General features: G+C 38.1%; 2 protein-coding genes and 1 non-coding gene across 3 annotated transcripts; all 3 read left to right on the top strand.

Moving 5' to 3' along the window:
• Nucleotides 1–8,978: 8,978 nt before the first annotated feature.
• LOC113351080 (clumping factor B-like) lies at nucleotides 8,979–10,588 on the top strand. The gene is made up of 4 exons (XM_026595144.1): nucleotides 8,979–9,553; nucleotides 9,645–9,765; nucleotides 10,209–10,307; nucleotides 10,385–10,588. The coding sequence occupies exons 1-4, from the start codon at nucleotides 8,979–8,981 to the stop codon at nucleotides 10,586–10,588; spliced, it is 999 nt and encodes a 332-aa protein (XP_026450929.1).
• A 36,241-nt stretch (nucleotides 10,589–46,829) lies between these two features.
• LOC113301700 (protein transport protein SFT2-like) lies at nucleotides 46,830–50,094 on the top strand. The gene is made up of 4 exons (XM_026550492.1): nucleotides 46,830–47,200; nucleotides 49,156–49,423; nucleotides 49,526–49,630; nucleotides 49,720–50,094. Exons 1-4 carry the CDS (start codon nucleotides 47,001–47,003, stop codon nucleotides 49,828–49,830), a joined length of 684 nt encoding a protein of 227 aa, XP_026406277.1. The 5' UTR covers nucleotides 46,830–47,000; the 3' UTR covers nucleotides 49,831–50,094.
• A 15,932-nt stretch (nucleotides 50,095–66,026) lies between these two features.
• On the top strand, nucleotides 66,027–66,182 carry LOC113345246. The gene has a single exon (XR_003358045.1). It is a non-coding gene; the product is annotated as a 5.8S ribosomal RNA (ribosomal RNA).
• Nucleotides 66,183–72,089: the final 5,907 nt, after the last annotated feature.

Below are 72,089 nucleotides of genomic sequence, written 5' to 3'. Positions count from 1 at the left end.
TCTCACTGTTTGTGATTCCTCGACGTCCTCTTGTGTATTCAAGTAAGACTATTGAGAGGTGATTGATTAATCTAGGATGTTCTTCGGGAATATAAGACTGGATTATAAATTGGTTCCTGTTCACCTTGATTTCATATCTTAAGACGGAACAAAAACCCAGGGTTTTTCTGTGGGAGACAGATTTATCCTTTGATAGACTTTTCTGTGTGAGACAGGTTTGTTTATTATCAAGTCTGTAATTTTGGGTTGCATCAACTCTTGGTTGTGGGTGAGATCAGCTAAGGGAATCAAGTGCGCAGTATCCTGCTGGGATCAGAGACGTAGGAGTACAACTGTACCTTGAATTAGTGGGAGACTGATTGGGGTTCAACTATAGTCCAGTCCGAAGTTAGCTTGGAGTAGGCTAGTGTCTATAGCGGCTTAATACAATGTGCATTCAATCTGGACTAGGTCCCAGGATTTTTCTGCATTTGCGGTTTCCTCGTTAACAAAATTTCTGGTGTCTGTGTTATTTCATTTTCCGCATTATATTGCTTATCTTTATAATTGAAATAATACAGGTTGTGTGTTAAAGGTTAATCGATTGGAGATCCGACCTTATGGTTGTCGATTTCATTGATTTACACTTCGACATTGGTCTTTGGTACCGTCCAAGTTATTCTTTGTATTTGATAAAGACTCGCTATTGTTTTTATCTTGAATAAAAATCAAATCAAGAGAGAGATATTAATTCCTTGAGATACTTTTATCTAGATTGAGTCTGACTGTCTAGTTGATTCTCTAGCAAAGTATTTCGGAGTTAGTCCATACAGATTGCTAAGTGAAATATTGGGTGGTGTTGTTAGACCCCCGCTTTTTAAATTGGTATCAGAGTAGGCAAACACGTTAAAGACCTCATCAGTCTGTGTTTGTAGCGATCTGACTCTATGGACCGAGGTGTTATCTCAGTTAACGTACCACCAGTCCTCGATGGCTCAAACTACTCAGGATTAGAAAGTTGTTATGTGTGCGTATTTTCAAGCTTGTGATTTTCAAACCTGGGTACGTATTGTTAAAGGTTATGATCCTCCGTTTAATACAAAAGGCGATGTATCTATACCTAAGGATGTTGGTAGTTATAGTCCTAAAGAATCTCTTGCTGCAATGCAAAACTCTAACGGATTAAATGCTATCAGACAGGCCGTTACCCCAGACCTTCAGCACTATGTGTCTACTTGCACTAAGTCTAAAGATGCCTGGGATATCTTAGAAATTGTATTTGAAGACAAGAGATACGTTTCTAAGAAACATGCCATTGTTGATGGAAATAACCCGGATACTCTTTCTCTAATTGGAAAGTTAAGAATTCTTGACCAAGAAACAGGAAGAGCGTTTGCACTTAACGCTGTGAATGAAACTGTGATGTCTTCTTCTCACATGTCCTGGGCTGATGAATGTGATCTTTCACTAATGATCGAATAAGTCAAGAGTTTAATGAAGAAGAGAAAAATGTTTGCATATTCTTCATCTACTCTTTATACTGAGGATATCTCAACAAAAGACGACAACCCTCCGAATAACTCAGATGAGTCTAGTCTGTGTAATGGATTTACTGCACTTACTGTAGATTCGCTTTCAACTTCAAATTCTGTTTCTGAACTTGAAATTGACTCTGAGGTCATTAATCTCCTTAATAAAGAGATTCTTCGTGAGAACCTTAGTCTTAAAGCCTTCTTGAGGAATGTTGAATCTTCTATCCAGACGAAGAATATTGAGATTGAGCAACTTAATATTAAATTCGTTAAAACCTTGTCTCTAAAGGAAAATGGGATTAACTATCTCAGAGATGATCTGCAAAGATTGTCTGGAAGTTCTGACAAAATTTCGGCAATGTAGTTTGGTTAGAGATCCTTTGGAAACAATCAAGGTTTAGGATTCAACAGCAAATTAGCTAAAATGATGGTGTCTTCAAATCACGAAACAATGGTTGGTTGCAGTGTCAAACAGAAAAAATTGCTTGGTAACAGGAAATCCACAATAATCTGCTCCTTCTGTGGACACTCAAACCATGATAAAGATACTTGTTGGAGATTCAAGAGGAACATCAAAAGGATCACCAAACTTCAAAAGAACATGCAACGAGTAAGTTTGGATAAAGATGTGCCAAGGAAGAATTCCAGAAGAGGTAAGAAATCTGTTAGCACAACCTACGATGACAAGCCACAGAAAAACAAAGGACGTGAGCATTTGTCCCGTCCAAACACCAATTAAAATGGTGATGTTTTCCTTCTCATATCTAACTTGAGAAATATGAGAAGTGTTCCAAAAGTGGCTCAAGTCAATGTTTATTTCCTCGTATGATTGATAGGAAAAGAGTTTTCTCAAAAACTTTTCTAAGGTTTGTTGCTTATAAATTTCTAGTGTTTTGGTTGTTTCCTTCTTCTGTCATTTTGTTCTAATGGCTTCTGTAACCAGAGGTGTTACCAGAAAAGATGTAATGGAAGCTGTCAATGTACTTCGGTGCAAAGGAACTTCCTCAAGGACAATGAAGAAGAAGTCAACAATCTTTGTAAAAGGTTCCTTCTCTAACAATCTTTGGATTCTTCATTAATGAAAAAAAGTACTCAGTTGAGTATCTGAGGAAACTCTTTGATACCTAGTAAGTTTTCTTTTTGGATTAGTTGGAAGAATAACTAGCGTTTTGAATAGCGAAGATTGTGATTACACATAGCTAATTTTTGTTTTCACCTTCTTATGTTTATTTTTTAGGTTTATTGGTTTCAAATTCTAAAAAATATTTGGAGGATGATGTTACTGCAGTATTAATCTTTATGATTTTGTGATATTGCAATATTTTTATGGGATATGTATTGTTTGCGTCCGTGAACTTTAAGGTCCCATATATTGTCAAAAGTAAAGTCGTTCATGAATTGGTTTTCATATTGATGAAAGGACGAATGAACTTTTGACAAATACAAAAGTTATGCCTATGCAGTCATTTATTTGATGGAAAATAGGATAAAATATTTTGTGTGACAAGGATAAAGTCTATTATGTCATTATGCATATAGTGATGGAAATATAAAATAAATCCTTGTATGTATTCCACGGTATTGATCTTTATTGATCCGTTCTTTTTGTATTACCGTGAGGGCTCCATTGTGTGTCTTATGTTGAGCACGATACAACTAAGTCGATTATTCTTATTGGCTTTGTTGGTTGTTCCATAAGATGCTATATGTTGAGCATTATGAACTAAATTAACCATCTTGGTTGGTTATTTAGTTATTTGCTCCGAAAGTTTTCTTTTGTCGAGCAAAACTTTTGACAATTAAATTGATTACCTTCGTGATTAGTTTGGTTGTTTGTATTCCAATTAGATTAATTATGGGTTCTCTTATAATTAGTCTAGTTGAGTTTTCATATATTCCACAAGTTCTTGTGTTGCGTATATGAACGACTATACTAACTATGTCATATTGGTTGATGTAGTCGTATATTCCGTAAGGTTTTCCTTATGTTGAGTATGTGAATGATTAAGTTAGTCATCTCCGTATGATTACTTTAGTCGTAGCTCTGTAAGTTTACTTATGTTGAGCACAATCAATTAAATTGATCACTTTTGTGGTTTTAATTTAGTTGCGTATTCCAATTAAATTAATCATGGGTTTACTTGTGATTAATTTGATTGAGTTTTGGATACAGAAAATCATTTTCCTATGGTTTTTGGTGTCCAATTAAAAATCCTTCTTTTCTTTCGAAATTAAAGTCGCCCTTGTTGTTCTCTCGGGAATGACATCAAATGGGGGAGAGTTCTTTTGAACTTGTGCTTAATGGTAATACCTTGCGGGGTGTGCGACTGTGGAATTTTATAGGGGTTATCTTGTATCTTAAAACTCCTTGATGAATGCATTTTGCTTTGGCTTTATGATTGCATCTAAATTAAGTTGGTATATATTTTTTCTTTTAGTCTATGAAACGTCTCTTTTCGGAAATTTCATTAGGAACCCGTTCTTGTACCTTTGCTAATTTTATTGACAAAAGGGGGGATAATTATTGTGTAGTTCTACTACATATACATATGGTTTTCGGATCATTGTGTAAGGGGGAGTGGTTTCCATGTGAGATAGAGTATTGACTAAGGGGGAGTGATACATATCACCGTAGTATTATTGTTAAAGTCGTGATGCAATTGGACTTTGATGTTACATAATAATACTATGTCACTGTATAATGATGATCGAGAATCTCGATTTCTCTCATTGTTATAACTACGGATCTTCAACAACTGTGATGCTAAACTTACAACCTTTGGGATAATTGGAGTACTTGGAAGGACGAAGATTTCAGGGAACGTTGAAGATTAGACTATGGAGTAGGAGCCACTAAAGTTTATCCTTTTTGTATTCCATATGTATTAATAGTTTCAGTCCCCGGTGTTGAGACTTCTGGAGCGGAGGTACCTCCTAACTCGGATGTTAATTTGATGAGAAAGTCGAGGATGTGGTTTATCGTCTCCTTCATCAGGTCCATGTTCCTGGTATGGACCTCTAGGATTTGAGCCAACTCTGCCAAAGTCGGGACCCCTCTGCCTTCCATACCGCCAGGTGTAACATGAGGAATGTTGCCGTTTGAAATATTCTGATATGAATTAGTTGAATTAGTCCTAAGACCAACCATCTTGTGAGATTGTTAGATTACAACCGAGAGATTAATCTCCCAGTGTGGTCGCCAATTTGTAGATGGGGAAAAATGATTTGCTGTTTTTTAAGGAATTGAGGAGACTACCGTACGAAGGAGACTCCTCGAACCGAGCAAAATGTTAAACCTCACACAGATGCACCGCTGCAAAGGGGGTGCTTTATATTCGAGAGATCAATCTGTAGTACTCCGGCCTAAATCAAGACAATGACCGTTCCACAGTAAATTCGGTCACAAGAGAGGATGGGTTGATCTATAGGAGGGAAGCTGAGAAATGTGTGGAATCAATGGTAATCAAAGATTGTGGGTGTGTGAATTCTGAATACGATAAGCTCTGAGTGATTGAAATTGCTTAATTGAGAGTAGTTGCTCAATTGATGAGTTGATGATCTCGTGTTGTCAGTTTGATGTGAGATTGATGATACTGATGATGCTTCAATCATGATTCAGAGACTTATTTATATTGCTGGAATTGTAGACACTATGATTCCATGAAGTGTGACAGTTGATGGAATCAAGGAGTGGGGAAGTGGAGATCGTGTTTGAAACCGGTTGCTCAACGTGTGGAGACTTGGTCGATTTTCCACCCACTACCTCGTGAATTCCTTCAACTGATTGCACGACTTGCTCACATTCAATCGTGTGTTTGAACACACGTGCCGTAGACCGCCAGACCAAAACCCTAAGTGATATCCCCCAAGTGACACGATTGACGTCTCGTGGTTTGTTATCCAATTGATGACTTCGTGGTTTGATGGGACGATGAGTCCATGTAGTCGTTGAGTTGAACATGATGTTCTGAAACTCATGAATTGAACATGTCATGAGACAAAGGTATAGTTCTTACGATGAAGTGAGCAGGTATTGCTCATTCGATGGATCGTTGAATATTGATTGTTGAACCAATATTGAGCACATATTCCTCATCTGAGCAAGTGCTGCTCATGTGATGAATTGTTGAATATTTGATCGTCTGAGCATGTGTTGCTCATCTGATGGATTATTGGCAGCGTACCAAAATATTAATTAGAATACTGGTCGTTGAACCGAGCATAATTAATGAAATTAATGACCATGAGTTCGACGTAAAATTATTAAGGTTGGAATATGGAATGATGATCCTTGGATTCAGAAACCCTAATTTGATCAATTGATGATCAATTCATGGTTCGTCAGAATTTTAACCATGGGACGAAGGAGGGAGCGACTACATGGGACCGTGGATCAACCGTGTAGTGTCCATATGCTCACGTGAGCAAATACGAAGAACTCCTGAAGAGTTGACGATTTGTTGGTGAAAGAATGATTAAATGCTGGCTTAATCATTTATTCGAAAAATACTCGTCTGAGCCTTAGGTGAGAAAACCTAATTAATTATGACGAGGCGAGGGACCGACCATGGAGTCATGAAACCGGCCCTGGGTTATCCCGTGACCGCCTGACGATCACTTTATGAAAATCCAAAGTGTTTGGGAGAGTTTTGGACCTAATACGAGCAATTGTGCAAATTAGGTCAAAACTGTGAAACTTGATGGGACTGGCTTCCGTGAGCCAAAGAGTCAATCTTGGTCGGTCAAGATAGCGTGCTCGTGTCCCCAAGGCGTCCATGTCTCAGTCCTGAGAATTTTGATATTTTCTGTCGTGCAATTGAGCATCCATTCGAAAAAAATATGTAAAAATTAGGGTTTCGACGAAACTGAGGAAAACACCATGAGATGATGAAAAATAATTATAAAATAAGGAATGAGGAGGCGTGGGACCGCCGTGGTCAAGGCATGGTCGGCCGGTTGTGACCACGGTCCCATGGTGCTTTTTTCTTAATTTTATAATATTTTGATGATTTTATGAAAAATTCATGAATTTTGAGAAATTTGATGAATTTAGGGAGTTTCCATGAATTGAAGGAGTTTTCATGAGTTCATGGAAGCAAAATATTAAAATAATAAAAACACGGGCGTGTGGGACCATGGAGGCATGGACGGACGGATATGGCCCGGTCCCACCAGTTTTTTATAATTTTTTTATAATTTTTAAATATTTTTTTAGGTATTTTCTGATGATTTGAGGGAATTTTTCCTAATTTGAGAGAAATACCATGAAATCAAGGAGTTTGATGAATTCAAGGAAAACTAGTAATAAAATAATAAAACAAAGGGACGTGTGGGACCGGCTAGGGCATGGCCGGCCGGCCAAGGCCCGGTCCCACAAGTTTTCATAATTTATTTTATTTTATTATTATTTGATGATTTGTGCAAAAATACCATGAAATCAAGGAGTTTTTTCATGAAATTAGAGAAATAATAATAATAATAATAATAAAATAATAAAGAACCGTGGGTGTGGGGCCGGTTGGGACCAAGGCATGGCCGGTTGGCCAATGGTCACGCCCCACACTCCTTTCCTTAATTTTATATTATTTTTATGGATTTATGGAAGTACCATGAAACCGAGGAGTTTCCTCGAGACGAATGAGATTTGATAAAATGAGAGGATTTTCATCTAATCATGGAAAATAAAAAATGCATTAAAAATATAAAACTGGCGTGGGATTGACCACGACACGGTCGATCGGTCGTGTGTTCGTGCTCCCAGCACCCTGGTCAATATTTTTAATTATTTATTATTTTCTTCTCTATTTTGCATAGGTTCATCGTTTCGTTGTATTTTTGAAATACTCGTTCGTGCGGTGACTGTTAGTGTATCATCGTTGAATACACCTTCACCATTTGAATCGGGGCTTACTTAGAGGTAGCTCAGACGCCCGGTTGTTGATTATTTATTACTAATTGTGGAATTCAGTGGAGAATAATTCACAAAACTGAGTAATAAGATGTTTATTATTAATTCATAGGATCAGCTGAGGATTCGACTACGAATTCAAAATAATAAAGTGAACATTACCATACCATGGGATCGTAGATTCGACCATAAAATCGGAGTAATTAATGTTTATCTATTACCATTTATGAGACCAGTTGTGGGTTCGATCATGAAATCAGAGTAATGAGATAATATAGTTATTGTTATTCTATGAGATCGAGTTGTGGATTCGATCATAGAATCAGAACAATTGTTATTGTCATTCTATGGGACCAGTCGTGGATTCGACCATGGAATAAGAGCGATTGTAATTAGGAATAATTAACTTTGTGGCACTATACTAGCAGAGCAAGCTGTCTAGGAGCATTAATTATCCTGATACGAGCTTGCCGGTGAGTCATATACTTTATATAGTCAGGGTAAACTTGTTGTTTGTTCCTGAAGACGTTATTGCTCTATACTAGCAGAGCAAGCTGTCTAGGAGCCGTCCATCTCGTGATGCTATATAAAAATAATCACTGAAAGTATTCAGTATTCATGAGATATGCCGTTGTCCAGTCGTGAGACTACATATCTACATGTACTCTGAGAGAAAGTACTCTCCGTTGAGAATTCGATGAGAGACCCGTGTCTCGATACTCACGTCTGATTGCTGAATCAGAGCTTCGTATAATTATGAGTTTACGAATTTATCCCTTGTTGAAAATCCACCATCTACAGTAGGGATTTTTCTTGAATATGTATACCTAGGTCCAGTGATAAAACTTAGTTTATGAGCTTTCATGTGAACCAAGGTTTTATCATAAAAAGAGTGAATTTTCATAAAACCGAAATAAACCCTCGTTTTAAAGAATGACGATAGTACGAAGGAGAACAGTTTTTTTTTTTATGTGTGGACTTGTGTCCGGTGATAAAATTTTGTTTATGAGCTTTCATGTAAATCAAAACTTTATCTTATAAGGTGTGAGCTTTCACAAAATTGAAATAAACCTTCGTTTTAAAGACAGATGACGATACGAAGGAAAAGAGATTTTTTTTTAATGTAAGATCGTGGCCTGTCCACGAAAAATATTTTTGTAAACAAAACCGTGACATGCTCCACGGAAAAGAAATTTTTTCTTTTGCGTGAGTTGTGACTCACAAAACGAAAACGTGAGTTATTGTTCCCGTTTTCGTAAATATTTATTTTCAAAAACCAAGTTTGATTTCGAGTAATGTTCAAAGTAAGCAATTATTTATGATGAAATAATGTTTTAGTTTTCATGATACTATAGTGGTGGCAGCGTTCATGATTTTATGAAAATCTGAGCTTCGTTCGTTTTTTGTAGGTTTCGAAGGAACGAACGATTTTGGGGTGTTAACTCTTGCATTACTATCACTACTGTTAGTGGAATCGTTAAAGGTAAGAGTTAAGAATTACCATTTTTGCAGATGGATTTTCTTGCACGTTGATAATTTTATGCTCCTGGTTTCAGAAAATGTCAACTTCCAGCGGCAACGATTACGATTATTATTACTCCTCTTCTTCCTCCAGCTCTTCTGATGAGGATTCCAAAGCTTCTGTAGCCAAATCGAAAGCTAAGACTACTCATGATGAGGGAGCGAAGTCTAGCGTACCCTTGAATGATCGTAGGGTCACTTATGATGAACTTATGAAGAGGAAGGCTGAAGATGATGAAGCCGAGAATCGTCAGCGCAGAAGGGATCGAATCCGGCGCCGAGTACAAGCGGCTGAGGAGATACGTCAATTCCTTGATGAGGTACCCTCTGACTCTGATGCTGATGTTTCTGAAGAGGATACTGTGTGGGTACTTACAGAGCGCAAGATCAAGCCTGACCGATACGAAAGAGAGTTTCGGAGGACCATGAAGCAAATTGAAGCCGAAGCTGAAGCAGAAGAAGACTCAGACTCAAATGATGATCCTGAGGCTCGTCCAGACTTCATCCCTGACGCTGATTCCGACGAAGAGGAAGATATCGATGACAAATCTGATGACTCGGATGACGAGAAGGACGGTGATGATGAATCTGACAATTTGGATGAGTCTGACGAGTAGCTTTACTTCTATCTTCTTTAAACATTTGAATGTTCTTTATCCTTCGTAGTAGACATTTCTTTGATGATTTGGATGACTTTGCTTTAGAGCTAGGGCTTTCTTCCGAACAATAAATATTTTATTAATGTTGATTCCTTATGATCGAATGAAACGTACCAATGTCCATGCGCCTGAATCCATCATACTCTCTTTTGATGATTTCCGTCTTGTGAGAAGTACCAAAATACGGTTAAGAGACATGGAACGTGTAGAGAGATGCGTGGCCATTCTCTGACTATGTCGTTGTCAGTCCCCGGTGTGTTATTTTCCTCCGTGTCTTCAGTATTGATCTCGTTTGAAGCTTAGGGTTTCTGCGAAGCCCGTAACTGAACTGACGGTTCGTAGAAGATAAACATCCACCGTATCTAATATATATCTTCGAGACTTTGAGTCTATCATCTACGTGAATATTTCCTCCATTCCCGAGTCAGTTTCATCGTGCATAGAAATTACGATCATACCTTGTCATCGCTATGTCGAGCAGTAGTATTTCTTCTCGAGATGATCCTTAGTCGAAACGTGAAGCAGAAACGTCCATCTCAGTAAGTTGTATACCTTTTTCGTATATGTCTGATTGAGATTATCTGATCATAAGAAAATGATTTGTTGCAGGATAACCAGAAGAATTCTTCATCTCATAACTCGAGGCCCAAGCGGACTGTTAGAGCTCCTGCCCGGTACAGGTCGTCTTATGCTGAGGCTGGATCATCTGTAAGCACCCTTACAACCCTTGCAGTTCCACTATGCTCAATTTCGGTAAAATTAAATACTTCTCCGTTTCTTCGCAGACGGATGTTCTTGTCGTCGTTGATGCCAAAAGGAGAAGCAGTGGAAAGTCTGTGACCGTGGTTGAGGTTGAAGACAGCAGCACCCGAGTTGGTGAAGACTCTGCAGAATCCGTAGAGATTGAACACAAGGTTCACGCTCGTGAATATCCAACAGCTGGACTATCGTTTGAAGCCCCTATGATCAATAATTTCCCGGAAAATTAGGTGGTTGGTGGATTCGTCATCCCCAAGTGTCACACTCCTCTTTACACCAAGATCTGGAAAAGATATGGACATATTGCTACGACCGAGGTGTGGAAGGGTTTTCTACGAATCCTCCTAACTGCGTTGCAGGGTTGTTACCGATCATTGAGGAGATGGACAGATGCGCCTGCGAGATGTCAAGAATCAGGAATTGCACAGGTGGGATGAGATGATTTCGAACTGCGAAACATTGCGGTTCAATGTAGGATAGCTTCGTCATCGGCTCGTGATAATCAAGATTCATAAGGCGGCGGAGGCTGCTGATGCGATTTCTCTGACCACTGCTTTACTGGAGGAGGAGAAGATGCTCGCTTTGGAGTCGGCCCGGGTTGAGAAGGCGGTGCAGGAATTGAGGACGAAAACCAAAAGTTTTCAGAAGAAGCTTGACAGGGTTGCTTACAGAGATTACCCATTGTTGGATGGTTTGCTCTGAGTGAGCATTTATGATTGTTGTTTTTGAATAGGTTTAAGATTCTGGTTAGGTGGAATAATTGATCATGATATGAAGGAATTTTGCTCAATTATGAAATGTTTAATGAATAAAGGAGCATTTGCACTCTCTTTGGAGGAATGAAAATACATTTTTGAAAATGCTTGAAATGATGAAAAGGTAATTGCTTCCATGAATCAGGCGTAATAGGCTTTGAGCCATTTGCCATTGATTATATTCCCTTCCACTCCTCCATCCACAACTAAGATCCTGTAGTACCCACTGGATACTGCCTTGATGACTACATATGGTCCCTCCCATTTCGAAGAGAACTTGTGAGCGGACATATCTTGTTGAATGTGTTTTGCTGTCTTTAATACCAAATATCCTACTTGAAATGTTCAAGGTCTTACCATTTTGTTGTAGGCCCTGGAGATCCTTTGTTTGTAGGTTTCTATGTATTTTTCCACCTTAGCTCTCCTTGACTCGAGCATGTCTAGTTCGGAGATTCTTGACTTGGATACTTCGGCCTCATCCCATTGTACTCCACTGGATGTTGCAATCCTTGCTGAAGGAATTTTTATTTCTGCTGGAAGTATGGCGTCTGCTCTGTAGACGAGGGAATATGGCGAAGTTCCGATTAAGCTCCTTGGTGTGGTTCGATAAGCCCACAGAGCCATAGGCAGCTGTTCATGCCACGTTCGAGGATTGTCATGAATTGTCCAACTGAGAATTCAGATCAAAGTTTTGTTGGTGCTCTCCGCTTGTCCGTTTCCTTGGGGATAATATGGTGTGGAGAAGATTTGTTTGATGACGTATTCCTCGAGCAGTTCAGTCACATGTTTATTGGCGAAAGGAGTTCCATTATCAGTAACAATGTGTTTAGGAACACCGAATATACATATTATGTGCTCTTTGATGAAGGCTGCAGTCGTGGCTCCGGTGGTGCTTCGAAGAGGAATCGCTTCAACCCACTTGGTGAAATACTCAGTTGCAGTGATGATGTATTCATGCTGCTTTGAAGATGCTGGATTGATCTTCCCGATGATATCCAGTCCCCAGCTGTAGAAGGGCTATGGACTATTCACAGAATTCAACGGGAGACAAGGAGTGTGAATAAGATTATCATGGATTTGACATTGGTGACACCTCTGAACGTATGCAGTTGCATCGTCTTCCATGGTCGGCCAGTAATATTTCTCATGGACTTGAAGAAATAATTTTCTCTTTCCTTAATGTTCTCCATCGTGCATTTCCTTCAGAATTGTTGGGATTTCATGTTCAACTAAACATCTCAGTAAATTCCCACCAAAGCTTTTGCGGTATAAGATCCCGTCAAGAAAGACAAATCTCTTAGCTCTCTGAATGAGTTTGACTGCTTGCTTCTTTTCTGTTGGTAGTTCGTTGTCCCGGAGGTGTTTGATGTAAGGCTCCCTCCGGTCTCCAGTGTTGTGGACTGTCAAAACCTCTAAGTGATGGGGAGGTGTCTGAGAATTGGGAAAAGATCCTTGTAGAACCCTTGCTTGAGCTTCCATGGAATGCCAGTAGTATCCTGCCCTCTGAAGCCTTCTGTAAAGTGTTACTACTAGTGTTTGTCCGTAGATTTCTTCATGTATGCACTTGAGTTGTTCTTCCGCTTCGTCGTTTCCAAGGCACCGTGATAGGGATCCACCAGGATTTCGGTAATACAACGCCCCGTGAAGCAGGAAATAATTCTTTAATTCTTTGAGGCTGATTTTGCCTTCTGAAATAGAGCTGCTCAATTCATGAATGATGGGTGCTCGCCAATCGTCTGTTGAAATGTCTTCGACTTGAGTGAGCCAGGTCGACGACACAGTACGCCTCTGTACAGTGATTGTTTTCTCTGCCCCTTCGAACTGCAGCTTAGATTCGAGAGTTTCTAGGCAGTCGGCATGCATGTTGTTGGTCCGTCCAGTATGGACGATCGTGGCATCAACAAAATGAGTTAATAGTCGCTGAGCTTCGGTTCGGAATGGAGCGAGCGTGATTTCCTTGAGAGAGTATGCTCCATTCATCTGATTGACCAGTAACTTCGAATCTCCTCTTATTTCAAGGTGTGTCGCTCCTGCTTGCTTGGCCAGGGACAATCCTAATAAGAAGGCTTCATATTCTGCTGAATTGTTGGTGCAGTGGAAATCCAACTTGAACGAATGTGATAAAAATTCACCAGATGGGGACACCAACACTATGCCCGCTCCTCCGGTGTCATTGCTAGGGATGGCGGATCCATCAAAGTATAGAAGCCATGTTTCTTCTTTTATAACTAAGATATCTGGAAATTCACCGGGTACATCCTCGTGTAATGTTGTCGTATCTTCTCCTGGAAAAGCAGCGAGCAATTCTGCAACTGCTTGGCCTTTGATCGCTTTAGGCGGCGTGCAAGCTATGTCAAATTCTGACATCTGGAGTAGCCACTTCGCTGGTCTCGCTATCAAGGCTGGCTTTGATAGCAGGAACTTTATAGGATCATCTTTGGATACAAGTACGACCTTGTTGGACAGTTAATAGTGCCTGAATTTCTGGATTGCATGTACTAATGCTAGACATTCCCTTTCAGCCTTTGGATATCAGAGTTGAGCATCTCTCATTGTGCGGCTGAAGTAGTAGATTGGTCTTTCGATGCCTTCGTCGTCCTCCTGAGCAAGGAGTGCTCCGATAACAACGTCACTGGAGGCTGTGTAAAGAATCAGGGGTCATCCCTGTACTGGAGACTTCATGACAGCATGTGACAATAGTATCTGTTGTATCTTATGGAAGGCTTCTTGTTGAACGGCTGTCCAGGTGAAACTTGCTCCTTTCTTCAGTAGAGGAGTGAATAAGGCAATGAGTTGAGCCAATCCAGGAATAAAGCGTCGAATATAATTTACCTTTCCCATAAAACTCTGTAGTTCCTTCACGTTACGTGGAGGAGGCATGGTGGTGATAACTTTCGTCTTGTCCGGATCGACTTTGATTCCTTCGGCTGTGACTAGGAATCCTAAAAACTTTACAGAGGAAACACCAAAATCGCACTTCAAAGGATTCATATTTAATTTGTATTCTCTGCATCTCTCGAATACTTGTCTCAGGACTTCGAGGTGAGACGTTCGAGTCTTCGATTTTACCACCACATCATCGACGTAGTCTTCCACTTGTTTGTGCATCTTGTCGTGGAATATGGCAGTCATGGCTCGTTGATAAGTGGCAACTGAATTCTTTAATCCAAAGGGAATGACAGTGTAGTGGAAGTTCCCAATGGGAGTACGAAATGCAGTCTTGTTGGCGTCATGCTCATACATCTTGATATGGTTGTATCCGCTGTAACCATCCATGAATGAGAACATACCGTGGCCACTAGTTGCGTCGACGAGCATATCAATGTTGGGTAGAGGAAAATCATCCTTTGGACAACATTTATTCAGGTTCCTGAAATCGACGCAACATCTGATTTGACCATTTTTCTTCTTGACAGGAACAACATTTGCCAGCCATGTTGGATGTTGAATATGCTTGACGAACCCTGCTGCTAGTAGTTTCTGTATCTCGACTTTGATTTCCTCCTCGACTTTGTGTCTAAATTTCCTAGGCGGTTGTTTGACAACTTTGGAGCTAGGAACGATGTGCAGGTGGTGGGTGACCAGTTTGTCGTCTAGACCGGGCATTTCCTCATACGTCCAGGCGAAAAAATCTTGATATTCTTTCAACAGCTTTATCAACTGCTTTATCAACTCCGCCCGCTCCTCTGATGAACTAATCAGGATCGGCCTTGGATCATCCTCAGTCCAATTATTGATTGTCTCGAGATCATCGGTGGTAGAGTCAGTGCCGTCTTGTAATTGTCGTGGGGCGTCTTGAACCTCTTCTTCGAGTGACGGTTCGTTCTGACATGATTCTTAAGGGTGGGGAGACTTTTCATCGTTCTCCCTGATTAATTGTTAATCTTCCCGTCGGCGATAATCGATCCTCCCCTCCGCATCACGGATGGTTATGAAGTTTGATCCTGGAGTTGAAACCTGATCATTACGACGTTTAAATGGTGTAGTAGATGACTTAATCGCGTTAGCATCTGAGGATGATGGCTTGTCGACGACCTTTTCAATAGCCTTCCAACGTGGAAGTGGGATGCTGCAAACCTTGCTTGGAGGCTCCGGGATGCTCTTTTGAGATTCAAGGAATTCAGCATCGTAGACAGGATCATAAGGAGATAACGAAGCTGGGATGCGAACGATCTTGTTGTTGAGTAGTGCCTTCATGAATTGATGGTACGTGGAAGGGACCACCTTGTTATCATGGAGCCATGGGCGCCCAAGTATCATGTGATAGTCGGGCTCTTGTTCGATCGCATGGAACTTGACTTTTGACTGAATAGGCCCTACCTTCAAATCGATGTATGCATACCCATATGTATGGATCTGACTTCCTTCAAAGCCTGTCACCAGGATAGGGTGCCGGACAATCTTATGCTGTGGGAATCTGGCCATCTTGAGAGTCTTCATAGTGACAATATTTGTAGAATCACCTGTATCAACGAGGGCTCTCTTGAATTCGTAGTCTCTGATGAATCTAGTCACGTACATGGCTCGATTGTGTCCTTCGTCTGTCATGCGGTCTTATTCTCCAAAAGTGATGTTGTTGATTGAATGGTCAGACATCACGGGTGTTTCCTCATCTGTTAGGCACGACGGAGTCAGAGGTATGTCTGACGATATCTGGTTGAGTGCAGCGAATGTACTCGTACGTTGATCTCAAGAGAAGTGTAGAAGCTCACATAAACTTTCGATCAGATGTGCAACTTCTTGGTCCACCGGCTTTTCGTAAGTAGTGAAGCTGTTGGTTTGAGGGGTATCGTTGGCAGTAGCGCTGGGATGATCTACCACTTCTGCTCCCAAGAGTTTTGTCAATTCTACCATATAGTTGAAGAGTTCATCAATTGCCTCCTTCAATCGATTGATGCTCCTAGTCAGAATTTCTTGCCTCCGTGCCAATTCATCCAATGATGGGATTTCTCCGTCGAACGCATCAATAGAGGGAAAAGGAGTAGTAAAGTAGGAGTGACGAATATTACCAGAGTCGTTCGGACGAGCGTGAGGAATGTCGCCATTTGAAATACTATGGTTAGGGTTTGGAGCTTCTGATGAAGACCTAAGACCAACCATCTTGTGAAAGCTTGAGATTGCAACCGAGAGAATGATCTCCCACTATGGTCGCAAATCTGTGGATGGGGCAAAACAATTTGTTGTTTTTCACGGGATTGAGGAGACGACCATAGGGAGGAGACTCCTTGAACCGAGCGAAATGTTCAACCTCACACATATGCATTGCAAGAAGGGAGTGCTTTGAATTTGAGAGATCAATCTGTAGTACTCCGGCCTAAACCAAGACAATGGTCGTTCCAGAGTAAATTCGGTCACAAGAGAGGATGGGTTGATCTGTAGGAGGGAAGCTGAGAAATGTGTGGAATCAATGGTAATCAAAGATTGTGGGTGTGTTGTGAATTCTGAATAAGATAAATTCTGAATGATTGAAGTTGCTCAGTTGAGAGTAATTGCTCAATTGATGAGGTGTTGATCTCGTGTTGTCTGTGAGACGTGAGATTCATCGTTGTTCTCCAATCATGATTCAGAAATTTATTTATATTGCTGGAATTGTAGACACCATGATCCCATGAAGTGTGACAGTTGATGGAATCAAATAGTGGGAGAATGGAAATCATGTTTGAAACCAGTTGCTCATCGTGCGGAGACTTGGTCGATTTTCCATCCACTACTTTGTTAACTCCTTCAACTGATTGTACAACTTGTTCACATTCCCATCGTGTGTATGAACACACGTGCCGTAGACCGCCAGACCAAAACCCTAGTTGATATCCCCCATGTGACACGATTGACGTCTCGTGGTTAATTAGTCAGTTGTTGACTTCATGACTTTATGGGACGATGATTCCATGTATTTGCTGAGTTGAACATGATTTTGCAAAATATTCTAAAGCTCATGAATTGAACGTGTCTGTTGAGTATAATTCTCACGTTGATGTGAGCAAGTATTGCTCATATGATGAATTGTTGAATATTAATAGTTGAACCAATATTCCTTGGTTTGAGCAAATATTGCTCATCTGAGCAAGTGTTGCACGTCTGATGAATTATTGGTATCGTGACCAAAATAAAACATTAATTAGTATACTGGTAGTTGAACCGAGCATAATAAATAATAATACTGATCATGAGATCGTCGTAAAGTTATTAGTGTTCGAGTGGAGAATTATGATCCTTGGACTCAGAAACCCTAATTTGATCAATTGATGACCAATTGATGGTTTATTTGAGAATTAACCATGGAATGAAGGAGGACCGGCTACATGAGACCGTGGGTCGATTATGTAGCGTGCATATGCTCACGTGAGCAAAATACCTAGATCTCTTGAAGAGTTGGTGATTTGTTGATGAAAGAATGATTAAATGCTGGTTTAATCATTTATTCGAAAAATGCTCGTCTGAGCCCTAGGTGATAAAACCTAATTAATTATGAAGAGGTGAGGGACCTACCAAGGGGTCATGAAACCATCCCTGGATGGTCGTGGGATCGAATGATGATCACTCCATGAAATTCCAAAAAATATTTGGAAGAGTTTTGGACCTAATACGTGCGACTGCGCAAATTAGGTCAAATCATGAAAATATGCGGGACTGGCTCATTGCGAGCCAAAGAGCCAACCTTGGTCGGTCAAGGTAACATGCTCGCGTCGTCAACACGTCCGTGTCTCAGTCCTGAGAATTTTGATACTTTCTGGCGTGCGTTTGAGCAACCATTTGAGAAAACATGACAAAATCAGGGTTTTGCTGAAACTGAGGAAACTTCATGAGATGAAGAAAAATAATTATAAAATGAAGGAATGATGAAGCGTTGGACCGCTGAGGCCAAGGCATGGCAGGCCGTCCAGTGACCACGGTCCCGTGGTGCTTTTCTTAATTTTGTATTATATTTCATGAATTTATGAAAATATCATGAAATCAAGGAATTTTGTTGAAATTAAGGACTTTCCTTAAAGTGAAAGAGTTTCCATGGGATCAACGAAGCAAATAATATTAAAATAATAAAATAAGGGCATGTGGGGCCGGCTAGGGCATGGCCGGCTTGGGACCGGTCCGACGAGTTTCCCTAATTTTATGTAATTTTTATGTATTATTTTCCATGATTTGAAGGAATTTTCATAATTTGAAAGAAATACCATGAAATCAAGGAATTTCATGGGATCAAGGAAACCTTAAAATAATAATAATAAAATAAGGGGCGTATGGGACCGGCTGAGGTATGGCCGGTCGGCTGGGGCCCGGTCCCACGAGTTCCCTAATTTTATATTATATTTTCATGATTTTGTGAAAATACCATGAGATCAAGGAGTTTTCATGAGATTAGGAAAATAATAATAAAATAATGAGGAACCATGAGGTGTGGGGCCGGACGGGACCAAGGCATGTCCGGTTGGCCAACAATCACGGCCCCACAATATTTTCTCAATTTTATATTATTTCCTTCGTGCGAAGGAAGCACCATGAAACTAAGGATTTTCCTCAAAACGAAGGATATTTGTTCAAATGAAAGGATTTTCATAAGATCAAGGAAAATAACAAAAAATATGATAAAATATAAAACTGGCGTGTGATAGGTGTCTAAAACACATAATTTTATATCTAGTATTTATGCTTTCTTTGCTAAGTTTTCTTGTAAATTATGCATCTTATGTTTGTTTTTGAGTATTTAGGTACTTTGGAGTCATTTGGAACAAAAGAAGAAGAACAAGGCAAAAAGATGCAAATGCTGTTGGAGATAAACTATTTCTCATTATTTGCTTCTATTTCTTAATTTTTGTCTGAAAAGCATGTCGGCTTTAGTGATGCAAATTTATGTCTGAAAAGCACGACTGCTTTAGTGATGAAGAGAAATCGTAGAGAAGAAGTTTATATGAGAAGTAAGAGACGGTTGTTGTTAGTGGAAGAATTCAAGAGAAGAAAAGAGCGTTCATTTGGAGCAAGCGGTCGGAATCGTCGTTGCACATGCAAGCGTTATCGGGAGTATATTGGAGGATAAGGGGCTGTCATTTGGTGGCCTGAATCTAAATGTCGGGTGCCTATACTCCGGGGTTCTCAAAGTTGGGGTGGATACATCCATTGTTTTTCCGACAACAAGACCTAAAATTCATTCAGAGCTTTGTCTGAGAGTTAGAGAAATCAGAGAGATGGATGCGGACATGAGATTCAGAGAGAAGTGGGAGCAGATCGAGAACAGCCAGAGAAGGAATTGAACAACTATTTCAGTAGGAGATTAGATTGCTTATTAGGTTTCTTGATGCTGAGAATGAAATGAAGATTGAGAAGATTTGAGTTGATGGCCCGAATCTGTGAAGTGATGAAGAAGCCGATGTGGGATTGAATCTGAGCAGAAAATGATGGTTGATTTAGGGTTGATGCTGGCGAATTTGGTGTTTGAATCAAGAACAACGCAGTAGAGAAATAAATGTTTCTGCAATTAGTTTTTGTGTGAATTAGGGCACAGATTCATAATGGGTTGCAAAGGACTGATTAACGGTGCTGGTTATGAAGTTGTGGACATTTGGAGACATGGGTTCGGATTGCTGTTCGAATTTGAGATAATTTGTAGAGATTTGAAGGTTCTGTTGTTGTTGGTGTTCAATATGGGTTTGAAATAGTTGGGATTGGTTTAAATGGATTCGAGATGATGAACCTGTTGTTGCCATTGAATTGAGAAGAGAGACTCAGGAGGTAGTAAAGAAGAAAAAGGGTTTCTGAATTTGTTGTTGATGAGCTGCATATGTAGATATGTGAGCTCAGCCGCATATGGTATTGGTGATATTGTTGGCTGAGATATATATTTTCAGATGAAGAAGATTGAGATGAGTTGTTGCCATGAGTTTAGAACCTGACATGGAGATGTGCTGCTACTTAAAAGAGATGGTTTGAGCTGGTGGTAGCAGAATGTTAGTGATGCGGGTGATTGCCATGGGCTTTGGTTGAAGATTTACAAGCATGTTGCAGCTTTGCAAGGGTTAGACGTTAGCTGGTGAGTTGCCGGAAGAAGAATTATGCTTGAACTGAGATTGCAAAGGAGCTTGAAGCAGTAATGAAGTGGTGTTTGCGAGTCTTCAATATGGGTGTTGTGATTGCAGGGTATATCTGGATTGTAGGTAGATTGAGATGCAATTGGTGAATAAATTAGCATGAAGATTGAGCTGCAATTTAAGTAGGTTCAGGTGTTGAAGCTACATATTGTGTTGGTGTTGATTGTCATGGGTGCAGTTGGAAATGGGAGCTGCAGAATTGAAGTATTACAGGGTTTTGTAATTTATTAAGCTGTGATGAAGCTGCAGTTGAGCAGAGTTGCAGAGTGGCTTAGAGGCAGTGTGCAAATGAGGCAGTGAACTGAAGTTGCAGTGGAACTGGTAGAAGTGCATCTGAGACAAGAAGTGTAGGAAGTGTAGTTGCTAATGAGTTGAGTGTTGGCTAGATAAAAAGGTGCAAATGGGTATGATGGTATTGCTTGTGGCAGGGTCAGGCATTTGTAGGTGGTAATGTTTGGTACATAAATGGTTCAGCTTGTTACAGGTGAAAGCAGGTGGTGTTGCAATGTAAGGATGGAAGGGTGTGAGCATGGGAATGTCAGTGTTGCAGATGTGTGCTGATGTTAGTAGTATAAGAAGAATGAGTGCAGTTGGCTAGTTGAACTGTGTAGAATTTGGATGGGCAGGTGGAAGAAATAAAGATGTTGCAAGATTTGCAGTGTGCAGGGCCATCATGGCTGGGTGGAGCTATGATGCACAATCATTGTGCAGCATAACTCAGGCCAGTGCAAATGGCTTATGCCATGGCAACTCAATCAAGTCAGCCCAGTTAGCTCACATATAGCTGACTAGGGTCTGACTCACGATCTGACACGATTTGACTCAGAGACTTTAACTGAGTTGACTCGGTTGACTTGACCGATTTGACCGATGACCGGGCGGACTTCGCCACTTTTCCGGCCAACTTTCGGCCATTTTCGATGACGATTTGGCAGAGTTTCTACATGGGTTTTTCTCACTTTTGGGACACGTGGATTTTCATCTAATGGACTTTGAAGACTTGGACCTAATTTTGGAAGAAGATGATCTATAAAAGAGAAGACCTCTACAGCTTTTAGGAGGACGTATTCTACTTGGAGCTAAGGAGGGAGCCGTTTTTGTTTACGCTACTAGGTTTGCTTTGCTTTCATCTTCTTTATTTGATTATTGATTATGATGAACTCCATAGCTATGAGTAGCTAAATCTTATATTATTGGTTAAGAATGTAGTCCTATATCTACAACTTGTGCTTGATTAATGCATTAGTTTTCTCTCTTGATTATCGTTCAAATCTCTATTGTTTTAATAATCACATGATTGATGTATTGTGATAGGACTTAGATGTTTGGTTAGTTAAGTGGCCAATTAATTGAACTTGCATCCTTGTCCATAGCTATTTTAGGATTTTTCATCAAGCGATAACCTCGAATACAAGAACATGATATGATTACGATTTGTAGTGATACACTCTTGTAATCATATGTAGAGTTTGACCTTTGTCCGAATTGTCATGCGCAATGTATGAAAATTGCATTGATTAGCCTATTTCCAAAACTTAATGCTCCTGGGAATTGAACTTAATTAGTGCAAGGCGTTAGGTTATTCTTTAGGTAGAATTCACATACGCAGCTCTAATGTGTATGTTGATGAACTTAGGAAATTAATAGGTTATCTTGCTCTCTTGATTCTCTAGGATTTTGATAATAAAAGAGATTAAAATGTAATTATAATCATGTATGCAAGCACTTGTTTAAGATAGAAGATGAATTCCTTGACCAATATCTTTCTCTCATTGATTATATTCTACTATTTACTTTGCTTTTAATTTAATTCATATTGCTTTATAAAATCAGAAATCCCCCTAATTGGTTACTTAGGAAATTGAATACTTAATAGCTACAATCGCCTCTCTGTGGAAACGAACTCTTTCTTATCATATACTTTAGGAAAGTGAATTTATTTTTGACGCATACGACAACGATCAGCGTGGGATTGGCCACGGCACGGCCGGCCGGTCGATGAGCCCAATCCCCTGGCGCCTTGGTCAATATTTTAATTATTTATTATTTTCTTTCCTATTTTGCATAGGTTCATCATTCGTCGTATTTTGAAGTACTCGTTCGTGCGGTGATTGTTAGTGTATCATCGTTGAGTACACTTGCACCTTTCGAGCCGGGGCTTACTCAGAGGTAGCTCAGATGCCCGTGCGTTGAATATTTATTACTAACCCATGGAATTCCGCTGGGAAGAACCATAGATTGAAGTAACGAAATACTGCGAAAATATTTGAATATTTTCGGAAATTCAGTGGATGGATCCAAGAATTTAGGAATAATTAACTTATGGCTCTATACTAGCAGAGCAAGCTGTCTACGAGCATTAGTTATTCTGACATGAGCTTGATGGAGATTCATATCCTTTATATAGTCAGGGAAAACTTGTTGTTTGTATCCTGAAGACGTTATCGCTCTATACTAGCAGAGCAAGCTGTCTAGGAGCCGTCAATCTCGTGATTCTATATAGAAATAATTACTGAAGTGTTTAGTATTCATGAGATATGTCATTGTCCAGCCGAGAGACTACATATTTGCATGTACTCTGAGAGAAAGTATTCTCAGTCAGAGGATTCGATGAGAGACCCGTGTCTCAATACTCACATCTGATTGCTGGATCAGGAGTTCGTATAATTATGGGTTTACGATTTTAGCCTTTGTCGAAAATCCACCATCTAAAATCATATAGCCGAAGCTAAATGCATTCATCAAGGAGTTTATAAAGATACAAGATAACCCCCATAATATTCCACAGCCGCACTCCCCACAAAGATTTGGCAATTAAGAACTCTCCCCCATAAAATGTCATTCCCGAAAGAATAACAAGAGCGACCTTACTTTCACAAGAATAGAAAGATTTCTTTGGACATAACAAATTACATACGAATATGAATTTTGAATCCAAAATACTCAATTAAATTAACCACAAGAAATCCCATGATTAATTTAATCGTAAATGCTCAACATAAGAGGACTTATGGAGCCGCACAATATATACATAAAAATATGGATCAGGGAAGATCAATATTGTGGAATAGACAAGGATTCATTCTATTTTCCATCACTATTTGAACAATGACGTACAATAGACATAATCCTCGTAAACAAAAGTTCATCCTATCTTCCTGATAGGATGATATTTGCATAACGACATACAATAGGCTCAATTTTTTGTTTGTCAAAAGTTCATTCAATCTTTTATCAATATTTGCATATCGACATATGAAAGAGATAACTTTTGACCGCTTATGGGACAATCATAGTTCACAGACGCAAACACACATAACCCATAACAAATTGCAATATATAAAACCAATAAGATTAATACTGCAAAAATAATCTTTGCCCTTTGAAGGTAAAATCAATCTTTTTCGCACGGATTTACACCAAGAGTGGTTACCAAAGGCGTATAAAAATATTTTCTTAACAAATAAGAACATACAAAGTCATTAAAGACCATGCATCATAGTTCACATAAGATGATTGTGAACATTCTAGAATCCCATAACAATGCGTACTACTGCCTATTCTTGAACTTCCTTCTTTGTGATTCACCAACATCATTCTTGTAAAATCTACAAATGATATTATAATAGAATTACTCCAAGAATCCAAGTGCTCAAGTCCAACAGAAGTATAACAAGTGCGACGAAACGGAGCAAATTACTCAAAAACAAGATACGGGACAAAGAAAAACCTCAACTCACTCAAATTTAGGATTTCTCATCACCACTTTTAATAGAATTCAAAGAAGAAGAGAATGCAAAAAGAATGAGGTCATTCCGAGTTCGTACGAAGAAGTTACGGCCAAAACAAATTTACTGAATATCGACGTCAAGTATGCATACGGGTTTGCAAACGAATTTTCATATCCTGGAGCAGTATGCAGACGGGTATGCGTACTTAAACCCATGGATTTTGATTTTAAAAGATGTTATGCATACCTGGTATGTGTACCATGTAGTCCAAACATCCCGAACTATTATTTTCAAACCTAAACATTTAAGAACCTTAAACACGGATCAAGTTAGGTAGAAATGAATGATAAGAAAGGTACGTGGATCATTATAACTTCTCTAAGCGAATAAAAACAAAAAACTTGCTCAAGTTTATAGACATACCTTTTTAGAAGAATCCAGTTGAATTCTACAGCCTTACCTAACATAATCTATGCGCCTCAATTTTCGTGCTTCCCTCACCATATACATAGCAGGGCATTCCTTGGCGAGGATGCACTTTCAACACACTCAAGTTGTGTTGAGGTGAACAATATCTTGCTCACAATAAGTGACTTTTAGATTATCATGAAATATATCGCTTTTAGAATCTTCCACATCCAAATCCATCTTTCCAAAGAACTCTTTAAGTTCCGACATCATGGATACTGCCTTCTTCATAGTCATGGAATTTTCTGGGAGATCATTCCTTTTCACACTCAAGACATCATTGACTTTCTTTGGTATCCACTTCTGAGTGCGTTTAGGAACAACCAGAATCTTCTTCCCATTACTCTCTTCAATAATTCTTGGAAGAGAATTGGATTGACTATTCTTTTGCAAGTTAGTCTTTCTCCAATTGGGAGCATCGGATCTTGTCTTCGTCTTTACGAAGTTATCCTTTTGATATCCATTACGATTGTGAAAAGGATTCGTAGGACGTTTATTCGAACCTTAACTGCCGGTGAAGGTATTTCACTTTTTCCATCAGTGGAAACCTTCTGTTGAGAAGAATCACTAGCCTTGACAAATTTTACCTCTTTGCTAATACTTGGAGCATCTATTCCCTTATAGTCCAATCCTCGTGTATCACGATGATTTTTACTTTCTCCTAGCATTGTGGTTAATTTGCTTGAACTAGTATTGAACTTTTTCAAGTCATCTTCCAACATCTTGATTTTATCAAGAGCAGCAGTTAAATCAGCCTCAAAACGTTTTTCTCGAGCGAGATAAGCGCTTTCTCTGTCATCAAAACTTGTTTGCTGGGAGTTAATCCTTGCTTCAGATTCTGCAAGTTTCTCTTCCAACAAAAAATACTTTTGATAAAGATTATCACATTCAAGTGACTTAATACATAGGTTTTCCTCATAATCCTTGAGGACCGATTCGTTAGAACGATTTGAAACATAAACACCTGCATAACATCTTCTCAATTTCTTGTTTTCTCGACAGAGAGGAGTCAGAAGAGGTGTGACATGAGAAGTTGTCATCTTCTTCTTTTCCAACGAATTCAAAACCTTAACATACTCTGAGACTTCCTCATCAACATCTCAATCACCTTTATCACAAAGTTCATCCAATTGTTCTTCTAGGCGTATTTCCCAGACTTCAACTAGTTCTGAATTAAGAGAATGTTTAGATACTGAACTAGATGTGATAGTTCTCTCAGGTGAATCCAAGCTTTGAAAATCATCTGGTAATTTATGAACTTGTACGTTATTAGAGATAGACTCGTCCATAAAAATCAGATTGCTTCAAACACAGACTTATGAGGTCTTAGCGTGTTTGCCTGCTCTGATACCAATTGAAAAAGCGGGGGTCTAACAACCACACCCAATATTTCGCTTAACAATCTGTATGGACTAACTGCAATATAATTTTAAGAGAATCAACTAGACAGTCAGACTCAATCTTAATAAAAGTATATCAAAGAGTTATATCTCTCTTTCTCGATTCAATACTTACTCAAGCAAATATAAATCTGCGAGTCCAATTGAATACAAGAGAAATCACTTGAATGGCACCAAAGACCAATGTACAAGTATCAATCAATTTCAATCAACAACCAAAGGTTGGATTTCCCAATTGATTGATTCAACGCATAACCTGCGATATTTCAATTATATAAACAAATATAATGCAGAAAAGAAATAACACAGACACCAAAAGTTTGTTAACGAGGGAACCGCAAATGCAGAAAAACCCCGGTACCTAGACAGATTGAACACACACTGTATTAAGCCGCTACAGATACTAGCCTACTACAAACTAACTTCGGACTGGACTGTAGTTGAACCCCAATCAATCTCACACTGATCCAAGGTACAGTTGCGCTCCTTACGTCTCTGATCCCAGCAGGATACTACGCACTTGATTCCCTTAGATGATCTCACCCACAAATAAGAGTTGCTACGACCCAAAGTCGAAGACTTTAATAAACAAATTTGTATCACACAGAAAAGTCTATGGTAATAGATAAATCTGTCTCCCATAGAAATACCTACGAGTTTTTGTTCCGTCTTTTGATAAATCAAGGTGAACATGAACCAATTGATAACCCGGATTTATATTCCCGAAGAACAGCCTAGTATTATCAATCACCTCACGATAATCTTAATCGACTAGCGAAAGAAGATATTGCGGAATCACAAACGATGAGACGGATATGTTTGTTACTTCTTTTATATATTGCCTATCGGAGAAATCAATCTCAAGTCAATATTACGATTGTACTTAGTATGATAGAAACAACAAGATCAGATCACACAACTACAAGAAAAGTAGTATCGGTCTGGCTTCACAATCCCAATGAAGTTTTCAAGTCGTTAACCTACAGGGTCTCGGTAGAAACCTAAGGTTAAAGGAGAATCGACTCTAGCTAATACAACTAGTATCACACAGGAGGTGTGGGGATTAGGTTTCCCAGTTGCTAGAGTTCTCCCTTATATAGTCTTTTAAATCAGGATTTGCAATCAATGTTAGCTTAGTAACAAAGCATTCAATATTCATCGTTAGATGAAAACCTGATTAGATTCAAACTTATATGTTTCAACCGTTAGATCAAAACTTAGCTTGTTACACACAAATGAAATGCACGTTTATCTAGGTCTGTGGAACCGTAGACAAACATGTACATCTAGTTGGTTCAACAGTAGTTAACCAAATGGTTAGCCATATGAGCACTTTCATATCAACCATATTCTCCTTTACCACAACTAGTTCAAATAAATCGAATGAACTAGTTAGAGAGTTTTTCAATTGCTTAGATCTTATAGAAGTAGGCAAAAACGATTTGATTCACTTGAATCGATTCATGAATTTTATATCCACGGTTTGCAAACTTTGCATTCCTTAGTTTATATAAGATTAAGTTCACGAATAATCGTTTTTATAAGATTACCAACTTAAGTACGCGGACTGGTACGCGGACTTAAGTACCCGGAATAAGTTTGTTTTCAATTCACAAACTCCAGCAGAAATTCTCGGGATGAGAACCTCCGACAATACGCGGACTGGGTTCGCGGACTCTAGTTCCGATTTTCATGAGCAGCAAAGTATGCATACTTTGGTTCAAGGAATAAGGACTTTGTTGATGGTGGATTTTCAAAAAGGTCAAAATCGTAAAATCATGATACTGCATGTTTCGGACACGGCTTCAGGAACGCATGTGTCAATTCGTGTTTTACGAGCCATGATGAATATGTTTCTTGAAAAGCCTCCACTAGCTGAGCGTTCGATGCCTTGCATTTCATCATGCCCTCTATGTAGAATAACATAATTCGGAGGTTCTCCATATGTTTGAGAACTTAACGCCTTCAGGACGTCGGTGATACTCACTGTTCCCAGACTACATAGAGAGACCCCCCTTTACATAGAAGAATGATTGGGCTGTTCTCCGTAAGATTGAGAGCATTAACGCCTTTAGGATGTCGGTGACACTCACTGTTCCCTGACTATGTAGAGAGACCGTGTACAGATCCAGGCGGTTCTCCATACATGATTATTGAGAGGTCAAAATGCCTTCAGGACATCGTCAACACTCGTTGTTTCCTGACTATGCACCTTTTATAACAAGTATGACGCTTTACCTGGCTAATATTCCTTCTGCAATAGATTAATTCTACCGTGACATTCACCACCGAATTCCTATAAGATAATCCATTTTATCTCATTACTCCGATTTCATGATCGAATCCACGGCTGATCTCATGGAATGGTAATAGATAATCTCATTACTCCGATTTCATGATCGAATCCACGACTGATCTCATGGAATGGTAATAAACAATTTTATTACTCCGATTCTGTAGTCGAATCCACGATCCTATGGGATGGTAATGCTCATTTTATTATTTCGAATCCATAATCGAATCCACGGCTGATCTTACGGATTGATAATAAATAACTACTCACCTTTATTACTCAGTTTCATGAACCATTCTCCACTGAATTCCATGAATTAGTAATAAATACTCAACAAATAGGCATCTGGATGATCACTGAGTAAGACCCAAGAAAATGGTGCAAGTGTGCTCGACAATGATGCACGACCGAGCACCCAAATGCACGAACGAGTATTCGAAAATGTGGACAAATGAGGAATCCTACACAAAACAGGAGATAGAAAATAATAATATTAAAATAATGAAGAGGCTCCTAGGAACCGAGCCCACCGGCCAGCCGGCCATGCCCTAGCCATGGCGGGTCCCCATGCTTCTTCCATTATTTTTTCTTATTTTATTATTTTATTATTTTCATGAATTCATGAAAACTCCTTTATTCTAGCAACTTTCCTTGTTTGAGCAAAACTCATGGTTTCTCCATATTTTCACGGTTTCATGAAAAATAATAAAAATAGGGAAAGGTGTTGAGGGACCGGGCTACCTGGCCGACCGTCCGGCCATGCCCTAGCCGTGGCCGGTCCCACACCTTAAAATCCCTAGTATTTCATAATTGTTAGTTCCCTCATCTCATGAAACTCCTTAGTTTGAGCAAAAATCATGATTTCTTCATATTTTCTCAAATATTGCTCAAACCATGAAAAAGCCAAAACGTCAAATAGTCACATGAACGACTTGGCTACTCACGCCAAATATTAAAATATCATTATTTTAATATTTTCCAAATTTTGATCAAACGAGCAAAGTTCTACTTGCTCATTCGAGCAAAATCAAGAATTTCAGTCAAAGATTGAACTCTTCTGAAAATTCGAAATATTGCTCAAACGCACATCAGAAAATGCCGAAACTCTCAGGACTGAGACACTGACATTATGGTGATACAGGCTTGCTTCCTTGACCGACCAAGGCCGGCCCTAAGGCTTTCAATGAGCCGGTCCCACACATTCTTATGATTTTGACCTAATTTGCTCTATTGCTCATATTGGGTCCAAACTCTTTCCAACCAACTAAAAATTTGCTCAAACGACCATCCGCTGGTCCCACGACCACCAAGGTCCGGTTTCATGCCCTCTTGGTCGGTTCCTCAATTTTCCACAATTAGGTTTTATTACCTAATGCTCAATCGAGCACTATTTCAATAAATGATGAAACCAACATTTAATTATCATTCTTTCACCAACTGGTCAACCCAGAACCCTGGTGCACGCTCACTCGCGCACTTGGGATCCACATGGACTCCTCATTCCGTGTGGTCGGTCCCTCCCTCACTCATGATCTATTTTCAAAAATTCATCAATTAATGAACGATTGATCAAAAAATTAGGGTTTTGAACAAACGCTCTACAAAATCATCATTCTGAGCAAGTTCAAACACTAATAAATTTATGTTGATCCAACAATCAATATCTGGATTAATTATATAATATTCGGTAATCTACCAATATTTTAATTAATATTTTGTTGGGTCACGTCACCAATAAAAATTCGTCGAATTGAGCAATACTTGCTCAGTTACTTGAATATTGATCAAACTATCAATATTCAGTAATTCTTCGAACTGAGCAATACTCGCTCAAGTATTGATCCAACTATCGATATTCAGTTGCTCAGTTGCTCGAATTTATAATATTTGCTCAGACGAGCAATATCTAAGAACGTCTAACATGTTCAATCCATGAATCATCGAGCATTCGATCACTCATGATCGATTCAACAAAACTTAGACTCATTGTCTAATCAGTCAACAACTGACTAATAAAATACACGTCTGTCATGCAGACTCCACGATTCGTGAGACATCAATCACGTCACATGGGGGGATATCAATTAGGGTTTTGGTCTGGCGGCCTACGGCACGTGGATTCATCCATGATGATAAATGTGAGTAAGTCGTGCAAACGGTTGAAGGAGTTAGCAAAGTAGTGGGTGGACGGTTAACCAAGTCTCCGCACGACCTGGAACTGGTTTCACCACGATTTCCTACTTCCCACTCTTTCACTCAAGAAACCGTCACACTTACAGGGATCAAGGTTTTACTATTCTGACAATATAAATAAGTCTCTGAATCCATGATTGAGGACAACATTCGTCTACACAGAATTTTTCGAGCAATTACTCTCAAGAATTCATCAATCTACCAGAACTTTTTCAAACTGATCAGTTCACAGAAATTGCAGAAACCTTCAACACATCCACAATCCTTGATCATCATTGATCCCACACAATTCTCAACTTCCCTCCTACAGATCAACCCATCTCCCTCTTTGTGACCGAATTGATTCTGGAACGACCATTAACTTGGTTTAGGCCGGAGTCCTACAGATTGATCTCTCGAATCTAAGCACTCCCTTTGCAGTGCATCTGTGTTAGGTTGAATAGTTTGCTCAGTTGAGGAGTCTCGACAACACGCTCGTCTCTTCAATTCCCTGAAAAACCAACGAATTGTTTTCCCCATCTACATATTGGCGACCACAGTGGGAGATTAATCTCTCGGTTGCAAGCTCACACTTTCACAAAATGGCTGGTCTTAGGTCTGGGTTAGTTACAAATGCAAACAACGCTAGCACTAGCAACAATAACAATGATGATAGTCCATAAACCATTCCTGCTTCCAACAATGGTGGTAATACTACTCCTCCTCAAACCAATGTTGAAAATCATCCTATCTTCGGCCGACATCCTGAGGAAATTAGTGAAAATCCGCCCACCATAGCTGATCTCATGAAAGTCCAGGAAGTTCTCGCCAAGAATCAAACTGATATGGATGCTACTCAGAAGGAATTATGCAATTACCCCAAAACCCTTACTGACAAAATGGAGAAAACCCATGAGAAGGGAAAAGACAAGGAAACATCTCCAACCACTGATCCTGAAGTTATTCCAGTCCACGACGACGACGAAGTCCGCAAAACTGCAGAACCTGCTGCCTTCATCACTCGTGAAGACTTGGAACGTTTTATGGAGAATCGAGGGAAGGGTCATGCACCGTCTGTGCACCGTCATCAACCTCCATACCCTGCTGCTACGCAAAGAATCCCTCTCCCAAAAGGCCATACTTCTCCAACGTTTACACTCTACAATGGAATGGGGAATGCTCGAGAACACGTTTCTCGATTCTTGGAAGCATTAGGAGAGCATGAACACAACCATGTTGTCCGTTTGAAGGAGTTATCGAAATCTATGACTGGCCGAGCATGTACTTGGTATAACAACATTGCACCAGGAAGCATAGCCAATTGGGGGGAAATTATTAATGTTTTTTTACAGGAAATACTTCTTTATTTCTGAGCAGATTACTTTTTCCGACTTAGGAAGGATGGCTCAGAAGAATACTGAAAATCTGAACGACTACGTGAAGAGGTTCAGAACTCAAGCTTTGGATTGTCATGATCCTAATGATACTGAACAACAACTGGTGGACCTGTGCATCAACGAGATGATTCCAGTATACCGAGCCTTGTCGTAAAATCTTCGGTTTCAGACTTTCTCAGAGTTCATGAAGCGTCCAAGAGATCAGCAACTACTGCTCCAACCTTGCTGGAAAGAACGAAAACCGTCAAAGTCGAGGAGCCGAGAAACAGCACCACCAGGCGTCTAATCAACAAGCAGTACAATGTTGAGGCTTCCATGAATGTTGCTGAAGGGAACAAGAGAAAAGTTGAAGCACAACAACATAAAAATGCTCCTCCAACGTCTACGAAAGCACCAAAGAAGGACAACCAAACTCGAGACGCACAAGCACCGACTCAACGTCAGCAGAATGATCAGGAAGTGCCATATTTTCCTTTTCCTTTTGAAGAGGTGATCGAGTTGCTGGAAGTCTGGATTCAAGATGGTGCAATCAATTTACCTTCCGTCAAGAGAGAACCGACATACGAGGAAGTGGAGAATCCGCGTTACTGTCGCTTCCATAGGTATGTCAGTCATCAGACCAGGGATTGCATAACTCTAAAACACATATTCAAGGAAAAGTCTGATTCAGGAGAACTGAGGACTGAAGGAGTACACAATAATACTCTCCCAATCCGAACATTTATGTTCTCTGAACCACCAGTCAAAGAAGCGGTTCAATCATTAATAGAGCATGCCTGCGAATTGTTTTATCTGTCAAAGGCTCAAAGGATGGACATGTTTTCGGCTCTGAACCATATAGTGTCAGGAAAACGACTGTCAATCCCAGAAACACACTCTGAGCCTCCCGTCACCGACAAAGAGATGTATGACTGGGGGCTTCTCACCACAGTCCACCTCAAAGGAAATGAATTCAAGCGAACGTTGGTCGACGTTGGTACTGCTGTCAATATCATCCCTTTGAAAACTTTCAGAGCTGCAGGCATCACTCGACAAGAAGCCACTCATGCTCCTGTCACAATCAGAGACCATGAAGGAATCTTCAGAGATGCTTATGGTTACATCATTCTGAAGATGAAAACTGGCTCGACTTGGGCAGAAACCAAATTTCACATAATTAGGAAGGACCCAAGATATGATATGATCCTTGGACGAACATGGATCCATGCTAAAAAGGTAACTCCAACAACTTCAATTGCACATTTCTATGTTGAAGAAAACTCCGACTCAGAAGAAAGCTCCGACTCAGAAAAAATAGAGGACATTTCACCATTCAAGTATCTAGAGAAAATACAAGCCTTGATAGGACTTACGCAAAGCCCTGGAGAGAGCGCACATGAATTCATCGGAAGATTCCGCACTCAGGAAAGTCTTATTCCCCCTCATGCGTCCATATTATCAACTTTCAAATATGCTACCTTTGTCCGGGGACTCAATTTTACTCATAACCAAGCTATCACCAAATGTTATGAGTGGTTAGTCTCACCTCAGCAATACTTCACCAAATGGTTAGACGCGGAACCTCTCCGAATCCATCGTCTCACTAACACGGTCATTGCTGGAATAATGACCGAATTTCACAATCAGTATCCTAAATATTCTCCCTTGCACGAGTGTCCACATGTACCGCAGAATCGGAAAGCTCCACCAACATGGAATCTCACTATACGAGAAATTCCGAATCAACATAAGATATACAGGGCACGAGCAACCAAGCCTAACAAGTTCCATGAAGGAGATTTGGTTCTTAAGGCAACTAAACGTAACTTTCATTCCACAAAGAATCCTAACTGGGAAGGGCCTTTTATGATTGCTAAGTCAGCAGTTGGAGGATACTACAACATTGGGTTTTCATGAAAGGCAAGACAAGTATACCAGTGATTCATGAGAATTGGCTCAAGATTTTCGATGCTTGAAGCATTCAACATTGGGTGTTTTATGTCAAACGCTCAAGATACCTGACGTTTGCATCTTAGGGTTTTATTTTACTTGTATTTTCAATTCCTCCAAAGCGTTTGCAATACTTGCATCCAATATTTGAATTCAACAATTTATCAAAAGTTCTTTTATTTAAGAAAAAATCTCTATCAAAGCCAAAATCCAAAAGAAAATCCTCAGTCATTCACTTGTTCAAAAACTAATCAAAAATCAAAACCAAAGTAAAATCTCGTATCCCTCAGTTGTCCAAGGTTCAAGAGATTATGGAAAAGAAAACTAAATGAAGCTATCAAAGTATGATTTCTGCTTCTCAGCATTCTCCAAGACTTGTAAAGCCGCTTTCTCCAACTCCATCTTTTCAGTCAACTCAGCAATCTTGGCCATTTTTTCCACCACAACATCACTGGTAAAGGTTATATTCTTCACTAATGCATCCTTGATGGCGTTGATCTTCTGACGAAGCCACTTCAGGTTAAAACCAAGCTCTTCAGATTTCTCCAAGTTGTACTCCCAATCAAATAGTACATCTCGAGTGACAGTACTTCTGGTCCTGATACGAATATCATCTATGACACGCAATATGTTTCCTAATTGCATTTTCAAGAAGTATCTACGTTCAGGATCTCTTGTAACGACAATATGGCCATACATCTTCCACAACTTTTCATACATGTTGGCATACCCAGCGGGAATGCTGAATCCGCCAACAGATACGTGATATGGGAGTAAAGCACCAAATGGAGGATCACAAATGCTCCCTTCATTAGGGTATTCGTGCAACATTACACGGTTCTCAATCATTGGAGCAACTTCCACGGTCATAGCAACAGCTTCCTCTGGAACAGTCTCCTCCGGCTCAACTTCTTCCATCACTGAAGTAACAACGACTGAAGCCTCGGTCTCCTCAATAACTTCAGTAGCAATGTTCTCATGACCCTAAGGTGCAAATATGGTGATTACACCACTTTGATTCGCTGAATTATTCAAATCAGCATCATTAGCTCCATTATTCTCAACTTCGTCGCTTGGTACCTAATACGAAGATTACATGAGATTAAAGCAATTCAAGCATGGGAACCAAAGGCAATCATAAAATCCAGTGTATAAGTGAACTAACATTATCTAATTTCTTTATTATGCATCCAAGACATGAGCAAATAGTGTGGAAGTTATAAAACACGTTTTTCAACAAGCTCGTCTGAAGAGATTTTATACTGCCCTGTATAAAACGACGAACTGGGAGAAATTTTTAAGGAATATAAGGTTCAATAATATACCATTCTCTTCGTATGGATGTTTTCTACAACATATCAAAATTTCATAGCAGTTGTATAAACGAGTAAAGAGTTGTGGCCAAAACATTGGACTACTTGCCAGCTGAAAATTTCTGAAGGTCTCCTGGAAGTTTATTGTTTCGCTGACTTCGACCCCTAAATGTGCTCAAAACTTTAAAAGGTTCTTTGAAAAAGTTTGTAAATTTCCTGGGCATAATGATACATGGGTAGATTGCGAAAATCTGACATCGGACGAAGATTTTATGGCGTTTTGCTAAAACGCTGAGTTCTGAATTTTCTGGTGACGTATTTCACTAAAAACTTTCATTCATTCGTGTGGATTATCATTCATTCAATCTCAAATAAGCAATATTATACTTCTGTGAAGATAATATAAAGTGTATACTTACTTGAGGGGTTCCCAAGTTATTCGAAGGATTAATATGGTTGGCATCAATATTGGGAGCACCGTTACCTCCATTCGGTCTCAATTCTTGAAGATTCTCTTTATCACTGTTATTTGAAGACAAATGAACAACCTGACCATGTTGGATTTCCACAACAATATCCTCCTGGATACATCAACAACAATTATCATTACTTCATTCAAGGAAATGCGATAATCACTTACACAAACGGATACTTACATCAACCTCTTCATCAATGCTGGATTCCTCGATTGTTCGTATAGAGGTAAGATGAAGACCGTCAATGACCGATGGGGAAAAATTCTGAAACAAATTAACAATATTCTTTTGGATCCTAATTACACGGACAAATTAAAATCGTGATCATAAGGGAAGTGCCAACAACTCACCAAAGAAATGGCTTGAGACTTCACATTATTCGGTATCATCCTATAAGATGTTCTGCTCCTGCTTTCTCCACCCTGGGGACTTCTTGAAATTATGAAAAGTCCATATGAGTTAGAGATCTCACAATACGACCATCCTACATCAAAGACAATAAAGTAATTAAGGTGTAGTTATCATGCATTCACCAAAATCATAAGGAGAAAACTAACCTGAGGACATTCTGGAGGCGTTTTTCTTTTATCACCAATGGAGAGATGCTTCAACCTTGGTCGATCAGAAATCACATCAGCAGGAGGAAACTCTCGTTCCAGAGACTTAACATCCATTGCAAACTTGTGCAAGCGCTCAAGTTGCTGATGTCAGAAGTCTACATAAACCGGAGTCGCGTAAGTAGCTCGGTCAAAACAAGGAAAAAAATAATCATTTCCTTCCACGTGTGTGCAATCCATGTGAGCCTTCAAATGATCAATTGATGGCTTATTCATTCGATGAACTGGAGTACACTGATCGAGACCCATTTGTCGAGCTGCTCTATCAATGTTATATTCTTCCACTTGAAATTCTCCATGCATTACTGACACTAAGTAACCAGGAGTGCAACTCAATATAAAAGACTTCTCTCCATCACTCAAATCAGTGCCAGTTTTCAATATGGTATTTTATTCAACAGTATTGAAAGTAATCAATTGTGAGAAGAGCGGAGGAACCGACACCCAAGGGCGAAAATCAAACTCAGACTCGATGTCCAAAACATCGGTGAGATGTATCTTCTGTTGTGGTTGCTTTGTCGACCAACGCATGATCCTGGCATTATTTTTCTCAAGGAAGGCATGGCGAGTGTCGACATTTGTCCCTTGCAAGACACTACGAGGAACCGGTGCATACTTCTCAAAGTGCTCCCGCATCAAAGCTTGGAGGAACATAGTATTAAAATATGTTTCAATTTTCATGAAGCCGTTGGAGATACTAGAGTCTATGACTAAGGAGTCTAAATTGGAAACCAGTGAACCCAAAAATAGACTGCCGATGGGAAGTTTCTCACCTTTGGCCATCTTTATGGTAAAAGAAATCACAAATGACTTCAACAAATGTCCGATATCCTCAAGAACATCTCTGGAGAGCCACAAGCACAAGACAGCAGCGATGGTCAGGGGACTATCGACAGGTTCTTCAGGAACCTCATCTCTTGGCAACCAGTGCTTCAACCATTGAGCATAGCAGGTTTTGGGCGACTTGTTGAATTCACGCAATGTAGTTTCCAGCACGTCAGATATCACATTCTCCTCTGTTGAGAGCTCTTCAGGGAAATTGCCAGTAATTAGGAGATGCAACAAAGCGACTACGTCTTCTAAAGTGATAGTGAATTCTCCCCATCTGCATATGAAAGTATGAGTAGGAACTCACCAGCGAGCAATCAAAGCAACCATACTTGGTATGTCGTGATGAATAATCAAATTCCCAGTAGCCTAAATAGCTCGTGTCACCTGTGGACGATCCAGCATGGTCCTTACATGACTATGACCCAACATATGCCTTGCCCATCCAGAGAAATGTGCCAAGGGATTTCGAGAAAGTTTAATTTCCACGTGTGAACCCAAATAGTGTTTCCCACTCAAACAAAACCCAACTATCGCCTGAGGAGATACTAATTTGTTATGAATAGTACTCCTGGGATTTATGAGCAGCCGAAATGACGAGCCTGAGGGACGCTTTTCGGGTCTATACAGAAACACGAAGAATTCGTCATCAACGTTTGGGATGTTCTTGGTTTTAGAAGCTTCCTATTTCTCCTTAGAAGTCCCAGAACCATCATTTCTGGAAGAATCATCATCTCTAGAAGACGCGTCTGTAGAAACATCCTCTCTAGAAACATCATCTTCAGAAGCGGTACCACGGGGATCAGTCATCTTTGCGAATGTTGTTGTGACATCCATACATGAATTTTATCAACAATGGAATTAAAAGCAACAGAAAAATTATGATGCTCACATCAGTGTCTACAAAAATGGTAATCCTTAACTCTTACATGTTTACGATTTCACGAACTTAGTGATAATAACGTAAAACTTTCGAAAATTTGCTCACTCCTTCAAATCTGCGAAGACGAGCGAAATTCATCATTCAAAAGTCAAACACCTGACTTTTCACGAAACTACGAATAATTCACATAACTCTTCATGTGAACATTCACTGATTTTCTGTGTACATACACTATGAGTTCACGAACTCATGAAAATATTATTTGCTTTCAACGATCTCTCAAAAATCAAATTTTGATTTTCTTAATAAAATTCCTTTTATTTTATTTTTTTTAAAAACTCACGTATAAAAAAATAATCTTTTTTTCTTTTACGTGGGTTAATAATTAAAAAAAAAACTTATTTTTTTTTTGCTCAAACGAGCATTTGTCTATGAAACGAGGGTCTTTTCTATTTTTCCAAGAGTCCACATATTCCAAATAAAATTTTGAAAGTTCACAAATAAATTTTATCATAGGGTACAGGTCTTTTCAAAATTCCTCTAACTTTAAGGATCATTATTTATTACTTCTACTACGAACGAACCTACGTTCCTAAAAGTGTTTGTGAAAGTTCATGCTTTGAAAATAAATTTTGGTTTTCATGAAACCTAATAAACAAAATTTTCTCTACTGCTTGTTTTTTAAACTAACGAACGGGCATACGTTTTCTAAAACGACTTTCATGAAACCTACATCTTCATGCATACATATGAAATCTTGTTTTGAACAACTCATGGAAAACTCTTGAACTCATAGCAATAATAAAAAAAAACTTACTTGTCGGGCGCCGGAAGTTGGCCGACGGTGGGAGCATCGCCGGCAACGACTGGATTTTCCAGCGAACAAAAAAATAATAATTTTTACACGTGAAGAAGAGATGGAAAGGGAGCTGGTCGGTCACTAATTTTTTTTATTAGGGTTCTTCCCTTTTATATTAATTTTATTTCCAAAAATCTAATAAAATAAGGATTTCCTTTTTTGGGCTTGGGCCCGCAAACGCTAAACCGACCAAAACTGGACTTTCAACCGACCAAATCATCGGTGCTTCATCTCTTCGCACTCAAGAAATCACACTCTATCACATTATCAGGGTCCTTATCTGTACATTTGCTCGTGCATGACACCATTGAAGCAAATCGAGGATTCTGAGAATACCTTTGTATTACCGAGTTCAACCACTCTCGCCAACTGAAAATCACCATCTAATGCTTACTGCGGAACTTGATTGTCCCTCACTAAGCAGGGGACTTAATGTTGATGGTGGATTTTCAACAAAGGTAAAAATCGTAAAATCATGATACTGCATGTTTCTGACACGGCTTCAAGAACGCATGTGACGATTCGTATTTTACGAGCCATGATGAATATGTTTCTCGAAAAGCCTCCACTAGCTGAGCGTTCGATGACTTGCATTTCATCATGCTCTCTATGTAGAATAACATAATTGGGAGGTTCTCCGTATGTTTGAGAACTTAACGCCTTCAGGACGTCGGTGATACTCATTGTTCCCTGACTACATAGAAGAACGATTGGGCGGTTCTCCGTAAGATTGAGAGCATTAACGCCTTCAAGACGTCGGTGATACTCATTGTTCCCTGACTATGTTGAGAGACTGTGTATAGATCCAGGCGGTTCTCCATTCATGATTGTTGAGAGGGAAAAACACCTTCAGGGCATCGGCAACACTCGCTGTTTCCTGACTATGCACCTTTTAGAACGGGTATGACGCTTTAACTGGCTAATATTCCTTATGCAATAGATTAATTCTACCGTGACATTCACCACTGAATTCCAAGAAGATAATCTATTTTATCTCATTACTCCGATTTCATGATCGAATCCACGGATGATCTCATGGAATAGTAATAGATAATCTCGTTACTCCGATTTCATGATCGAATCCACGACTGATCTCATGGAATGGTAATAAACAATTTTATTACTCCGATTCTGTAGTCGAATCCAAGATCCTATGGGATGGTAATGCTCATTTTATTATTCTGAATCCATAATCGAATCCACGGCTGATCTTATGGATTGATAATAAATAACTACTCACCTTTATTACTCAGTTTCATGAACCATTCTCCACTGAATTCCATGAATTAGTAATAAATACTCAACGATTGGGCATCTGGATTATCACTGAGTAAGTCCCAAGAAAATGGTGCAAGTGTACTCGACAATGATGCACGACCGAGCACCCAAATGCACGAACGAGCATTCAAAAATATGGACAAATGAGGAATCCTACACAAAACAGGAGAGAGAAAATAATAATATTAAAATAATGAAGAGGTTCCCAGGAACCGGGCCCACCAGCCGTTGGACGGTCCCCATGCTTCTTCCATTATTTTTTCTTATTTTATTATTTTCATGAATTCATGAAAACTACTTCATTCTAGCAACTTTCCTTGTTTGAGCAAAACTCATGGTTTCTCCATATTTTCACGGTTTTATGAAAAATAATAAAAATAGGGAAAGGTGTTGAGGGACCGGGCTACCTGGATGGCCGGCCATGCCCTAGCCGTGGCCGGTCCCACACCTTACAATCCCTAGTCTTTCATAATTGTTAGTTCCCTCATCTCATGAAACTCCTCAGTTTGAGTAAAAATCATGATTTCTTCATATTTTCTCAAATATTGCTCAAACCATGAAAAAGCCAAAACGTCAAATGGTCACATGACCGAGTAGGCTACTCATGCCAAATATTAAAATATTATTATTTTAATATTTTCCAAATTTTGATCAAACGAGCAAAGTTCTACTTGCTCATTCGAGCAAAATCAAGAATTTCAGTCAAAGATTGAACTCTTCTGAAAATTCAAAATATTGCTCAAACGCACATCAGAAAATGCCGAAACTCTCAGGACTGAGACACGGACATTATGGTGACACGTGATGCTTCCTTGACCGACCAAGGCCGGCCTTAAGGCTTGCAATGAGCCGGTCCCACACATTCTTATGATTTTGACCTAATTTGCTCAATTGCTCATATTGGGTCCAAACTCTTTCCAACCAACTTGGAATTTGCTCAAACGACCATCCGTTGGTCCCACAACCACCAAGGTCCGGTTTCATGCCCTCTTGGTTGGTCCCTCACTTTTCCACAATTAGGTTTTATTACCTAATGCTCAATCGAGCGCTATTTCAATAAATGATGAAACCGGCATTTAATCATCATTCTTTCACCAACTGGTCAACCCAGAACCCTGGTGCATGCTCACTCGAGCACTTGGGCACCACATGGACTCCTCATTTCGTGTGGTCGGTCCCTCCCTCACTCATGATCTATTTTCAAAAATTCACCAATTTGATGAACGATTGATCAAAAAATTAGGGTTTTGAACAAACGCTCCACAAAATCATCATTCTGAGCAAGTTCAAACACTAATAAATTTATGTTGATCCAGCAATCAACATCTGGATTAATTATATAATATTCGGTAGTCTACCAATATTTTAATTAATATTTTGTTGGGTCACGTCACCAATAAAAATTCGTCGAATTGAGCAATACTTGCTCAGTTACTTGAATATTGATCTAACTATCAATATTCAGTAATTCGTCGAACTGAGCAATACTCGCTCAGTTGCTCAAGTATTGATCCAACTATCGATATTCAGATGCTCAGTTGCTCGAATTTATAATATTTGCTCAGAAGAGCAATATCTAAGAACGTCTAACATGTTCAATCCATGAATCATCGAGCATTTGATCACTCATGCTCGATTCAACAAAACTTAGACTCATTGTCTAATCAGTCAACAACTGACTAATAAAATACACGTCTATCATGCAGACTCCACGATTCGTGAGACATCAATCACGTCACATGGGGGGATGTCAATTAGGGTTTTGGTCTGGCGGCCTACGGCACGTGGATTCATCCACGATGAGAAATGTGAGTAAGTCGTGCAAATGGTTGAAGGAGTTAGCAAAGTAGTGGGTGGACGGTTAACCAAGTCTCCATACGACCTGGAACTGGTTTCACCACGATTTCCCACTTCCTACTCTTTCACTCAAGAAACCGTCACACTTACAGGGATCAAGGTTTTACTATTCTGACAATATAAATAAGTTTCTGAATCCATGATTGAAGACAACATTCGTCTACACAGATTTTTTCGAGCAATTACTCTCAAGAATTCATCAATCTACCAGAACTTATTCGAACTCATCAGTTCACAGAAATTGCAGAAACCTTCAACACATCCACAATCCTTGATCATCATTGGTCCCACACAATTCTCAGCTTCCCTCCTACAGATCAACCCATCTCCCTCTTTGCGACCTATTGATTCTGGAACGACCATTGACTTAGTTTAGGCCGGAGTCCTACAGATTGATCTCTCGAATCTAAGCACTCGCTTTGCAATGCATCTGTGTGAGGTTGAATAGTTTGCTCAGTTGAGGAGTCTCGACAACACGCTCGGCTCTTCAATTCCCTGAAAAACCAGCGAATCGTTTTCCCCCATCTTCAGACTTATACATGTATGAGTTCCCACACAATGCTTATATCCAACCATGGTTATATAATCTAAACTCTCATTTCAATCATTGAAACATTCTTAGAGGACGTTATATAGTTGTTGTTCACACACAATTTTTCGTCAAAGCAATTTTCAAGTAATTGAAACTTGATGTGACTTTGGTCACTAGTAAAGATGAACTTGGCCAAAGCGAAAGCTTACCAACACATATTTCGAGAAATAGATAAGCGAGATAAACTCGGCTCGAAATAAGAAATGTGTATAATCAAAGTCTATATAGCAAAACGACTTTTGTCTCAAGATAGGAGATAGATTAGATAGACTTTTGAGTGATAGATAAGTTCAAGTCTCCACATACCTTTTAGTCGATAAAGTTCCACCAGTTCCTTGAGTAGTTCTTCGTCTTTGTATGATGATCGCCATGGAGTCTTGAGCTCAACTACACTTTCTATCCTAGTCCGAGACTTAGCTATAAGTAGACTAGAAATCAAGACTTATAGTTTTGATCACTAACATTGACAAGCATGCTTGAGATAGCAACGCATGCGAGTTCGACCGAGCAGTGCTCTAACATATATAAACATCAAACAACCATTTCACAAATTCTGTAAGACGCTAGACATACCCCCTATGTATCACCTTTCTGTTTTCTTCTCTGGAACCTCTAGACATCCAAAAATGAATTAGTTTTCAAACAACACCATACCCTCCCCCCCGGAAAACATCCTGGCATAGACCCTGAAGCAACAACAAATATCAGAGCAACAACTATAATATTAGCTGGGTGGACCAGATTGGATAAATATCAACACGGATGGGTCTGCTAAGGGACATCCAGGAATGGTGGGTGCAGATTTTATTTGCAGGGATTTGAGTGCTCAAACTGTGATGGCTCTCGCGCAACCACTTGGAATAACTACCGTGCTAATAGCCAAAGCATGGGCAACTCTGCTAGCATCAAGAATATCAATAGAGAGACAATGACCAAAAATTATTTTTGAGACGAATTCGGAAAATCTGATGCGCTTCATTAAAACAGACGCTGAATCTCCGTGGTATATTGCAGAAATGATTACTGAAATAAAACAAAGAATGCGACAAATCCCTCTTTGTGATATTCAACACAATTTTAGATGGGAATCAAGCAACAGATGGCCTCGCAACTTTGCAGTAAACGGAACCCAAGTAGGAAATTTATCAACAACAATATGGGTACATGCCATCACACCTTTTATCAACCAAATTATATTAAATGACTCTGTGGGTACAAGATACCCACATGTAATAGCTATCTAAGCATGTTTTTCCGTTTCTCATGCTTCAAAAAAGAAAAGAAAAAGTGATATAAACCCCGACACCAATACTCAATCCTGTCAACATGACCCAATCAAGTGGTGTGAACCCCAATTCACCAAAAGGAAAATGAAAAATGTTCGTTGTATCCCAAAAACGCTCAACAAAATAATTAATCAACGAATGACAAGATTTTTCTATGTCCATGGTCAATTTTTTTTCATCCTGCATTTTCAATTATGTATTGAAATCTAGGACCGTGCTTTGTAATGTCCTTGTAGTGCCCAATGACTGAGATGACGAAACCACGGTGATGATAACTAAAATTCTGATCTTGTGTATATGTAATATCCATCGACCTGTGCTTCTTACCATCTTCTATTACATGGTACTTACCAAATCCTGGAACATAGACCTCCACATGGATTGTATCACGCTCCTCAACAACTTAAGGTTTCTTGTTGTCCTTTTGTTGACGACCGAATCTCGCCGTAGCCCGATTACTTATTTATGCAAACGAAAAACTCTACAAACAATCATAAATCCACAAAAATACAAATTTCATCATTAAAAGAGTAATCATCAAAACAAATCAACTCTACAAACATTCATAAATCCACAAAAAATACAAATTTCAGAGTAATCATCTAAACAAATCAACTCTACAAACATTCATAAATTCAAGATATATACTACTTGCCAAGTTAAAAGAGTAATCTTCTAAATCGAGTAATCAACTCTATTCAATCCTACAAAATTCAAATTTCATCCATAACAAAATCTACCTATAATTAAATAATCAACAATACAATACAATTTCATAAACATACATTGTTCCATAAATTCATATATATTCATAATTCAAAATCCTATAATTCCAAAAACATCCATACACACAAATTAGATTTTGTACAACAAACATATCCATCTATATTGTTTTAACTCAATTTACATACACATATTAGGTCTTCTACATGTACGACAAACATATCCATCTCTGAACACATGAAATTAACCAAAACCCAACTCCAATTATTGAATCCCAATTCAAATTAATCCTTTAAAACCTAATTTACAACTTCAAAAACCTAGCTAAGAATTAAACACAATTTAACAATTAAAATTTACAAAACCTTATTAAAAAGTACCATAATCATAACTTTAATATTCAATTACATTCCTACAAACCCAATTAACAAAATACTATAACAAAATTGAATTTTACAAAACCCTGGAAAAATTAGTTGTAACATTAAAACTAATAACGGGTTGAGTTAGATACCTTCTTTTCATTAATTTATTCATGAACTTAAGCTAAAATTGGAAGAGAGATTGGAAAATGAAGATTATGGACGAGTTTTATTCTTAGTGTTGAAGTGTGTAGAAATGTTGAGAAGAATTGAGAAGTGTTGAGAAAAGAGAGAAGAAACCCACTTATCCTCTTATGTGGAATTCTATTTACGTTCACACCCACGAATTGTTCATGTGCATAATAAAACAGATGTATAAACCACGCCTGAAACATGCAAAGGTATAGTTAACGCCTCATCAGGCGAAGGTATAGTGTACGTCTGAAATTCGAGTGGAGATTTAGTTTACGCCTGGATGGGGCGAAGGTATAATTAATGCATGACAATGCGAAGATATAGTTAAAGCCTGTAACACGGCGGTGACCACTGGATTCGTTTCACTGGGGGCGTAATTATTCGTTCGTGTGATACCAGGCGTTAGTATTATCTACGCCCCATCCAGGAGTGTACAATACGTTCGCCTCTGAGTGAAACGAGGTTTATACATTCGCCTCTAAGTGAGCGGAGATTAAACGAGCGCTTGACTATAATTTGCTCCACTCCCGATGTGTTTAAACTTTACCGCGGACTGTAAACTTAAAAATTTGGTATTTTTTAGTTTTTGATCTTTGGTTATACTCACGTGATTGTGGACGCTCTGAGGCTTCGGTAAAGCCCGGCACGCACGGGTACCCTAGCGTTGTTGAATCATCAGTTTTTACTGGTAGGAAATATCATTTAGTCCTAGAAATAATATATTAGAGAGAGTCTAGTCCAGTTGACTCAGTCATGTGTCTGTTTGGTCCTTTTTGGAAAAATATATTATAGTTTGGTCCTACGATGACGTCATGGATGATGTAATTGTCATTGTGTGGTGACAAAAATATCCTTTTGGGACCACATATATAGAAAAAATCCTAGAAAATATCTTATCTTTATTTTTACATTCTCTCTCTTCCTTTTTTTTTTCAGATCTAGTTTTTTTCTCTCCATTTCTTTTTTCTTTTTCTTTTCTGCTACTTTTTTTTTCTTCGATGAAGACGATGGTGATTTGATCTGTTGTTGTTGTTGAAAGAAGACGATGGAGATGATGTTTCGATGAAGACGATAGTATTGGTGTTGCTGTTGAAAGAAGATGATGGAGATGATTTTTGTTGATGTTTCAGATCTACTTTTCTTCTTGTTTTTCTTTCTCTTTTTTGATAAAGATGATGGTGTTGAAGTAGAAGAAGATGACGAAGATGTTGTTGTTTGTTTATGATGTTGTTGTTTCTGTTGTCAAAGAAGATGACGAAGATGTTGTTGTTTGTTTATGATGTTATTGTTTCTGTTGTCAAAGAAGATGACGAAGATGTTGTTGTTTGTTTATGATGTTGTTGTTTATGATATTATTGATGAAGTTCATTGTTGTTGTTGTTGTTGAAGATGACGAAGAATTTATTTCTGTTGTTGTTGAAGACGACGAAGATGATGATGCTGGAGTTCATTTCTGGAACGAATTCTGTTTTTTAGGTTTTTATATGGAGTTCATTTCTGGAATGAACTCTGTTTTTTAGGTTTTTATGAACTCTGTTTTTTTTTAGGTTTTTATATGGAGTTCATTCCATAAATGAATTCTGTTTTTTTTTAGGTTTTTATATGGAGTTCATTTCTGGAATGAACTCTGTTTTTATAGATTTTATATGGAGTTCATTTCTGGAATGAACTCTGTGTTTTTTAGATTTTATATGGAGTTTATTTCTGGAATGAACTCTGGTTTTTTTAGGTGATTTCTGAAAAAAAAAATAAGTAGAAATTAACAAGTGTTCATTTTGAAGAATGAACTGGTACAAAAAAAAATAAGTAGAAATTAACAGTGAAAGGTACTTTTATCCATATAATATTTTTAAATAATTATGGACCAAACACGTTTTTCCAAAGGACCAAACTAACATGGGCCCACCTAAAAAAGATTGAACAATATTTTTCTCTTTTTAATGCTGCGCTGCTACCTTCTTAGTAATAAAAACTCATCTCTCAAAATTGGCTTCTTCTTTTTCTCCTCCTTTTGCTCCACTCTCACTCAGAGAAACTTAGATGCTGCAAACCGTAATAATTTGATCTATTCCCGCAATCTCGCAGTAACAATTTAAACAATTATCGATCTCCTCGTTTTTTTCTTCCGCTGAATGAAATTGAGAAGCAATGAAGAATGCAGCACAAGCTTGGTTCTCGGGAGGATCGGTATACGAAGAGGAAGTAGGTCAAAGTTCATCTTCATCTATTCTCGCTGATTGGAATTCTTATGCTGCTTCAAGAGAATCCGAAGATTCTTCTGGTTTAGGTTTTGACATCGAAGCTGCTGTTAAAACCGCAAATGATAAAGTCACTGGTGGCTTCAGTTTGTAAGATCGATCGAACATGAACCTGAAATTTAATATTATTATGTTTTATCTAGGGTTAATATTTATTTGCTTATAATACGTAATTATCATGAGATGGTGATTAATGCTTTTAGTTGAATTTTAGGGTTTCTGATCACATAATATCCTCACATTGTTTTAGAATTCCGATTGATGGTCTAAACATTTAATATTTCTTTGTTTTTTCAAATTGGTAACTCTTTTAGTTGAAAATTAGAGTCCTTGATCACATGATATACAGACATAGTTGAAGGATTTTTGATGGTCTAAACATTTAATATTTCTTTGTTTTTTCAAATTGGTAACTCTTTTAGTTGAAAATTAGAGTCCTTGATCACATAATATACAGACATAGTTGAAGGATTTTAGTTGATGGTTATATTGTTTGATACCGAATCCGGATTTGTCGTATTAATAGTAAGAATGAGTATTTTGAAACTTAAAGAAATAAAGATAATGTGGTGTAGGTGGGAGCAAAGGTTATGATGCTTAAGTGTAAGTGATTTGTGTTGTGTAGTGAACTGAGAATAATTAGGACGATAGGTGGTGAAAAATGTCTAATTGGGTACTTATGTATTTCAGCATGGTATGTCTTTGTAAAGCAAATGAGATGGTAGTTGAAATTGCAAGAGAAATTCTTGCTTCTTCTTTTTGATCATTCAGAATATGAACATGTAACAATGGTTCCTTAATACAGGGATTTAGTTAACAGTGTAGGTATCAAGATGGAGGTAGGTTCTTTTCGTTTCACAATTAGGCAATTAGCTATATTGACTTCTTAGGTTCTGGTGATGCTGCTTGAACATCTAGGGTATTAAACAACTAGTATTTGCAACTAGTGGTGGGCCTGGTGGCAACATCATGCAGTATAAGAAGGGACATGGTTTATATGATTAACCCTGTTTTTTTCGAGGAAAAAGGGCGTTAAACAACTAAAGTTTAGAACCAGTGGTGACAATGCCCGGTGAAAAAAGGCATGGTTTATATTGTTCACCATGTTTTTCTGAGGAGAGAAGATATTTATACTCGACTTTAGAACCTAGAGGTTACCTGTTTCTCCCGTTTGTCTTTTGGATAGTTGTAGACTTGTACTCCCTCCGTTTCAAAAAAATAGGCTTATTTCATGTGTAATTTGTACATGAAACATGCCTATCTTTTTGAAACGGAGGGAGCAGTTGATTTCTGTAATTCTGGTGGCTTTCAAATATTTGTGTGTTGACCTGCACTGATGAACTCCATGGATTTCCTATCGTCTTTAATTTCAGAGCAAAGTTGCTTCATGTTGTCAATTGGTTGGATAACTATGCCACATTCTATAATCGATCTTAATGCGTAATTAATCCTTGACCTGTATATTTGAGGCAGAACATGACTGAAATATAAAGATTTTCTGACTGCTGATAGTTGGTATGAGATTTTGGTGGCTATGAATGTAGAATAGGGTTATACACTGGAGCTGTTGGCATGAGGAGGAATGCATGTTTAAATTTATTATTCAATTAACCAGTCATGAGACTCTCATGGGGGACATTTCAGAGCTTTCTTTGCTTTTATGTCCTTGACATCTACTCCATTTGGCTAAGCATATTCGATATTCTGTGCTCAAAAAGTGCCCATCCTCTGAAAACTTGCTCTAAAGGCATTTAAAAGGCTTCCAAACACAAAGTTCAGTAAGAAGGTGGTGAGGTATTGTAATTTGTGCAGGAGGGCGTAGGTTTGATAATCTTTAGATGTAGTGACTCTACAGAAATGTGATATTGCTTAATTAACGCTTTACACACATTAGAAACTGTTTTGGTTAGATACAAAGTCCTATCTGTATGTTTTTCCATATGCTATTGCTTCTAGGGTTGTCTTATGACTTGTGTCTTTCATTCACGAGTTATCCTGCATCCACTATTTGTATTTTTAACTTCCGACTTGTCTTGATCTTTAAGGTTTTCTAAAGGAGCGAAGGATTTGTCGGGGAGTTTTCACTCAGCCACTAGTAATGTTCCTTCAGGGAAATCTCTCATGTACTTCGGGCTGCTCCTAGGGGCTGGAGTATTTTTTGTTTTCATTGCGTTCACCATGTTTTTACCCGTCATGGTGCTGATGCCTCAGAAGTTCGCTACCTGCTTTACCATTGGCTGCGCCTTCATTATAGGATCATTTTTTGCTCTTAAAGGGCCAAAAGATCAGCTGTTACACATGACAACCAGAGAAGTATGTTAGCAATGCTTTTAGTTATTTCCTTCATTTGCCTACTTTTTCTTGCCGATGGAAACAAAATAATCACTTTTATCTTTTATTTTTTTATTTTTACAGAGACTTCCTTTTACACTGGGGTTCTTTGGCAGTATGGTTGGTACAATTTACGTATCAATGGTGCTTCACAGTTACATTCTCTCTGTATTATTCTCAGTATTGCAGGTATAGAATTTTTGATCTCCCTCCCTCCCTCTCTTCGTTTTCTCGAAGAATTTATTAACAATGAGCTGTTGTCGTCCCAATCCTGCTAGGTACTTGCACTATCATATTATGCACTATCTTACTTCCCAGGAGGTTCGGCTGGACTGAAGTTCCTTACTTCCACTCTTACCTCTTCAATATTGAGGTGTTTTGGCAGGTGATATCATGTCTCTTTGAGAGTTTTAAGAAAAAATTCCTGGAGTCACCCTCTGAGTCAATTACAGGAGCATCACCGTGTTATGAGATGTGCTTAGCTTATATCAATATTTTTGTTAGAAATTTGTCGCTTACAAATGCACTCGCATGTTAACTTCTAACACCTCAGAAAAGGAAATGTTCCAACTGTAAATGGTTATTAACCTTTGGATAAGCATCCAAGTTTTATATGGATTTTTGCATACATATGAAGACTTGCTTTGAATTGCTGTCTTTCTGTTAAATTAGCCAGACCTATCTTTGAAGGCATTTTAAGACTGCCAATTAAATGTAAGGTCCGTCTAACAGCAGTACTGAATACTTAGCAATATTTCCCAACACTATTAAAGCTTGCGTATAAAGCTAAACTGGAGTGGTGAAAGACCTGGCCAGGCTGGGACGTCCATGTCAACTCATGCCCTGCGAATCAATCCCTCCCAGGTGCTTGGGCTTTGAAGAATGCTGGTTGGACTGATGATCAGTGAGTTGTGCTATTGCCTGTGTGAGTTGTACTATTAATTTCTAAGGCATCTTTTCATGAACCATTTGTTAGGGACCATGGTTTTTTTTTTGGAGAACATGGTCTTATTAGGCCAACCTCCCTATACTTATAAGGGGTGTCCTAAAGTTAGGTAAATACACATTTACCCTTTATTTTAATTTAAATTAAAACTAACATAATAACTATATAAATCTAATCATATACATCTAACCTAAATGAATTTATCAACCAAAATCAAAAACAAAAACAAAAACAGGAGGGGAATCGAAATTTTTTAGTTTTGAAAAAAAAAATTATTCTCTTCTTCTTCTCTTTTTTTCTTGGGAATTTTGATAAAATACCCCCGTTTTTTTAAACCCATAAAATTAATGCCCCCGTTTTTTTCAAACTTTCTAAAATGCCCTCACCGTTTATTTTCACCCCTTGGACCCGCATAATGGAGTCAATGGTCGTTTACCTAGTCAAAATATCGGGTCAAATTACCATATATACCCCCACACTAAACCTAAATCGTGAGAGAATCTTCAGGTCCTCTCATTTCTTCCTCCTCTCTATTGCGGCTGCTGTGTGGTCGATTGGTTTGAGTTCTGATGGGTAAAGAGATATTTAAGATGGGGGACTAAACTGAAATTGAATGATTCAAGGAAGGTTGATGGTGATTGTATGGAAAACAAATCGAGAATATATCCATGTGATCTCTCTTACGCGTACCCGATCCGACAGTCGATAGGAGAAGAAATCATTTCTGGAACCGAGTGGAAAAAGGATCCTCTCGTAAAACCCTAGTCCATCTTCAATTTCAGATCCCATCAGGTAAGATTCGGCTACAAACTATCGAAATTAATACTAATTTTCTGCAAATTTGTTCACGTTTCTCGCTGTTGATGATTTGAATGGTGTAATTTGAGCTTCTTATGTGATTCAGATAGCTTGAGTTAGGAAAAACACTTTAGAAGAAAGGGTTGATTGTGATTGAAACAGTTGGGATTGAAATTTGTAGAATTTGGATGTGATGGGGATGGGTGTTGAGTTTTATTTTCATTATGCGCTTGTTCTGGTTGTGTTGTCTAGGGGATTAGTTTAATGGCCGTGAAACTCAGTGCAAGACTGAAATGAGAATATGGGGAAGATTTGGACAGGTTTTTGACTGTTAATTGGTGCTGAGATGCAGATAGAGACGATACTGGTGAGCTGTTATTTCCTTAGAACGTGAATTAGATAAGAAGAGGAACTGATGTCATCAACTAACAGGGATGAACGGAGTAGATTCAAGGGTTATTGGATCTGTTGTGTGGAAGAACAAATGAGTTTTGTAGATATGTAGCTATGGTATGGTTGATTGAGAAAGATTGAGAAGATGATGCCGAGTCCGTGTGTATGGTGATGGTGAAATGGGTTGTTAAACTGATTCTGCGATGAAGGTTAATGGTGTTTGACTCAAGGAAGAGATGGGTTCGGCAGGGGAGAGTCTGTTTTGAGCTGTGGGTGATTTTTAAGATGAACTAGGTGAAGAATAGGTGTGAACAACAGATAGGTTAATGTTTGCAGGAAGAAGGCCTGCACCTAGACGGCAAATGGCTGAGAAACAAACAGAACTCGGACGACGTAGAGTCCAATGACCGATCCCAGTGCAGAATTGGTCCGATTCAACTCAGTGAAACAACCGATAAGGCCGTGTTTTCTATTGACTCGGCATTCAAGTGGATTCGGTTCGACTCAGTAGGAAGGGCTTTTTAGACTTTTTGACACTGCCACCTAAGGGTTAACGCCTGCTAACTGTCGTTTCCCGTTTTTTGAATAAAACGGTCAAGGAAGGGCATTTGAAAAATTTCTAAAAAACGGCGGCATTTTTTTAGTGTAATGTGAAAAGTACGGGTACTTTATCAAAAAGCCCTTTTTTCTTTGACGTTCCTCGTTGGATTGAAAAACCCATCAATCTTTTTAATTCGTTTTTTCATTGGGAAAATTGAGTAGAAATCATCAAAATATGGTTTAAATGGAAGTTAATGTGGCATGTTCGGTTAGGAATAGTTTTAAAAAAACTAGTTTTGTAACCGAACATTCTGAAACCAAGAACACGAAGAACACTTCGGTTATCACGAATTTCATTTTTCGTAACCGAACTCCGAGTTCGGTTGGTTCGCAAAAAATAGTTTTAACCGAACTCCTCATTGAAAACCAATATATTGTGTTCGGTTGGTCCCCAAAAAATTCTAAAACTAGTTAGTAACCTAACTCTACCCATAATACAAAGAAAAAAACAAAAAAAACACTGTAACCGAACTGTGTTATTTTTCACACTATGTTGAGTTATGATTTAACCGAACTTTGCCTACTCTGTTTGGTTGGTTCGCAAAAAATTCTAAAACTATCTAGTAACCGAACTCTACCCATATTACAAAAAGAAAAAAAAATTCCAATGTAACCGAACTGTGCTATTTTGTCTACTATGTTGAGTTTCAATTTAACCGAACTTGTCCCACTATGTTCAGTTTGTTCGCAAAAAATCTTGACAAACCGAACTCTTCACTAATTGCAAACATGTGGAGTTCGGTTAGATATGCTGTTGGGTTAAAGTTTGCGAACCAACCGAACATTACTATGTAAATCCTATAAACAAAGTTCGGTAACATGTCTGTTTACCGAACAACTAAAAACCTCCATTAAAGAGCGAGTTCGGTAACCTGCGTGTTTAGAAAAAGTAACCGAACTACACTTTCAGATGAGTTCGGTAACCTGTTCTTCACGTAAGGAAACCGAACAAGCCCAAATCTACTCTAAAGATGAAGATGAATATGGTTAATATGGAAGTGCTCATATGGCTAACCATTGGTTAACTATTTGTGAACCAACTAAGTGTACACGTATAGGTATGGTTACTCAAACCTAAATTAAATACATTTCATTTGTGTGTGACAAGATAAGTTTCGATCTAACGGTTGAAATATATTATCTTGGTTAAATCAGGTTTTTCATCTAATGGTGAATATTGAATGCTTTGTTACCAAGGTAACTTGGATTCAAACCTTGATTTGAAAACTATATAAAGAAGACATCTAGCAACTAGAAAAACTAATCCCCACACCTCATGTGTGATACTAGTTGGTTTTGCTAGAGTCGATTCTCCTTTAACCTTAGGTTTCTTCTCGATAACCTGTAGGTTAACGACTTAAAGACTTCATTGGGATTGTGAAGCCAGACGAAACTACTTCTCTTGTAGTTGAGCGATCTGATCTTGCCATTTTCTATCGTACGAGTTCAATTGAATAATTGACTTGATATTATATCTCCGACAGGGAAAGATAAAAAGAAATCACAAACATCTTCGTCTCATCGTTTGTGATTCCGCAATATCTAGTTTCGCTACCGTACGATTTAGATTATTGTGAGGTGGTTGATAATTCTAGGCTGTTCTTCGGGAATATAAGTCCGGGTTATCAATTAGTTCATGTTCACCTTGATTTTATCAAAAGACGGAACAAAACTCTTAGGTTTATCTGTGGGAGACAGATTTATCTATTATCGTAGACTTTTCTGTGTGATACAGATTTGTTTATTAAAGTCTTCGACTTTGGGTCGTAGCAACTCTTGGTTGTGGGTGAGATCAGCTAAGGGAATCAAGTTCGTAGTATCCTGCTATGATCAGAGACGTAAGGAGCGCAACTGTACCTTGAATCAGTGCGAGATTGATTAGGGTTCAACTACAGTCCAGATCGAAGTTAGTTTGTAGTAGGCTAGTGTCTGTAGCGGCTTAATACAGTGTGGTGTTCAATTTGGACTAGGTCCCGGGGTTTTTCTGCATTTGAGGTTTCCTCGTTAACAAAATTTCTGGTGTCTGTGTTATTTTTATTCCGCATTATATTTTGTTATATAATTGAAATATCACAGGTTGTGCGTTAAGATCAATCAATTAGAATATCCAAACTTTGGTTGTTGATTTAAATTGATTGACACTTGGATATTGGTCTTTGGTACCATCCAAGTTTATCTCTCTAGTATTTGATAAAGACTCGCAGATTTCCATTTGCTTGAGTATAGATCAAATTGAGAGATTGAAATATTAACTCTTTGATATACTTTTATCTAGATTGAGTCTGACTGTCTAGTTGATTCTTTATAAAGTATATTGGAGTTAGTCCATACATATTGCTAATCAAAATATTGGGTGAGGTTGTCAGACCCCGCTTTTTCAATTGGTATCAGAGCAGGCAGACACTTTCAAGACCTCCAAAGTCTGTGTTTGTAGCGATCTGACTCTATGGATAGTAATTTTATCTCCATAAAAGTACCACCAGATCCAGGGATCCCAAAATTTTCTTCCATGACTGATCTAATTAAATTCGTAGAAGAAATTCTATCAAAACCTCCACCAGGTTCAAGATCCCTTGGAATATGTTCAGGAATTCAAAAGCAACTTGAAAACCTATTTTCTAATGTTGATACATATCTCCAGAATAAGCAAGAATCTCTTGACAGGTTAAGTCAAGTTATGATGAATAATAATGCTGAGACTGATATTGAATTGTTGATCAGCAAGAGCAGTGCTCCTCTTCTGTATTCTCTTAGTTGTAACAAACTAGACAGAGTACAAGGAGAATGTAAATCTCAGTCACATGAGAATATCACCTCAAAGCATAAACTATTTCATGGCTCAATTCCTAATTTTCCCTATCAAGATAGTCTTTTTGCCTTCATTCTTGAAGGAACCAGGATGTCCTCTACTAAAAGAGTTTCCCTGAGAAATTGTAAGAACTATCTACAGAACTGTTTCAAACAAATTGGAAAAAGAAAAATCAGATACTCAATATTTTTTGGGTATTGTTAAAGTTCTTTGATAGACCTATAAAAAACAGGATCTGGAAGGTTCTCAATATTTTGAGATGCAAGAGTTGTTGGAAAGAAGCTCTTTCTTGGTGTCATGATGTGCAAGAACAATTCTTGTTTCTACAAGAATTACTCAAAAAAAATGATTGTTGAGATATTGCTCCTTATTTGTACCAAACGAGTCCTTGACTTGCACACGAGCAGTTCACATACGTTGAACCAGAACCGTCTCATGAACGAATCCTATTTTCAGACGTGTCAAAATGGTTCACTCGACACTTAAAAGAGAAAAAGAATCCCTTTGGTTCTTTCACCTTCTTCTTCGTCCCTCCAGTTCGTATACGCAAGAAGAAAAGCCTGCAGTTCTCGTACCTTCAACATCTCAATTCTCAACCAAATCAAAGTTGGGTTTAGTCTTTAATTCCAGAATTTGCTCGTGTAAGTTGGGTCAAGAATCATTCTTGTGTTTGAAGTGTGTGTGCTGGTTTGCCATTGACATTTCGCGTGTCAAGTAAGTTTTTAAACTTGTTCTTGTACCTTATCAGCTATGGAGCGTAGAAGAACTAGACATGTAAGAAGCTCAAGCCGTCAAACTAGAGATGAATCCTTTTATGACCCAAGTTTCCTTGCTATATTTTTCAATTATACTACTCGTAAGCTATATTTGGAGTATAAGAACAAAACACCCATTTGTGAAAGATACTATGACGCTTCTAAAATTAGAGTTCATGGTAACCTGTTCTTCACATAAGGTAACTGAACAAGCCCAAATCTACTCTAAAAAATTACGGTTTTTTGAAAATTTGGAGCAATTCAACCAACATTATCTAAGTTTGAAGCATACCTGGGTACCCAAATACCCTTCCTCCGGTTGTGTTGGTAAGATTCATCGTTTTTCATGTTTTCCTTCTTCATCTTCTCTAACTTTACTCTCTTAATAATTCTACTTCTTTTAAAAAAAAAACCATCTGATTTTTTAATCTCACTAATTATCTTTAACTTAATCATCTCACTAATCATTACACTATTATTAACACTAACTAATCATTACCCAAAATTAATCAGGAGGGTAATTTAGGTATTATTATAAATATCTGGATAAGGGGTGACCTAGATTTACTTCTAATGTCTTACCCAAAATAAAACCATGGTCCCCCAAAAAAACCATGGTCCCCAAAAAACGGTTCCTTTTCATCCGGACAAATAGATTGAGCAACACCACCTCGTGGTTTTGGAATATTTTTTATATACTCCTAGCATTCTGCCCTTCGAAAAGTATACAACTTAATATATACTAAAAACCCAGAAACCCGAATTGGTAAATTATAAAAATAGCCTTCCTTAAAAGATTTGTGTTGTTTAATTTATCCGGTAATTTCATTTGTTCATTTCTCTTCGATTCTTATTCTCTCTGTCCAGACGAAAACTGAAGCATATCATGAAAAACCGAAGAAAAACAGATTGAATCTTCAAAAATCAAACACCAAATTGATCGGAAGAAACTAGTTAATAATACTATTACATGATCTAAAAGATCAATCTGACTGAAACACACACAAAAAATGAGAAAGTTAGGTTTTAGAAATTGATTTACTGTGGATCTTTAGTAACAACATTTTGAAAAGATTAAATGAAAGGTAAACAACGATGTTGTGTCTTAATTCAGTTTGCATTTCATGAGATTTCAATTTTTAGGATTTCGTACATGATTTATCATCAAAATTTGTTTGACTCATCTAGGGTTGCCCATGGTTCGGTTTGGTTTGGTTTTCTGCCAAACCCAAGGACCAAGCCAATATCTCTTATAAGAAACCAAAAACCAAACCAGACCATGCTCGGTATAGAATATTAGAAACCAGAACCGTTCCACCGGTTTTTTTGGTTTTTCTGGGTTTTTGGTTTTTTAATAGACTTTCATTTTTAACTCGTAAATCAAAATTTTAAAGCAAATCTCAAAATTAAATATATTTTGAACTATAATCTCTTTATTTATGGGTATAGCCATTAAAATCATATATATTATACATATATAATTTAATATTAGATATATAATTCTATTAGATATATTTTTAGTTACAGTTTTTTTATTTATGAATATACTCGTTGAAGTGTATATATATTATACTATGATGGAAAGTTCGTTACATATTATTATGGTTTTTGTCGGTTTTTTGGTTCTAACTCTCAGGGTTTTTTTATGGTTTGGTTTCTTTCGGTTTTTGGTTTGCTTGTGACATCAAACCAAAACCAACCACATAAAATCGGTTTTTTCGGTTTTTGGGTTTCTTGGTTTTTGGATTTTTCGGTCTTTGGTTTTCTGGTTTCTTTTGTCGGTTTGTACCAGTTCGATTCAGGTAGAAAACTGATCCATGGGCAGCCCTAGATTCATCGATTTTCATTTATTTTCAAAATAGATTTGCTTTCTTTATACCATTACTGATTCGGACCGTGAGTTATAACCCCAAAGGTGTCACTATCAAAAAACCCATCAAAACAAAAGAAACATAAGAACCTCAAATAACAAAAGTAACACAAAAACCCCAAAGTTGTCACTATCCACCACCAATCACCACCAACCGGTAACACCATTACTAATCAACGGTAACATGACAAACAACATCACTGCCACCGTCCTACCATCACCAACCAGCAACACCATCATCACTGCCACCACTACCATCACCAACCACCACCACCATATCCCCCATCAATATATACCAGTACCACCATCTCCACTAACCAACACCACCCATTACCATCAGCTTCATAACCATCACTACCACTACTAACTACCACTACTAGCAACCAACACCATATCCATTAACAATGCTAGCACTACCATCACCATAAAAAGTACCACCACCAACCAACACCACCATTAACCAGAAACAATACCACCAAAATTTGGTTTCATCATAAACTTACTGTTTCATTATTAAAATCTTTGGTTTCATGATAAAAAATAGGCAAAAATAAGTTGAAACCAAATTTGGTTTCATCATAGAATTCGATGACCCCAATTTTGTTTCTGGTTTTTGTATCAGTTTTTAAAATTTTGGGGTTTTTGTATCAATTTTGTTGAATATGGAGTTTTAATGGATCCAACATTTGAACAGAGTTTTTGTACTCCAAATTTGGCCACCTTGGTGTTTTACTACTAGTTCTGTTAATTTCATACTAATATATAATACAAAACAGAAGGGGTTATGAGCCTTAGAACGGACGAATAACATTTTGAGAGACAAATGGATGATCCGACCATTCCAATCTCATCCTAACCATAAACATCCGACCGATGTAAGAGTTGTAACCTCTTTTGATTGAATTCCCTCATAATTAGAATCATAAAAGAAAAATTAAATATGAAAAAAATAATCAAGACTATCACTTATATCTTTGCGGTTACAAACATGTATAGTTGATAGTATTATTTCAAGAAATTAGCTATTTTTCTATCAACCTGGAAATAAAGAACAACGGTAAAACTTTTGTCTAACATAAAAAAAAATACTTCATTTCCTTGGGAACAGGTTGAATATGATCAGGGGTCATCAACAAAATATTTGAACAATAATGCGCACGTTTGTTAATTCAAATAGAGTCGAATGTTAAACAATGGTATACACTAATCATATTTTTGAAATACAGGTTATTCAGTCTCATGTCGTGCCGTTACAGCACGGGTTATTTATAGTATTATTACATTTACTGTTGCATGTGATAAAAAACAACAAAATCAACTGCTTCTGTTGGTGTTAATGAAATCAACTGCTTATGTTGGTGTTCAGAAATCAGTAAAGGTAAAAAAAGGTTTACTGGTTTTTGTTTACTTTTGTATTGATTTTTTTTTCATTTAATGTGTTGAATAAGTAGTATATTTTGAACTTCATTGTTCAATTGTAACGCAATTGAAGATACTGGTAATGTAATGTTTATGTTGATGTTTTTGGGTAGTTGCGTTGCTTGTTCTAATTTTGAAGAAATGTTGAACATGTTTATAGTGTTTGATGTTTTATTTCTGAAAATGTTGAATAAATCAACCCTCGATTATCGACCAGTTTACCAAATTGTAATTTGATAACATGATGTTGATTTACACTCAATTGGAGGTGTTGGAGTGTATGTCAAATCATTGTATAAACTTAGTGGTTAGTGTTAGTTTACCTTTTGAAAGCATTTTATAAACTTAATGGAACATGCGTTAAACGTATATTAACTACACCATATGCAACTGGACATACAACTCATTGTCAGGATGCCGATAACTCCAACATCTCCAGTTGGTCGTATTTCAGATATGGTGTATTCTCTGAGTAACAGTTGCGAGTTAGTCCAAATTTAGGTAATAAATAGGCAAAACTTGTTTTAATGTGGACATTGTTTCAAAATAAAAATGTGTGATATGTGAATATTATCGATTCAATTTTATGAATTAACGAGCATGTATGTATATATTATTACTAAACCATGAGGTTACAATTTATAATCATGCATATTTATCTTAGCTATGAAATGTTCACATATAAGAAAGTTGTTTATAGATTTATACTTGTTTTATGCTTTTATAACATGCGACGAGACACGTTGAATGGTTCAACCGTTGATTTGTCGACGAGTTTCTCAAATTTAAACCAACTTGTGGTAGTTGTTTTTATACTTGGAGCACAACTTGTGATCTGACTCCAAATTTGGAAACAAACATGTACTAGTTGCCTCCAGACTTGGAAACAACTTGTGCTAGTTTTTTCCAGCTTTGGAGACAACTTGTGCTAATTGGGTACATTTGAAATGACTAGGGTTGTAGGATCCGAATATCGCACAACAGTAAGAATTTGTGAAATTATATATAGAGCCTGCGAAATTGTAGAGAGAGTTTGCGAGAAGGTAGCGAAGCTTGCGAGAATGTAGTTTGGGCGCGAGATAATATGAGCTGCACTCCACTATATGTGAGATGTCATCCACTAGGTAACATCCTATATAAAGAGAAAGGTAGGAGAGAGAAAAATAACTTGTATTATTATTATCTTTTTATTCTTCCCCAAAAACCAGAGAGAGAGAGAGCTCCAAATACTCATTAATGGAGTCTCAATGTAATTCATATGTAATTCAATGATCATAGTGAAACCTAACCCCGTGGATGTAGATCAAATTGATCGAACCACGTAAATCTTGTGTCTTATTTTCTATTTTCATTATCTTTATCTTTATTTTCATATCAAATAAGTTTAGATCTAGAAATCATAGTCATGATAATACAAGGGGTGTGTTGTAGGATTTCCTGCAACTACATAATGGCGCTAGAAACAGGGACGAGTAAAGGATTTATCCTTCCTGTAACTTGTTGATTCAAGAAATTTTCATGAAGATTAGCTACTGTTCATATTTTTCTAGATCTACAAAATTTAGGTTAAAAATGGAAATTTTATGGAAGAAATCACACTTTCAGGGAGTAAACATCATCAACAATTCAAAGACATGAAAAGAGTGAGAGAAAAAAATTAGTTGTTGTGGTGAAATTTAAGGAGAAAATGGAAGTTTCAGTGGAAGATTTTCATGTTCAGGAGAAGAAGGCAAATGTGAAAGAAGTTAAGGAAGGACGAAGAAAAGATAAGAGGCAAATGCTGCAATTTCTATCACAAACAAAAATTCGCACAGATGGTTTGAGCTAGAGCGAGTAAGCGATAGGTCACGGGTTCGAATTTCGCAGAGACACATATTTTTTATTTTCTTCTCATTTGCATGGGAGAATAAAAGAATAAGAGAAAAACATTGTGCATTTATTTCGCAAAGAGATTCTTGAACAGTTGGTCAAGAGAACAATACGTACGTTCGTGGTCGCAAGTTCGAACTTCCCTGCGAGCATAGTTTTCTTCTTTTTACAGATAGTGAAGAAATGAATAATTTCGCAATATTGTTTCATTAGTTCGCAAACAAGAGGTAGCACAGTTAGTCGATCTTCGCTAGAGTGAGTTGTAAGACTCGAGTTCGAATCCCTCATCAAGCTTAATTTTTCGCATATTTTTGAAATCCTAAAGGCGAAGAAACGGAATAAAGTACAACATTGTGTGTTTCTTTCGCAAGCAACAAGTAGTGCAGATGGTCAGAGAAGGAGTATGCAAACTAAAGGACATAGGTTCGATTCTCCCTGCGACCAAATAATTTTTGCTTCGCAAATATTCATTTCGCAGAGTTGATATTTGATTACTTCGCACAGTCTTTGATTATTTCGCAAGAGAGGGTTAGCACAATTGGTCAATAGGCATGAATGCAAGCAGCAGGTCGCGGGATCAATTCTTGCTTCTCGCATGTTTATTTTTTACAGAATTGCCTCTTACACAGTTGGAATTTGATTACTTCGCAAGAACTTTGATTATTTCGCAAAAGAGGCTTAGCACAATTGGTATGGTGCGAGAAAATCCAAGAAGCAGGTCAAGGGTTCAAGCCTCACTTCTCACACTTCTTTTTGCTGCGCGAAATTCATACATTTCAAGGCATTTATTCACTTCTTTGACAACAACATCGATTCACATGAAAGATAAGTACCACTTCCTTGAACATTTTACTTTATACTAAGAACGAATAAAAAGATTTTTGATTTGATTTACAAAAAAATGATTCAATCGCACGATTACAAAGATTTCAAGATTTCAAAGATTTCAAGATTACAAAGACTTCAAAATTACAAAGATTGCGACATTTTATAATTACAGAAAACTGAAAAAATTTAATTTATATGTTTCTCTAGAATATTTCTTTTACAGAGAACAAAAAGATTTTTGATTTGATTTACAAAATGCGAAACAATCGCAGAATTACAAAGATTTCACAATTACAAAGATTTCAGAATTATAATGTATTAGAACTTCTCTTGAATATTTACTTTGCTTCAAATGATATGATATGATGAGAATGAAAGAATGAATGAAAGAATAAAAGAACAAAGAAACGCGAAAATTTCGCAAGAGACAATCTAAAATCCATAAAAATCTAAGATTAGAATGGGGCGAACCTTTATGGCGTACACCCTAGTTCGCGAATAAAATTTCGCAAGAGGCAAATGTAAGACCTAAAGTACGTCATAGAAGGGGGTACCTGTAGCATGACTCAGGGAAAAGGTTACACCGCCCCTGGAACCTGAGTCATGGAGATTTGGGGTCAATAAAGCCCATTCGGGAGAAGCACCTTGGATTCTCAGCCTAAGCATATGACTTAAGTTGGGCGACTAAGGTAATAAGGACTCTCCCAAGGAGTGCAGAATCTGATCAAGGCGCCAAGTACACAGTTGAGTCAAGAGTTCCAGGGGCGTTTGAAGCGTCCTTGCCATTCTTGACAAGTCTTGGCTTATACTGCACTCGGCCCGAAGAAAACCCCACTTAGGGTGCAGTCTCGTAACCATAAGCCCTATAGGTAAAAGGGATAAGAGGCTGCGAAAACACCTGGTTGTTGTTAAGACCAGATGGGAGGAGCTAACCTTGTATGGTAGAAGTACGCCTCCTTGAAGGGGAAACCAGGGGGGAGATAAGGGCGGCACCCTCCATTAGGGAGCTGATAAATGTCTTAAAAATGCAAATGTCATGAGGCTTTTTACTCGCAAGGGTATTAAGGCTTGTCATATTTGTGCAACAATCCTGAAGAGGCAATAATACTAGAGAAAAAGATAAGACGAGATCAATGGGTCATTACATGAAAGTGTGAAGACGTCCTGCGATTTCGTCGCAAGACGGCAATGTCATGGGGCTTTATTTTCGCAAGAATATTTAGGCCTGTCATATTGTCGCAACAATCCTGAAGAGGCAATAATATAAAAGAAAAAGTTAAGGCAAGATCAATGGGTTTTTGCATGAAAGTGCAAAGACGTCCTACGATTTTGTCGCAATGACAAGAGGTGGAAAAATAAGACCTTTAACTAGGAAGGCAAAATAAGACCACATAAGAAAATGAGTAAGCAAGTAAGCTTGCGAGAATGATTATATGTAAGCAAACAAGCTTGCGAATATGTACATGGAAATGAAACTGAGGCAGTGAAAATGCCGCAGACTTGATATTATGATCATACTGTTATGAGATACTAATAGTGCAGGAAAAAGGAAAGATGAAACACAAGTAAGAACTTGTGAGGAACAATAACTACACGAAGAGGAATGCATACACTAAAGAAAAAGCCAGAGAAATGGTGAATTGAGGCAATTTAAAGCTACATCAATTTTAGCGTGCAAAATGAGCTAAGTAACGCAAACATTAGCTATACATTGCAATAGATAAGCATTCTCATCATACAAACATCATACTCGCATCATAAAAGCATTGCATAAGCATTTCATAGCATAAACATATCATACACATTTCATAACATAATCATCACATAAGCATTATATTCGCACAAGTACTTTAAAAAACTGTACGAAATAATATTGCAGAACTTTGCAATAATATCGCAGAATTTCGCAGGATTATTCAGAATTTCGCAGGATTATTCAGAATTTCGCAGAATGTGTCAGAATTTCGCAGATTTTTCAGAATTTCGCAGGATTATTCAGAATTTCGCAAAATGTGTCAGAATTTCGCAGGATTATTCAGAATTTCCCAGAATGTGTCAGAATTTCGTAGGATTATTCAGAATGTGTCAGAATTTTGCAGAATGTGATTATTTCGCAGAATGTGATTATTCCGAACGATATGATCATTTCGCTCAATTATTTCACACAATTATAAGCAACTTGAAGAGATTATACTATAGCATGAGCACAAAACATGAGACAGAGGAAAGATGAGAATGAAGAAACAATTCGCACATTCAACATTTTCTTAAAGATTCTACCCTCATAGATAAAGAACAAAGGCAACTATGGATTACCAAGAAAATATTTTATGTTCTTTATCTTCTCGGCAAGAATCACCAAAAATGGAGTAATAATTTCGCATGAATAGAGGTAATACTTATTATTCTCATTCAAGGACGGATACTTCTTACATTTCGAGAATTGAATATTTCTTATACTTCATCAAGGATACTTCATGCTTCTTATACTTCTTCAAGGATACTTCATACTTTGCATACTTCAAAAGATGATACTTCTTATTTACTTCGCAACATTCCGGAACTTCACAAAAGAATAGAGGCGAGTACGTACTTTTCAAGTCCAATATTCTTTCGCTCGTTCCTCCAACGACTACAACAAGGTGGATTTTTCTTTAAAGATCGCTCTTCAAGCAATATTCAAGGAAAAAGAGGCAAGATGTAGGATCCGAATATCGCACAACAGTAAGAATTTGTGAAATTATAGATAGAGCCTGCGAATTATAGAGAGAGTTTGCGAGAAGGTAGCGAAGCTTGCGAGAATGTAGTTTGGGCGCGAGATAATATGAGCTGTACTCCACTATATGTGAGCTGTCATCCACTAGGTAACATCCTATATAAAGAGAAAGGTATGAGAGATAAAAGTAACTTGTATTATTATTATCTTCTTATTCTTCCCCAAAAACCAGAGAGAGAGCTCCAAATACTCATTAATGGAGTCTCAATGTAATTCATATGTAATTCAATGATCATAGTGAAACCTAACCCCGTGGATGTAGATCAAATTGATCTAACCACGTAAATCTTGTGTCTTATTTTATATTTTCATTATCATTATCTTTATTTTCATATCAAATAAGTTTAGATCTAGAAATCATAGTCATGATAATACAAGGGGTGTGTTGTAGGATTTCCTGCAACTACAAGGGTAACCAAGTACACCACAATCTTTTCGTTTCAACCTATAAGTCCGATACCAAGTGTGATCGTCTATGGACAAAGTCGAGATAATACAACAACAAGGTATACACTTGATAATAGTTACGGTATGAAACCGATATACTATAGGATCACAATCAAGTGTCTTGGATTAACGTACAAGTGTTATTTACTTTATTATAACTTAAACAATTATATTGAGAAAGTAAAGTAAATGACACAACAAGATTTTGTTAACGAGGAAACCGCAAATGCATAAAAAACTTGGGACCTAATCCAGTTTTGAATACTCTCAATATTAATCCGTTATACAAAAAACAAAGCCAATTTAGTATAGTTGAGGCCAAGTAATCTACTCCTAGTTACTTAGTTCCTCAGTATCCCTGCGCTTACAATCGTCTGGCAAACGCACGTGAATCTCAAGACAGAAATCACTATCTTGAGTTGCTTTACTGATGTAAAGTCTTAAGCACTCAACTCTTTTTGATCGTTTTCCAAACAGTAAAGCAACAAAGTTGTTTGGTGATAGGTGACTAAAATATATAGTTTGAGTATCACTTTCTTATGCTTTTCTTCACTATTTTTCTTGTATTAGTTGGATATTACGCTTGTTTTGTTTTTTGTAGCTATGTTGGAGTCATGCGACAAGAAAAGAAAGAAATTGAAGCTCAAAGCAATGCTCGGAAGCCTTAGATGTTGATGGCACAGAACATAGACAGAACACATCGAAACTGTAAAACAACGCGAAATTGTCTTGCACCAATTGTTTGAGTGAGCCCATCAATAGGAATTGCCAGCAAGTAATCTTGAGCATGTTTGAATTTATTACTCTGCCAGAGAGCTGAATTTATTGACAATTATATCATTGTCAAAACCTGCCCAGCAGAACGACCCGCGAACACGTGAATCCAAGTTCAGTGATGGTGCAAGTGGGGAGAGATCCCCCTTGCTCCACCGCTCGGTCGGGGAGTTGGCTAACGCCCTCTCTTTGTGCCGAAAAATGAACCCAAGGCGCGGTAAGCGCTAGCGTGCCTCTTCTCTTTCTCCTGCCTCGGTGGGAAAAATGCAGCGGTAGGTATCGCGAAATCCAATCTTCGAAAGACTCTCGGCAACGGATATCTCGTCTCTCGCATCGATGAAGAACGTAGGGAAATGCTATACTTGGTGTGAATTGCAGAATCCCGTGAACCATCGAGTTTTTGAACGCAAGTTACGCCCCAAGCCTTCGGGCCGAGGGCACGCTTTCCTGGGTGTCACGCACCGAGTCTCCCCCTCCAACTCATCTCATTGGCGCCTTCTGGCGACATTGGCATTGGGCAGTGAATGGGGAGGATATTGACCCCCCGTGCCTTGAAAGTGCATTCGGTCTAAACACAGGCCCTGGGAGGCCAGCGTCACGATTCGTGGTGGTCGACACTCGTTGTCTCTCTTCATTCCTGAATTTGTGTCTGTTTTGCTTAACGTGAAGGACCATAAGGAACCCTTCGGGCCATAAATATGGCACCCACTCTGCGACCCCAGGTCAAGCGGGACTACCTGCTGAATTTAAGCATATCAATAAGCGGAGGAGAAGAAACTTGCAAGGATTCCCCTAGTAACGGTGAGCGAACCGGGAACAACCCAGCTTGAGAATCGGACGGCTTCGCTGTCCGAATTATAGTCTGTAGAAGCGTCCTCAGCGACGGACCGAGCCCAAGTCCCCTGGAAAGAGGGGCCTGAGAGGGTGAGAGCCCCGTCGTGCTCGGACCCTGTCGCACCACGAGGCGTTGTCGGCGATTCGAGTTGTTTACACCCAAGTTTGGCTATTTACACCCCCAAGACATATGTTATTTACACCCCTAAAATGGATAAGGGGCACCCCAGTTGATAAAAGGTAACCACCTGCTATTCACACCCCTACTCTCGCTAAGGGGCATCTTCTTCTTTCTCTTTTGAAAACCAAATTTGGTTCGCAGTTAATAGCATACCTTTCTGGATCAGTGTTGGACGAGTTTTATTGAGATTCAATCACAAATTTTGGTTACATTGGACTTTATTGGGCTTAACAGAGCAGGTATAAGTGTTGTATTGGAGGAAATCGGGCCGTATAATGGTTTCTCGACGAAACAGGAGTGAAGGATAAACTCGGGTTCTATTTTAATCTCTGTTGTTATATTTGGAAAGTACGTGAAGAACATGAAAATATATATACTTTGCGAGATTCGGTCACACCCTTTGAAAAAATCTCGAGATATTCAGCAGCGTGAAGAGAAAGAAAATAAAAAAAGAAATCCCGGGACTTTAATCGAAAGAAAACAGAGTTATTTGGGAAGATTCTGTGGATATTTGGAGATAATATGTTCTCTGATTCGGTTTCGCATATCTTTGGAGAGTTTTGAACAACTCAGTATCAATCAGAGACGCGTAAAGAAGTTTAGAAAAAAAAATTATCTTCGAAACCAGGGAGAGAAGAAAAAGAAAGATATTCTCGGGATTTAGTTGCCCTGCTGTGTATAAAAGGAGTTGTTCGAACTCAAAATAGGAAAATCGGGAGTTGGGGGGACCGAACAGAGGTGGTTGGGAAGCTCTGGTTCGCTACAGAGAAGTTGCAGGAAGAACATGCACCATCAGGAAGAATAGAAGCTGAAGAAGATTGGACTAACAGAGTTAGTCGCAGAGGCAGTCTTATTCAAACAACATAACAAAAGTATTCATCAGTAGTTACAAAACACTTTTAGCAACTATATTCAACTTTTACAACAACTCTCCTTGTAACACCTATAACTGTTACGATTGAGCTGCTTCTCATATTCTTCAATTAATACACCTTTTGAGCCATGTTTCTATTTTTTGAGTGTGTTTTGGACATGATGAGCTAAACCCCAACACTGGGACAATGGAGGAAGCTGTATTTCATCCGTGTAGTAAATTAGTTAATTCTTTATTTACTTTTTGCACCGATTTTAATTGAATTAAGATTTTAATTAGTTACTTGTGACTTTATTTGATGGAGCATGCTTAGTCCTAGGGATTCTTGATACTCCATGCTTATAATCTACAAGTAATATTTTATGGAATCTACTTTGGAAAAGAATAGAGTTAATATTTGTTTTGTTTTGAGCTATAATTGCCTAGGATTAATTTCTGAACCACTTGAATATGGAAAACAATGAAATCCCGAGTCTCAGTAATCTCTCGATATTTGTGACAACCTTGTGAATATATTTTCTTTATTTTTAGTGTTTTCTATTTTTAAGTCTTAAATCAAACCTTCACAAGTCTGAGCAACGAACACTTTATTTACCACTATCAAAACTACATCAAGTTTCCAGCGAGAAGACAGGGTGATAGTTGTTGCTACTGCCGTTTAATGGAAGTAATGAAAGGTGAAGATTTTGGCTTGTTTCAGAAGTCGAAAGGTTTAGGGAACTTGGGCGGTTACCCGATTCAAGTTTGCAGGACTCGAGAACCATAAAAGGAGACGCAATAAACTCACAGGAGATATCATTCCATGCCCCTCACCTTCATTCTCAGCCAACAAAGAGGAGCAAAGATCCTCTCCAAACCCTATTCCACCACCATCTGCATCCATGCCACCTGCACTTCACCAGTTTCTCCCCTGCATACAACATCATACATCAATCCGCCAGTTCTGCATCTTCACGCCACTGCATACACCCACTTGCATATCCATCACCATCAGCATACACCTTCACATCACTTCATATTATCCTTTGCTTCAATCAATCACATTCCCCTGTTTGCAGCAGTACAAGTACTAGGACCTGGCGAGCACACCAATAGCAGCAGAATATCACGACTACAACTTCAATTCAGTGCCAGTTCCATCGCTAGATAAAAAAGCGTCACCGCCATCATTACGCTACCACCAAGCCGCAGTTTACATCATCGATGCTGCTATTCCATCGACTACAGTCCACTACTCCATACACCATACTCTCCACCTGCCGCTGTTTGGTTTGCTTATTTGGTTTCGAAGTTGTATTTTCTGTTTGTTGTTATTAATTTTCCATGAAATCCAGTAGCTAATTGCATATTGATTAGTGACGATTTTGATGTCCGGACATGAATTCAAGTTGATATTTAAAGAGCATGTTCTCTCGCAATTTATCTTGTTGTTGTTCATTCTATACCGTGCTAATAGTGATTATAAGAATTATTTCTCAATCGTTTAAGTTGCATATTGAATGGTTGTTTGGTCATTTTATTGCTAGTTAAGACCTCTTCGACCCGTAATTGTCTAGAGATTCTTAATACAATTAGCGCTATATAGATATTGACGATGGGGTTTGTTAAATATTCGTATGTGTTGAATGACAGTAGTAGATGAATCGAGATTTTGTGTTTGTCACTAGGAATAACCTATCTCATGGAACTTAATGCATTTGTTTAAGTCACACCTAGAGAGCGTACTTCTAGGAAACTTTATGAGTAGAATCCGGTAGTCGAGCGCTTCCGTATCCGGTGAAATTAGGAGATAATAGCGGAATAGTTGAGCGTACTAACTATTCTAGGGTTGTTAGTAACAAGGTACCTTGCAGAAACATAGCTATATTGATAAGATTCGCGTTTCGTGGCTGAGAAAGAGTCCTTGATCATTCTCATCCTCATAATTGCATTATTCTTATTCAGAAATTGAATTGACAACTTTGACTTAACTCTCCCTTAGGAACGAACCTGCTTGTCTGTATGCTACTAGTTATTTCAAAGAGAAGTAAGGAATTTATTTTTGTGAGTTCGACACCTCGTCATCTGGTAACCATTATATTAATCTTTAACAATAAATATATGTTGAGTTTTTATAAAAGCTCGTTCTTTTAAAAAAGTAAACTCTTTTGTCGGGTAAGATCAATCAAGATCCGAAATAATCATATCTAGATTCACAACTATCAGATTCAGATATTGAAGAATACCACCAAATGATAGTTGTCGATATGTACGACTACTCGATCAAATCTATCAAAGATAAATTAGATCTTAGTCGGATCCCAGCTAATCAAGACGTGTGCTTAAAGTAATATCACAAGATGCGAAACCAATCAGAAAAATCTTTCTTTTCTTCAAATCTTCAATTGTACCTGCACAAAAAAACTTGATTCCACTTATGATCAATCACACACAGAACGGAGTCTGTTAATAATGGATGGTCACAAGTTGTTTTCAGATCAACAAATAATTATGAGGATCCTGTCGATACTTTTATCTAGTTTGGAGTGACCTTATGTCAGAAGAGAAGGATCCCAAGAATAATCAAACTAGGTGCAATCAAAGTTTCAACAACCGTTAGTCAATCAAGTCAATAATCGAAAACTAGATAACAATTCTCTTGCCTGGTTTCCCACCAACGGTACTTTCTAGACCTTCTTGATCCCAAGGAAGTATTTAAATTTGCGGACGTAAGAGATTTCACCTAATTAGGGTACTTTCCTCTCCGGTATAGTATTACAAGTAATACTAGTAGTCGGCTCTGCTGGAAACAATGAAGTTCACTTAGCTAAGGATAGTTTGTAAGAAGAACAAAATTCATTATTTATAGACCAAGTATGTTTGGACGACAAGGGAATTCCAAAACGAAAGATTCTCAAGATATGCAATAACCTAATTTCGGTTTTCGTATTGCCAACTAATATCCAACATGTAATTCCGAAACCTCTCTTTAGAAAATATTTAATATTAGTTTAACACTTAAATAATATAGTTTTTCTAGAGATATGTTTTGATTTTTGCTGGAAAATCAAAAACATATAATTCGATAATCTTAATTAAATGATTCTCAATATTTCGGTTTGGGATCACCTTGAGTATCAAGGAATATCTTTGAACAATCAATAATAAGAATTATGTACATGTTCAAATTATGTCGACATCTAGAACTTTCCTATCTAGCAAACCCTAATTCCAAACTCACACAAAACCGTAAAGTGATATGTGAATATTGAAAATCAATTTTACTCTTGGGACCTGTTCTACCATGACTCCTAACATAGGTGTTACCAAGTCTCCAAATATAGGTGGGGATCACTTCTACCATGACTCCCAACAAAAGTTAGGATCGGTTCTACTAAGCTCCCAATATAGGTACGGATCGGTTCTAACAAGATTCCCGACAAAAAAGCTAGGATCGGTTCTACCAAGACTCCCAATATAGGTATGGATCGGTTCTACCATGTTTCCCAACAAAAACTAGGATAAGTTCTACAAATTATCCCAAGATAGGTAGGGGCCGGTTCTACATTGACTCTCAACATAAGTTAAGATCGGTTCTACCTGAATTCCCACTTAGGTTTGAATTTCTAATCCAAAAGATCTTCATCGAAAATCGGACCAACACACTTATTGATTTCTTTTCGATTACGAAGCAAGTTCGTATATGTACTTCCTTTAAACTAATGTAATGAAACATGGTTTCCTATAATGAAATTAAACTTATATCCAATACACAATCAAATAACAAGTTACATAGATTATGTTGATGTCGCATTTACGAAGTTCAAAATATAAACGTTATACTTCGTAATTCAATATACTCCCTTGACACTTTGATCATACTAATATGACAAAGTCTAATACTAGAGTATCATATATATATAAACTCGCGTGTTATATTTTCAATCTTAAACGACTTGAAAGAAATGATAGAAATGGAAATAAGTCAAGTCAGTATCACTAATCTCAAGTGGAAGGATGATGTCTTCGTTGTAGTCGATATGTCTTCATGTTCTTTAGGTCTTCAGAGTAATACTTGTACGTCTCAACATTCCTAGACTTTCTAGTCTAACCTAAATGAAGTTCACTCTAGTATTTAATCAAGCGACTCTAGATGAGTTTTGTGTCATAGCCCATCTTGAGCCATTGAGGCACCCTGTCTGCCATTAGTCCATTGTATGGTGCTATTATAACTTTATCTCCATTAGTCGATCAGTAGGCCTCTCGATTCTGCTCACTATCTAGCCGTTGGATGCCATGTTAATCATTGCTATTGATATTTAAGTTGTAAAAACTTCTTTCAGTTCATTAATGAAGATTTAAGTTGTTGTTTAGAGGCTGCATTCCTTAAGAAGCAGATTTACAATTCTTAATTTCTTTGTACTGAGTACAATTGGCATCAGAGCCATTCCAAATTTTTCTTTCTTCTAAATGGTTGGTTGTGATCCAAAATCAGT

The sequence above is a fragment of the Papaver somniferum genome, chromosome 1 (assembly GCF_003573695.1).
Source record: "Papaver somniferum cultivar HN1 chromosome 1, ASM357369v1, whole genome shotgun sequence".
Classification (NCBI taxonomy): domain Eukaryota; kingdom Viridiplantae; phylum Streptophyta; class Magnoliopsida; order Ranunculales; family Papaveraceae; genus Papaver; species Papaver somniferum.
This window is presented reverse-complemented; position numbering and strand designations above follow the sequence as displayed.

Excerpts from the sequence above, each read along its gene's own strand:
- LOC113351080 (XM_026595144.1), top strand. The coding sequence starts at position 8,979 with ATGTCAACTTCCAGCGGCAACGATTACGATTATTATTACTCCTCTTCT. Across the intron at positions 9,766-10,208 it reads CTTTTGATGATTTCCGTCTT|GATAACCAGAAGAATTCTTC; the intron begins GTGAGAAGTACC and ends GATTTGTTGCAG. Across the intron at positions 10,308-10,384 it reads ATGCTGAGGCTGGATCATCT|ACGGATGTTCTTGTCGTCGT; the intron begins GTAAGCACCCTT and ends GTTTCTTCGCAG.
- LOC113301700 (XM_026550492.1), top strand. The coding sequence starts at position 47,001 with ATGAAGAATGCAGCACAAGCTTGGTTCTCGGGAGGATCGGTATACGAA. Across the intron at positions 47,201-49,155 it reads GTCACTGGTGGCTTCAGTTT|GTTTTCTAAAGGAGCGAAGG; the intron begins GTAAGATCGATC and ends TTGATCTTTAAG. Across the intron at positions 49,631-49,719 it reads TATTATTCTCAGTATTGCAG|GTACTTGCACTATCATATTA; the intron begins GTATAGAATTTT and ends CAATCCTGCTAG.